Consider the following 72,089-nt stretch of genomic DNA (forward strand, 5'->3'; position numbering starts at 1 on the left):
GTGTCAGTATTGCGTCATACTTATAGCGCCACCTATTGGTGAAACAGTACGTCCTCATAACTCCTACATACATTATCCAATTTGTCCGATATATCTCACGCTTCATGACGGTTCTGTCCTGAACACATCTATGTGTCAGTATTGCATCATACTTATAGCGCCCCCTATTGGTGAAACAGGAAGTCCTCATAACTCCTACATACATTATCCAATTTGTCCGATATATCTCACGCTTCATGACGGTTCTGTCCTGAACACATCTTTGTGTCAGTATTGCATCATACTTATAGCGCCACCTATTGGTGAAACAGGAAGACCTCATAACTCCTACATACATTATCCAATTTGTCCGATATATCTCATGCTTCATGACGGTTCTGTCCTGAACACATCTATGTGTCAGTATTGCATCATACTTATAGCGCCACCTATTGGTGAAACAGGAAGTCCTCATAACTCCTACATACATTATCCAATTTGTCCGATATATCTCACGCTTCATGACGGTTCTGTCCTGAACACATCTATGTGTCAGTATTGCGTCATACTTATAGCGCCACCTATTGGTGAAATAGGAAGTCCTCATAACTCCTACATACATTATCCAATTTGTCCGATATATCTCACGCTTCATGACGGTTCTGTCCTGAACACATCTATGTGTCAGTATTGCGTCATACTTATAGCGCCACCTATTGGTGAAACAGTACGTCCTCATAACTCCTACATACATTATCCAATTTGTCCGATATATCTCACGCTTCATGACGGTTCTGTCCTGAACACATCTATGTGTCAGTATTGCATCATACTTATAGCGCCCCCTATTGGTGAAACAGGAAGTCCTCATAACTCCTACATACATTATCCAATTTGTCCGATATATCTCACGCTTCATGACGGTTCTGTCCTGAACACATCTTTGTGTCAGTATTGCATCATACTTATAGCGCCACCTATTGGTGAAACAGGAAGACCTCATAACTCCTACATACATTATCCAATTTGTCCGATATATCTCACGCTTCATGACGGTTCTGTCCTGAACACATCTATGTGTCAGTATTGCATCATACTTATAGCGCCACCTATTGGTGAAACAGGAAGTCCTCATAACTCCTACATACATTATCCAATTTGTCCGATATATCTCACGCTTCATGACGGTTCTGTCCTGAACACATCTATGTGTCAGTATTGCGTCATACTTATAGCGCCACCTATTGGTGAAATAGGAAGTCCTCATAACTCCTACATACATTATCCAATTTGTCCGATATATCTCACACTTCATGACTGTTCTGTCCTGAACACATCTATGTGTCAGTATTGCGTCATACTTATAGCGCCCCCTATTGGTGAAACAGTACGTCCTCATAACTCCTACATACATTATCCAATTTTTCCGATATATCTCACGCTTCATGACGGTTCTGTCCTGAACACATCTATGTGTCAGTATTGCATCATACTTATAGCGCCACCTATTGGTGAAACAGGAAGTCCTCATAACTCCTACATACATTATCCAATTTGTCCGATATATCTCACGCTTCATGACGGTTCTGTCCTGAACACATCTATGTGTCAGTATTGCGTCATACTTATAGCGCCACCTATTGGTGAAACAGGAAGTCCTCATAACTCCTACATACATTATCCAATTTGTCCGATATATCTCACGCTTCATGACGGTTCTGTCCTGAACACATCTTTGTGTCAGTATTGCATCATACTTATAGCGCCACCTATTGGTGAAACAGGAAGTCCTCATAACTCCTACATACATTATCCAATTTGTCCGATATATCTCACGCTTCATGACGGTTCTGTCCTGAACACATCTATGTGTCAGTATTGCATCATACTTATAGCGCCACCTATTGGTGAAACAGGAAGTCCTCATAACGCCTACATACATTATCCAATTTGTCCGATATATCTCACGCTTCATGACGGTTCTGTCCTGAACACATCTTTGTGTCAGTATTGCATCATACTTATAGCGCCACCTATTGGTGAAACAGGAAGACCTCATAACTCCTACATACATTATCCAATTTGTCCGATATATCTCACGCTTCATGACGGTTCTGTCCTGAACACATCTTTGTGTCAGTATTGCATCATACTTATAGCGCCACCTATTGGTGAAACAGGAAGTCCTCATAACTCCTACATACATTATCCAATTTGTCCGATATATCTCACGCTTCATGACGGTTCTGTCCTGAACACATCTATGTGTCAGTATTGCATCATACTTATAGCGCCACCTATTGGTGAAACAGGAAGTCCTCATAACTCCTACATACATTATCAAATTTGTCCGATATATCTCACGCTTCATGACGGTTCTGTCCTGAACACATCTATTTGTCAGTATTGCATCATACTTATAGCGCCACCTATTGGTGAAACAGGAAGTCCTCATAACTCCTACATACATTATCCAATTTGTCCGATATATCTCACGCTTCATGACGGTTCTGTCCTGAACACATCTTTGTGTCAGTATTGCATCATACTTATAGCGCCCCCTATTGGTGAAACAGGAAGTCCTCATAACTCCTACATACATTATCCAATTTGTCCGACATATCTCACGCTTCATGACGGTTCTGTCCTGAACACATCTATGTGTCAGTATTGCGTCATACTTATAGCGCCACCTATTGGTGAAACAGGAAGTCCTCATAACTCCTACATACATTATCCAATTTGTCCGATATATCTCACGCTTCATGACGGTTCTGTCCTGAACACATCTTTGTGTCAGTATTGCATCATACTTATAGCACCACCTATTGGTGAAACAGGAAGTCCTCATAACTCCTACATACATTATCCAATTTGTCCGATATATCTCACGCTTCATGACGGTTCTGTCCTGAACACATCTATGTGTCAGTATTGCATCATACTTATAGCGCCACCTATTGGTGAAACAGGAAGTCCTCATAACTCCTACATACATTATCCAATTTGTCCGATATATCTCACGCTTCATGACGGTTCTGTCCTGAACACATCTTTGTGTCAGTATTGCATCATACCTATAGCGCCACCTATTGGTGAAACAGGAAGTCCTCATAACTCCTACATACATTATCCAATTCGTCCGATATATCTCACGCTTCATGACGGTTCTGTCCTGAACACATCTATGTGTCAGTATTGCATCATACTTATAGCGCCACCTATTGGTGAAACAGGAAGTCCTCATAACTCCTACATACATTATCCGATTTGTCCGATATTTCTCACGCTTCATGACGGTTCTGTCCTGAACACATCTATGTGTCAGTATTGCGTCATACTTATAGCGCCACCTATTGGTGAAATAGGAAGTCCTCATAACTCCTACATACATTATCCAATTTGTCCGATATATCTCACGCTTCATGACGGTTCTGTCCTGAACACATCTATGTGTCAGTATTGCGTCATACTTATAGCGCCACCTATTGGTGAAACAGTACGTCCTCATAACTCCTACATACATTATCCAATTTGTCCGATATATCTCACGCTTCATGACGGTTCTGTCCTGAACACATCTATGTGTCAGTATTGCATCATACTTATAGCGCCACCTATTGGTGAAACAGGAAGTCCTCATAACTCCTACATACATTATCCAATTTGTCCGATATATCTCACGCTTCATGACGGTTCTGTCCTGAACACATCTTTGTGTCAGTATTGCATCATACTTATAGCGCCACCTATTGGTGAAACAGGAAGTCCTCATAACTCCTACATATATTATCCAATTTGTCCGATATATCTCACGCTTCATGACGGTTCTGTCCTGAACACATCTATGTGTCAGTATTGCGTCATACTTATAGCGCCACCTATTGGTGAAATAGGAAGTCCTCATAACTCCTACATACATTATCCAATTTGTCCGATATATCTCACGCTTCATGACGGTTCTGTCCTGAACACATCTTTGTGTCAGTATTGCATCATACTTATAGCGCCACCTATTGGTGAAACAGGAAGTCCTCATAACTCCTACATACATTATCCAATTTGTCCGATATATCTCACGCTTCATGACGGTTCTGTCCTGAACACATCTATGTGTCAGTATTGCATCATACTTATAGCGCCACCTATTGGTGAAACAGGAAGTCCTCATAACTCCTACATACATTATCCAATTTGTCCGATATATCTCACGCTTCATGACGGTTCTGTCCTGAACACATCTTTGTGTCAGTATTGCATCATACTTATAGCGCCACCTATTGGTGAAACAGGAAGACCTCATAACTCCTACATACATTATCCAATTTGTCCGATATATCTCACGCTTCATGACGGTTCTGTCCTGAACACATCTATGTGTCAGTATTGCATCATACTTATAGCGCCACCTATTGGTGAAACAGGAAGTTTTCATAACTCCTACATACATTATCCAATTTGTCCGATATATCTCACGCTTCATGACGGTTCTGTCCAGAACACATCTTTGTGTCAGTATTGCATCATACCTATAGCGCCACCTATTGGTGAAACAGGAAGTCCTCATAACTCCTACATACATTATCCAATTCGTCCGATATATCTCACGCTTCATGACTGTTCTGTCCTGAACACATCTATGTGTCAGTATTGCGTCATACTTATAGCGCCCCCTATTGGTGAAACAGGAAGTCCTCATAACTCCTACATACATTATCCAATTTGTCCGATATATCTCACGCTTCATGACAGTTCTGTCCTGAACACATCTATGTGTCAGTATTGCATCATACTTATAGCGCCACCTATTGGTGAAACAGGAAGTCCTCATAACTCCTACATACATTATCCAATTTGTCCGATATATCTCACGCTTCATGACGGTTCTGTCCTGAACACATCTATGTGTCAGTATTGCGTCATACTTATGGCGCCACCTATTGGTGAAACAGGAAGTCCTCATAACTCCTACATACATTATCCAATTTGTCCGATATATCTCACACTTCATGACTTTTCTGTCCTGAACACATCTATGTGTCAGTATTGCGTCATACTTATAGCGCCCCCTATTGGTGAAACAGGAAGTCCTCATAACTCCTACATACATTATCCAATTTGTCCGATATATCTCACGCTTCATGACGGTTCTGTCCTGAACACATCTATGTGTCAGTATTGCATCATACTTATAGCGCCACCTATTGGTGAAACAGGAAGTCCTCATAACTCCTACATACATTATCCAATTTGTCCGATATATCTCACGCTTCATGACGGTTCTGTCCTGAACACATCTTTGTGTCAGTATTGCATCATACTTATAGCGCCACCTATTGGTGAAACAGGAAGTCCTCATAACTCCTACATACATTATCCAATTTGTCCGATATATCTCACGCTTCATGACGGTTCTGTCCTGAACACATCTATGTGTCAGTATTGCATCATACTTATAGCGCCACCTATTGGTGAAACAGGAAGTCCTCATAACTCCTACATACATTATCCAATTTGTCCGATATATCTCACGCTTCATGACGGTTCTGTCCTGAACACATCTTTGTGTCAGTATTGCATCATACTTATAGCGCCACCTATTGGTGAAACAGGAAGACCTCATAACTCCTACATACATTATCCAATTTGTCCGATATATCTCACGCTTCATGACGGTTCTGTCCTGAACACATCTATGTGTCAGTATTGCATCATACTTATAGCGCCACCTATTGGTGAAACAGGAAGTCCTCATAACTCCTACATACATTATCCAATTTGTCCGATATATCTCACGCTTCATGACGGTTCTGTCCTGAACACATCTTTGTGTCAGTATTGCATCATACCTATAGCGCCACCTATTGGTGAAACAGGAAGTCCTCATAACTCCTACATACATTATCCAATTCGTCCGATATATCTCACGCTTCATGACGGTTCTGTCCTGAACACATCTATGTGTCAGTATTGCATCATACTTATAGCGCCACCTATTGGTGAAACAGGAAGTCCTCATAACTCCTACATACATAATCCGATTTGTCCGATATTTCTCACGCTTCATGATGGTTCTGTTCTGAACACATCCATGTGTCAGTATTGCGTCATACTTATAGCGCCACCTATTGGTGAAATAGGAAGTCCTCATAACTCCTACATACATTATCCAATTTGTCCGATATATCTCACGCTTCATGACGGTTCTGTCCTGAACACATCTATGTGTCAGTATTGCGTCATACTTATAGCGCCACCTATTGGTGAAACAGTACGTCCTCATAACTCCTACATACATTATCCAATTTGTCCGATATATCTCACGCTTCATGACGGTTCTGTCCTGAACACATCTATGTGTCAGTATTGCATCATACTTATAGCGCCCCCTATTGGTGAAACAGGAAGTCCTCATAACTCCTACATACATTATCCAATTTGTCCGATATATCTCACGCTTCATGACGGTTCTGTCCTGAACACATCTTTGTGTCAGTATTGCATCATACTTATAGCGCCACCTATTGGTGAAACAGGAAGACCTCATAACTCCTACATACATTATCCAATTTGTCCGATATATCTCATGCTTCATGACGGTTCTGTCCTGAACACATCTATGTGTCAGTATTGCATCATACTTATAGCGCCACCTATTGGTGAAACAGGAAGTCCTCATAACTCCTACATACATTATCCAATTTGTCCGATATATCTCACGCTTCATGACGGTTCTGTCCTGAACACATCTATGTGTCAGTATTGCGTCATACTTATAGCGCCACCTATTGGTGAAATAGGAAGTCCTCATAACTCCTACATACATTATCCAATTTGTCCGATATATCTCACGCTTCATGACGGTTCTGTCCTGAACACATCTATGTGTCAGTATTGCGTCATACTTATAGCGCCACCTATTGGTGAAACAGTACGTCCTCATAACTCCTACATACATTATCCAATTTGTCCGATATATCTCACGCTTCATGACGGTTCTGTCCTGAACACATCTATGTGTCAGTATTGCATCATACTTATAGCGCCCCCTATTGGTGAAACAGGAAGTCCTCATAACTCCTACATACATTATCCAATTTGTCCGATATATCTCACGCTTCATGACGGTTCTGTCCTGAACACATCTTTGTGTCAGTATTGCATCATACTTATAGCGCCACCTATTGGTGAAACAGGAAGACCTCATAACTCCTACATACATTATCCAATTTGTCCGATATATCTCACGCTTCATGACGGTTCTGTCCTGAACACATCTATGTGTCAGTATTGCATCATACTTATAGCGCCACCTATTGGTGAAACAGGAAGTCCTCATAACTCCTACATACATTATCCAATTTGTCCGATATATCTCACGCTTCATGACGGTTCTGTCCTGAACACATCTATGTGTCAGTATTGCGTCATACTTATAGCGCCACCTATTGGTGAAATAGGAAGTCCTCATAACTCCTACATACATTATCCAATTTGTCCGATATATCTCACACTTCATGACTGTTCTGTCCTGAACACATCTATGTGTCAGTATTGCGTCATACTTATAGCGCCCCCTATTGGTGAAACAGTACGTCCTCATAACTCCTACATACATTATCCAATTTTTCCGATATATCTCACGCTTCATGACGGTTCTGTCCTGAACACATCTATGTGTCAGTATTGCATCATACTTATAGCGCCACCTATTGGTGAAACAGGAAGTCCTCATAACTCCTACATACATTATCCAATTTGTCCGATATATCTCACGCTTCATGACGGTTCTGTCCTGAACACATCTATGTGTCAGTATTGCGTCATACTTATAGCGCCACCTATTGGTGAAACAGGAAGTCCTCATAACTCCTACATACATTATCCAATTTGTCCGATATATCTCACGCTTCATGACGGTTCTGTCCTGAACACATCTTTGTGTCAGTATTGCATCATACTTATAGCGCCACCTATTGGTGAAACAGGAAGTCCTCATAACTCCTACATACATTATCCAATTTGTCCGATATATCTCACGCTTCATGACGGTTCTGTCCTGAACACATCTATGTGTCAGTATTGCATCATACTTATAGCGCCACCTATTGGTGAAACAGGAAGTCCTCATAACGCCTACATACATTATCCAATTTGTCCGATATATCTCACGCTTCATGACGGTTCTGTCCTGAACACATCTTTGTGTCAGTATTGCATCATACTTATAGCGCCACCTATTGGTGAAACAGGAAGACCTCATAACTCCTACATACATTATCCAATTTGTCCGATATATCTCACGCTTCATGACGGTTCTGTCCTGAACACATCTTTGTGTCAGTATTGCATCATACTTATAGCGCCACCTATTGGTGAAACAGGAAGTCCTCATAACTCCTACATACATTATCCAATTTGTCCGATATATCTCACGCTTCATGACGGTTCTGTCCTGAACACATCTATGTGTCAGTATTGCATCATACTTATAGCGCCACCTATTGGTGAAACAGGAAGTCCTCATAACTCCTACATACATTATCAAATTTGTCCGATATATCTCACGCTTCATGACGGTTCTGTCCTGAACACATCTATTTGTCAGTATTGCATCATACTTATAGCGCCACCTATTGGTGAAACAGGAAGTCCTCATAACTCCTACATACATTATCCAATTTGTCCGATATATCTCACGCTTCATGACGGTTCTGTCCTGAACACATCTTTGTGTCAGTATTGCATCATACTTATAGCGCCCCCTATTGGTGAAACAGGAAGTCCTCATAACTCCTACATACATTATCCAATTTGTCCGACATATCTCACGCTTCATGACGGTTCTGTCCTGAACACATCTATGTGTCAGTATTGCGTCATACTTATAGCGCCACCTATTGGTGAAACAGGAAGTCCTCATAACTCCTACATACATTATCCAATTTGTCCGATATATCTCACGCTTCATGACGGTTCTGTCCTGAACACATCTTTGTGTCAGTATTGCATCATACTTATAGCACCACCTATTGGTGAAACAGGAAGTCCTCATAACTCCTACATACATTATCCAATTTGTCCGATATATCTCACGCTTCATGACGGTTCTGTCCTGAACACATCTATGTGTCAGTATTGCATCATACTTATAGCGCCACCTATTGGTGAAACAGGAAGTCCTCATAACTCCTACATACATTATCCAATTTGTCCGATATATCTCACGCTTCATGACGGTTCTGTCCTGAACACATCTTTGTGTCAGTATTGCATCATACCTATAGCGCCACCTATTGGTGAAACAGGAAGTCCTCATAACTCCTACATACATTATCCAATTCGTCCGATATATCTCACGCTTCATGACGGTTCTGTCCTGAACACATCTATGTGTCAGTATTGCATCATACTTATAGCGCCACCTATTGGTGAAACAGGAAGTCCTCATAACTCCTACATACATTATCCGATTTGTCCGATATTTCTCACGCTTCATGACGGTTCTGTCCTGAACACATCTATGTGTCAGTATTGCGTCATACTTATAGCGCCACCTATTGGTGAAATAGGAAGTCCTCATAACTCCTACATACATTATCCAATTTGTCCGATATATCTCACGCTTCATGACGGTTCTGTCCTGAACACATCTATGTGTCAGTATTGCGTCATACTTATAGCGCCACCTATTGGTGAAACAGTACGTCCTCATAACTCCTACATACATTATCCAATTTGTCCGATATATCTCACGCTTCATGACGGTTCTGTCCTGAACACATCTATGTGTCAGTATTGCATCATACTTATAGCGCCACCTATTGGTGAAACAGGAAGTCCTCATAACTCCTACATACATTATCCAATTTGTCCGATATATCTCACGCTTCATGACGGTTCTGTCCTGAACACATCTTTGTGTCAGTATTGCATCATACTTATAGCGCCACCTATTGGTGAAACAGGAAGTCCTCATAACTCCTACATATATTATCCAATTTGTCCGATATATCTCACGCTTCATGACGGTTCTGTCCTGAACACATCTATGTGTCAGTATTGCGTCATACTTATAGCGCCACCTATTGGTGAAATAGGAAGTCCTCATAACTCCTACATACATTATCCAATTTGTCCGATATATCTCACGCTTCATGACGGTTCTGTCCTGAACACATCTTTGTGTCAGTATTGCATCATACTTATAGCGCCACCTATTGGTGAAACAGGAAGTCCTCATAACTCCTACATACATTATCCAATTTGTCCGATATATCTCACGCTTCATGACGGTTCTGTCCTGAACACATCTATGTGTCAGTATTGCATCATACTTATAGCGCCACCTATTGGTGAAACAGGAAGTCCTCATAACTCCTACATACATTATCCAATTTGTCCGATATATCTCACGCTTCATGACGGTTCTGTCCTGAACACATCTTTGTGTCAGTATTGCATCATACTTATAGCGCCACCTATTGGTGAAACAGGAAGACCTCATAACTCCTACATACATTATCCAATTTGTCCGATATATCTCACGCTTCATGACGGTTCTGTCCTGAACACATCTATGTGTCAGTATTGCATCATACTTATAGCGCCACCTATTGGTGAAACAGGAAGTTTTCATAACTCCTACATACATTATCCAATTTGTCCGATATATCTCACGCTTCATGACGGTTCTGTCCAGAACACATCTTTGTGTCAGTATTGCATCATACCTATAGCGCCACCTATTGGTGAAACAGGAAGTCCTCATAACTCCTACATACATTATCCAATTCGTCCGATATATCTCACGCTTCATGACTGTTCTGTCCTGAACACATCTATGTGTCAGTATTGCGTCATACTTATAGCGCCCCCTATTGGTGAAACAGGAAGTCCTCATAACTCCTACATACATTATCCAATTTGTCCGATATATCTCACGCTTCATGACAGTTCTGTCCTGAACACATCTATGTGTCAGTATTGCATCATACTTATAGCGCCACCTATTGGTGAAACAGGAAGTCCTCATAACTCCTACATACATTATCCAATTTGTCCGATATATCTCACGCTTCATGACGGTTCTGTCCTGAACACATCTATGTGTCAGTATTGCGTCATACTTATGGCGCCACCTATTGGTGAAACAGGAAGTCCTCATAACTCCTACATACATTATCCAATTTGTCCGATATATCTCACACTTCATGACTTTTCTGTCCTGAACACATCTATGTGTCAGTATTGCGTCATACTTATAGCGCCCCCTATTGGTGAAACAGGAAGTCCTCATAACTCCTACATACATTATCCAATTTGTCCGATATATCTCACGCTTCATGACGGTTCTGTCCTGAACACATCTATGTGTCAGTATTGCATCATACTTATAGCGCCACCTATTGGTGAAACAGGAAGTCCTCATAACTCCTACATACATTATCCAATTTGTCCGATATATCTCACGCTTCATGACGGTTCTGTCCTGAACACATCTTTGTGTCAGTATTGCATCATACTTATAGCGCCACCTATTGGTGAAACAGGAAGTCCTCATAACTCCTACATACATTATCCAATTTGTCCGATATATCTCACGCTTCATGACGGTTCTGTCCTGAACACATCTATGTGTCAGTATTGCATCATACTTATAGCGCCACCTATTGGTGAAACAGGAAGTCCTCATAACTCCTACATACATTATCCAATTTGTCCGATATATCTCACGCTTCATGACGGTTCTGTCCTGAACACATCTTTGTGTCAGTATTGCATCATACTTATAGCGCCACCTATTGGTGAAACAGGAAGACCTCATAACTCCTACATACATTATCCAATTTGTCCGATATATCTCACGCTTCATGACGGTTCTGTCCTGAACACATCTATGTGTCAGTATTGCATCATACTTATAGCGCCACCTATTGGTGAAACAGGAAGTCCTCATAACTCCTACATACATTATCCAATTTGTCCGATATATCTCACGCTTCATGACGGTTCTGTCCTGAACACATCTTTGTGTCAGTATTGCATCATACCTATAGCGCCACCTATTGGTGAAACAGGAAGTCCTCATAACTCCTACATACATTATCCAATTCGTCCGATATATCTCACGCTTCATGACGGTTCTGTCCTGAACACATCTATGTGTCAGTATTGCATCATACTTATAGCGCCACCTATTGGTGAAACAGGAAGTCCTCATAACTCCTACATACATAATCCGATTTGTCCGATATTTCTCACGCTTCATGATGGTTCTGTTCTGAACACATCCATGTGTCAGTATTGCGTCATACTTATAGCGCCACCTATTGGTGAAATAGGAAGTCCTCATAACTCCTACATACATTATCCAATTTGTCCGATATATCTCACGCTTCATGACGGTTCTGTCCTGAACACATCTATGTGTCAGTATTGCGTCATACTTATAGCGCCACCTATTGGTGAAACAGTACGTCCTCATAACTCCTACATACATTATCCAATTTGTCCGATATATCTCACGCTTCATGACGGTTCTGTCCTGAACACATCTATGTGTCAGTATTGCATCATACTTATAGCGCCACCTATTGGTGAAACAGGAAGTCCTCATAACTCCTACATACATTATCCAATTTGTCCGATATATCTCACACTTCATGACTGTTCTGTCCTGAACACATCTATGTGTCAGTATTGCGTCATACTTATAGCGCCCCCTATTGGTGAAACAGGAAGTCCTCATAACTCCTACATACATTATCCAATTTGTCCGATATATCTCACGCTTCATGACGGTTCTGTCCTGAACACATCTATGTGTCAGTATTGCGTCATACTTATAGCGCCACCTATTGGTGAAACAGGAAGTCCTCATAACTCCTACATACATTATCCAATTTGTCCGATATATCTCACGCTTCATGACGGTTCTGTCCTGAACACATCTATGTGTCAGTATTGCGTCATACTTATAGCGCCACCTATTGGTGAAACAGGAAGTCCTCATAACTCCTACATACATTATCCAATTTGTCCGATATATCTCACACTTCATGACTGTTCTGTCGGGAACACATCTATGTGTCAGTATTGCGTCATACTTATAGCGCCCCCTATTGGTGAAACAGGAAGTCCTCATAACTCCTACATACATTATCCAATTTGTCCGATATATCTCACGCTTCATGACGGTTCTGTCCTGAACACATCTATGTGTCAGTATTGCATCATACTTATAGCGCCACCTATTGGTGAAACAGGAAGTCCTCATAACTCCTACATACATTATCCAATTTGTCCGATATATCTCACGCTTCATGACGGTTCTGTCCTGAACACATCTTTGTGTCAGTATTGCATCATACTTATAGCGCCACCTATTGGTGAAACAGGAAGTCCTCATAACTCCTACATACATTATCCAATTTGTCCGATATATCTCACGCTTCATGACGGTTCTGTCCTGAACACATCTATGTGTCAGTATTGCATCATACTTATAGCGCCACCTATTGGTGAAACAGGAAGTCCTCATAACTCCTACATACATTATCCAATTTGTCCGATATATCTCACGCTTCATGACGGTTCTGTCCTGAACACATCTTTGTGTCAGTATTGCATCATACTTATAGCGCCACCTATTGGTGAAACAGGAAGTCCTCATAACTCCTACATACATTATCCAATTTGTCCGATATATCTCACGCTTCATGACGGTTCTGTCCTGAACACATCTATGTGTCAGTATTGCATCATACTTATAGCGCCACCTATTGGTGAAACAGGAAGTCCTCATAACTCCTACATACATTATCCAATTTGTCCGATATATCTCACGCTTCATGACGGTTCTGTCCTGAACACATCTTTGTGTCAGTATTGCATCATACTTATAGCGCCACCTATTGGTGAAACAGGAAGTCCTCATAACTCCTACATACATTATCCAATTTGTCCGATATATCTCACGCTTCATGACGGTTCTGTCCTGAACACATCTATGTGTCAGTATTGCATCATACTTATAGCGCCACCTATTGGTGAAACAGGAAGTCCTCATAACTCCTACATACATTATCCAATTTGTCCGATATATCTCACGCTTCATGACGGTTCTGTCCTGAACACATCTTTGTGTCAGTATTGCATCATACTTATAGCGCCACCTATTGGTGAAACAGGAAGACCTCATAACTCCTACATACATTATCCAATTTGTCCGATATATCTCACGCTTCATGACGGTTCTGTCCTGAACACATCTATGTGTCAGTATTGCATCATACTTATAGCGCCACCTATTGGTGAAACAGGAAGTCCTCATAACTCCTACATACATTATCCAATTTGTCCGATATATCTCACGCTTCATGACGGTTCTGTCCTGAACACATCTTTGTGTCAGTATTGCATCATACCTATAGCGCCACCTATTGGTGAAACAGGAAGTCCTCATAACTCCTACATACATTATCCAATTCGTCCGATATATCTCACGCTTCATGACGGTTCTGTCCTGAACACATCTATGTGTCAGTATTGCATCATACTTATAGCGCCACCTATTGGTGAAACAGGAAGTCCTCATAACTCCTACATACATAATCCGATTTGTCCGATATTTCTCACGCTTCATGATGGTTCTGTTCTGAACACATCCATGTGTCAGTATTGCGTCATACTTATAGCGCCACCTATTGGTGAAATAGGAAGTCCTCATAACTCCTACATACATTATCCAATTTGTCCGATATATCTCACGCTTCATGACGGTTCTGTCCTGAACACATCTATGTGTCAGTATTGCGTCATACTTATAGCGCCACCTATTGGTGAAACAGTACGTCCTCATAACTCCTACATACATTATCCAATTTGTCCGATATATCTCACGCTTCATGACGGTTCTGTCCTGAACACATCTATGTGTCAGTATTGCATCATACTTATAGCGCCACCTATTGGTGAAACAGGAAGTCCTCATAACTCCTACATACATTATCCAATTTGTCCGATATATCTCACACTTCATGACTGTTCTGTCCTGAACACATCTATGTGTCAGTATTGCGTCATACTTATAGCGCCCCCTATTGGTGAAACAGGAAGTCCTCATAACTCCTACATACATTATCCAATTTGTCCGATATATCTCACGCTTCATGACGGTTCTGTCCTGAACACATCTATGTGTCAGTATTGCGTCATACTTATAGCGCCACCTATTGGTGAAACAGGAAGTCCTCATAACTCCTACATACATTATCCAATTTGTCCGATATATCTCACGCTTCATGACGGTTCTGTCCTGAACACATCTATGTGTCAGTATTGCGTCATACTTATAGCGCCACCTATTGGTGAAACAGGAAGTCCTCATAACTCCTACATACATTATCCAATTTGTCCGATATATCTCACACTTCATGACTGTTCTGTCGGGAACACATCTATGTGTCAGTATTGCGTCATACTTATAGCGCCCCCTATTGGTGAAACAGGAAGTCCTCATAACTCCTACATACATTATCCAATTTGTCCGATATATCTCACGCTTCATGACGGTTCTGTCCTGAACACATCTATGTGTCAGTATTGCATCATACTTATAGCGCCACCTATTGGTGAAACAGGAAGTCCTCATAACTCCTACATACATTATCCAATTTGTCCGATATATCTCACGCTTCATGACGGTTCTGTCCTGAACACATCTTTGTGTCAGTATTGCATCATACTTATAGCGCCACCTATTGGTGAAACAGGAAGTCCTCATAACTCCTACATACATTATCCAATTTGTCCGATATATCTCACGCTTCATGACGGTTCTGTCCTGAACACATCTATGTGTCAGTATTGCATCATACTTATAGCGCCACCTATTGGTGAAACAGGAAGTCCTCATAACTCCTACATACATTATCCAATTTGTCCGATATATCTCACGCTTCATGACGGTTCTGTCCTGAACACATCTTTGTGTCAGTATTGCATCATACTTATAGCGCCACCTATTGGTGAAACAGGAAGTCCTCATAACTCCTACATACATTATCCAATTTGTCCGATATATCTCACGCTTCATGACGGTTCTGTCCTGAACACATCTATGTGTCAGTATTGCATCATACTTATAGCGCCACCTATTGGTGAAACAGGAAGTCCTCATAACTCCTACATACATTATCCAATTTGTCCGATATATCTCACGCTTCATGACGGTTCTGTCCTGAACACATCTTTGTGTCAGTATTGCATCATACCTATAGCGCCACCTATTGGTGAAACAGGAAGTCCTCATAACTCCTACATACATTATCCAATTCGTCCGATATATCTCACGCTTCATGACGGTTCTGTCCTGAACACATCTATGTGTCAGTATTGCATCATACTTATAGCGCCACCTATTGGTGAAACAGGAAGTCCTCATAACTCCTACATACATTATCCGATTTGTCCGATATTTCTCACGCTTCATGACGGTTCTGTCCTGAACACATCTATGTGTCAGTATTGCGTCATACTTATAGCGCCACCTATTGGTGAAATAGGAAGTCCTCATAACTCCTACATACATTATCCAATTTGTCCGATATATCTCACGCTTCATGACGGTTCTGTCCTGAACACATCTATGTGTCAGTATTGCGTCATACTTATAGCGCCACCTATTGGTGAAACAGGAAGTCCTCATAACTCCTACATACATTATCCAATTTGTCCGATATATCTCACGCTTCATGACGGTTCTGTCCTGAACACATCTATGTGTCAGTATTGCGTCATACTTATAGCGCCACCTATTGGTGAAACACGAAGTCCTCATAACTCCTACATACATTATCCAATTTGTCCGATATATCTCACACTTCATGACTGTTCTGTCCTGAACACATCTATGTGTCAGTATTGCGTCATACTTATAGCGCCCCCTATTGGTGAAACAGGAAGTCCTCATAACTCCTACATACATTATCCAATTTGTCCGATATATCTCACGCTTTATGACGGTTCTGTCCTGAACACATCTATGTGTCAGTATTGCATCATACTTATAGCGCCACCTATTGGTGAAACAGGAAGTGCTCATAACTCCTACATACATTATCCAATTTGTCCGATATATCTCACGCTTCATGACGGTTCTGTCCTGAACACATCTTTGTGTCAGTATTGCATCATACTTATAGCGCCACCTATTGGTGAAACAGGAAGACCTCATAACTCCTACATACATTATCCAATTTGTCCGATATATCTCACGCTTCATGACGGTTCTGTCCTGAACACATCTATGTGTCAGTATTGCATCATACTTATAGCGCCACCTATTGGTGAAACAGGAAGTCCTCATAACTCCTACATACATTATCCGATTTGTCCGATATTTCTCACGCTTCATGACGGTTCTGTCCTGAACACATCTATGTGTCAGTATTGCGTCATACTTATAGCGCCACCTATTGGTGAAATAGGAAGTCCTCATAACTCCTACATACATTATCCAATTTGTCCGATATATCTCACGCTTCATGACGGTTCTGTCCTGAACACATCTATGTGTCAGTATTGCGTCATACTTATAGCGCCACCTATTGGTGAAACAGTACGTCCTCATAACTCCGACATACATTATCCAATTTGTCCGATATATCTCACGCTTCATGACGGTTCTGTCCTGAACACATCTATGTGTCAGTATTGCATCATACTTATAGCGCCACCTATTGGTGAAACAGGAAGTCCTCATAACTCCTACATACATTATCCAATTTGTCCGATATATCTCACGCTTCATGACGGTTCTGTCCTGAACACATCTTTGTGTCAGTATTGCATCATACTTATAGCGCCACCTATTGGTGAAACAGGAAGTCCTCATAACTCCTACATACATTATCCAATTTGTCCGATATATCTCACACTTCATGACTGTTCTGTCCTGAACACATCTATGTGTCAGTATTGCGTCATACTTATAGCGCCCCCTATTGGTGAAACAGGAAGTCCTCATAACTCCTACATACATTATCCAATTTGTCCGATATATCTCACGCTTCATGACGGTTCTGTCCTGAACACATCTATGTGTCAGTATTGCATCATACTTATAGCGCCACCTATTGGTGAAACAGGAAGTCCTCATAACTCCTACATACATTATCCAATTTGTCCGATATATCTCACGCTTCATGACGGTTCTGTCCTGAACACATCTATGTGTCAGTATTGCGTCAAACTTATAGCGCCACCTATTGGTGAAACAGGAAGTCCTCATAACTCCTACATACATTATCCAATTTGTCCGATATATCTCACACTTCATGACTGTTCTGTCCTGAACACATCTATGTGTCAGTATTGCGTCATACTTATAGCGCCCCCTATTGGTGAAACAGGAAGTCCTCATAACTCCTACATACATTATCCAATTTGTCCGATATATCTCACGCTTCATGACGGTTCTGTCCTGAACACATCTATGTGTCAGTATTGCATCATACTTATAGCGCCACCTATTGGTGAAACAGGAAGTCCTCATAACTCCTACATACATTATCCAATTTGTCCGATATATCTCACGCTTCATGACGGTTCTGTCCTGAACACATCTTTGTGTCAGTATTGCATCATACTTATAGCGCCACCTATTGGTGAAACAGGAAGTCCTCATAACTCCTACATACATTATCCAATTTGTCCGATATATCTCACGCTTCATGACGGTTCTGTCCTGAACACATCTATGTGTCAGTATTGCATCATACTTATAGCGCCACCTATTGGTGAAACAGGAAGTCCTCATAACTCCTACATACATTATCCAATTTGTCCGATATATCTCACGCTTCATGACGGTTCTGTCCTGAACACATCTTTGTGTCAGTATTGCATCATACTTATAGCGCCACCTATTGGTGAAACAGGAAGTCCTCATAACTCCTACATACATTATCCAATTTGTCCGATATATCTCACGCTTCATGACGGTTCTGTCCTGAACACATCTATGTGTCAGTATTGCATCATACTTATAGCGCCACCTATTGGTGAAACAGGAAGTCCTCATAACTCCTACATACATTATCCAATTTGTCCGATATATCTCACGCTTCATGACGGTTCTGTCCTGAACACATCTTTGTGTCAGTATTGCATCATACCTATAGCGCCACCTATTGGTGAAACAGGAAGTCCTCATAACTCCTACATACATTATCCAATTCGTCCGATATATCTCACGCTTCATGACGGTTCTGTCCTGAACACATCTATGTGTCAGTATTGCATCATACTTATAGCGCCACCTATTGGTGAAACAGGAAGTCCTCATAACTCCTACATACATTATCCGATTTGTCCGATATTTCTCACGCTTCATGACGGTTCTGTCCTGAACACATCTATGTGTCAGTATTGCGTCATACTTATAGCGCCACCTATTGGTGAAATAGGAAGTCCTCATAACTCCTACATACATTATCCAATTTGTCCGATATATCTCACGCTTCATGACGGTTCTGTCCTGAACACATCTATGTGTCAGTATTGCGTCATACTTATAGCGCCACCTATTGGTGAAACAGGAAGTCCTCATAACTCCTACATACATTATCCAATTTGTCCGATATATCTCACGCTTCATGACGGTTCTGTCCTGAACACATCTATGTGTCAGTATTGCGTCATACTTATAGCGCCACCTATTGGTGAAACAGGAAGTCCTCATAACTCCTACATACATTATCCAATTTGTCCGATATATCTCACACTTCATGACTGTTCTGTCCTGAACACATCTATGTGTCAGTATTGCATCATACTTATAGCGCCACCTATTGGTGAAACAGGAAGTCCTCATAACTCCTACATACATTATCCGATTTGTCCGATATTTCTCACGCTTCATGACGGTTCTGTCCTGAACACATCTATGTGTCAGTATTGCGTCATACTTATAGCGCCACCTATTGGTGAAACAGGAAGTCCTCATAACTCCTACATACATTATCCAATTTGTCCGATATATCTCACACTTCATGACTGTTCTGTCCTGAACACATCTATGTGTCAGTATTGCATCATACTTATAGCGCCACCTATTGGTGAAATAGGAAGTCCTCATAACTCCTACATACATTATCCAATTTGTCCGATATATCTCACGCTTCATGACGGTTCTGTCCTGAACACATCTATGTGTCAGTATTGCGTCATACTTATAGCGCCACCTATTGGTGAAACAGGAAGTCCTCATAACTCCTACATACATTATCCAATTTGTCCGATATATCTCACGCTTCATGACGGTTCTGTCCTGAACACATCTATGTGTCAGTATTGCATCATACTTATAGCGCCACCTATTGGTGAAACAGGAAGTCCTCATAACTCCTACATACATTATCCAATTTGTCCGATATATCTCACACTTCATGACTGTTCTGTCCTGAACACATCTATGTGTCAGTATTGCGTCATACTTATAGCGCCCCCTATTGGTGAAACAGGAAGTCCTCATAACTCCTACATACATTATCCAATTTGTCCGATATATCTCACGCTTCATGACGGTTCTGTCCTGAACACATCTATGTGTCAGTATTGCATCATACTTATAGCGCCACCTATTGGTGAAACAGGAAGTCCTCATAACTCCTACATACATTATCCAATTTGTCCGATATATCTCACGCTTCATGACGGTTCTGTCCTGAACACATCTTTGTGTCAGTATTGCATCATACTCATAGCGCCACCTATTGGTGAAACAGGAAGACCTCATAACTCCTACATACATTATCCAATTTGTCCGATATATCTCACGCTTCATGACGGTTCTGTCCTGAACACATCTATGTGTCAGTATTGCATCATACTTATAGCGCCACCTATTGGTGAAACAGGAAGTCCTCATAACTCCTACATACATTATCCGATTTGTCCGATATTTCTCACGCTTCATGACGGTTCTGTCCTGAACACATCTATGTGTCAGTATTGCGTCATACTTATAGCGCCACCTATTGGTGAAATAGGAAGTCCTCATAACTCCTACATACATTATCCAATTTGTCCGATATATCTCACGCTTCATGACGGTTCTGTCCTGAACACATCTATGTGTCAGTATTGCGTCATACTTATAGCGCCACCTATTGGTGAAACAGTACGTCCTCATAACTCCGACATACATTATCCAATTTGTCCGATATATCTCACGCTTCATGACGGTTCTGTCCTGAACACATCTATGTGTCAGTATTGCATCATACTTATAGCGCCACCTATTGGTGAAACAGGAAGTCCTCATAACTCCTACATACATTATCCAATTTGTCCGATATATCTCACGCTTCATGACGGTTCTGTCCTGAACACATCTTTGTGTCAGTATTGCATCATACTTATAGCGCCACCTATTGGTGAAACAGGAAGTCCTCATAACTCCTACATACATTATCCAATTTGTCCGATATATCTCACGCTTCATGACGGTTCTGTCCTGAACACATCTATGTGTCAGTATTGCGTCATACTTATAGCGCCACCTATTGGTGAAACAGGAAGTCCTCATAACTCCTACATACATTATCCAATTTGTCCGATATATCTCACGCTTCATGACGGTTCTGTCCTGAACACATCTTTGTGTCAGTATTGCATCATACATATAGCGCCACCTATTGGTGAAACAGGAAGTCCTCATAACTCCTACATACATTATCCAATTTGTCCGATATATCTCACGCTTCATGACGGTTCTGTCCTGAACACATCTATGTGTCAGTATTGCATCATACTTATAGCGCCACCTATTGGTGAAACAGGAAGTCCTCATAACTCCTACACACATTATCCAATTTGTCCGATATATCTCACACTTCATGACTGTTCTGTCCTGAACACATCTATGTGTCAGTATTGCGTCATACTTATAGCGCCCCCTATTGGTGAAACAGGAAGTCCTCATAACTCCTACATACATTATCCAATTTGTCCGATATATCTCACGCTTCATGACGGTTCTGTCCTGAACACATCTATGTGTCAGGATTGCATCATACTTATAGCGCCACCTATTGGTGAAACAGGAAGTCCTCATAACTCCTACATACATTATCCAATTTGTCCGATATATCTCACGCTTCATGACGGTTCTGTCCTGAACACATCTATGTGTCAGTATTGCGTCATACTTATAGCGCCACCTATTGGTGAAACAGGAAGTCCTCATAACTCCTACATACATTATCCAATTTGTCCGATATATCTCACACTTCATGACTGTTCTGTCCTGAACACATCTATGTGTCAGTATTGCGTCATACTTATAGCGCCCCCTATTGGTGAAACAGGAAGTCCTCATAACTCCTACATACATTATCCAATTTGTCCGATATATCTCACGCTTCATGACGGTTCTGTCCTGAACACATCTATGTGTCAGTATTGCATCATACTTATAGCGCCATCTATTGGTGAAACAGGAAGTCCTCATAACTCCTACATACATTATCCAATTTGTCCGATATATCTCACGCTTCATGACGGTTCTGTCCTGAACACATCTTTGTGTCAGTATTGCATCATACTTATAGCGCCACCTATTGGTGAAACAGGAAGACCTCATAACTCCTACATACATTATCCAATTCGTCCGATATATCTCACGCTTCATGACGGTTCTGTCCTGAACACATCTATGTGTCAGTATTGCATCATACTTATAGCGCCACCTATTGGTGAAACAGGAAGTCCTCATAACTCCTACATACATTATCCGATTTGTCCGATATTTCTCACGCTTCATGACGGTTCTGTCCTGAACACATCTTTGTGTCAGTATTGCGTCATACTTATAGCGCCACCTATTGGTGAAATAGGAAGTCCTCATAACTCCTACATACATTATCCAATTTGTCCGATATATCTCACGCTTCATGACGGTTCTGTCCTGAACACATCTATGTGTCAGTATTGCGTCATACTTATAGCGCCACCTATTGGTGAAACAGTACGTCCTCATAACTCCGACATACATTATCCAATTTGTCCGATATATCTCACGCTTCATGACGGTTCTGTCCTGAACACATCTATGTGTCAGTATTGCATCATACTTATAGCGCCACCTATTGGTGAAACAGGAAGTCCTCATAACTCCTACATACATTATCCAATTTGTCCGATATATCTCACGCTTCATGACGGTTCTGTCCTGAACACATCTTTGTGTCAGTATTGCATCATACTTATAGCGCCACCTATTGGTGAAACAGGAAGTCCTCATAACTCCTACATACATTATCCAATTTGTCCGATATATCTCACGCTTCATGACGGTTCTGTCCTGAACACATCTATGTGTCAGTATTGCGTCATACTTATAGCGCCACCTATTGGTGAAACAGGAAGTCCTCATAACTCCTACATACATTATCCAATTTGTCCGATATATCTCACGCTTCATGACGGTTCTGTCCTGAACACATCTTTGTGTCAGTATTGCATCATACATATAGCGCCACCTATTGGTGAAACAGGAAGTCCTCATAACTCCTACATACATTATCCAATTTGTCCGATATATCTCACGCTTCATGACGGTTCTGTCCTGAACACATCTATGTGTCAGTATTGCATCATACTTATAGCGCCACCTATTGGTGAAACAGGAAGTCCTCATAACTCCTACATACATTATCCAATTTGTCCGATATATCTCACGCTTCATGACGGTTCTGTCCTGAACAAATCTTTGTGTCAGTATTGCATCATACTTATAGCGCCACCTATTGGTGAAACAGGAAGACCTCATAACTCCTACATACATTATCCAATTTGTCCGATATATCTCACGCTTCATGACGGTTCTGTCCTGAACACATCTATGTGTCAGTATTGCATCATACTTATAGCGCCACCTATTGGTGAAACAGGAAGTCCTCATAACTCCTACATACATTATCCAATTTGTCCGATATATCTCACGCTTCATGACGGTTCTGTCCTGAACACATCTTTGTGTCAGTATTGCATCATACCTATAGCGCCACCTATTGGTGAAACAGGAAGTCCTCATAACTCCTACATACATTATCCAATTCGTCCGATATATCTCACGCTTCATGACGGTTCTGTCCTGAACACATCTATGTGTCAGTATTGCATCATTCTTATAGCGCCACCTATTGGTGAAACAGGAAGTCCTCATAACTCCTACATACATTATCCGATTTGTCCGATATTTCTCACGCTTCATGACGGTTCTGTCCTGAACACATCTATGTGTCAGTATTGCGTCATACTTATAGCGCCACCTATTGGTGAAATAGGAAGTCCTCATAACTCCTACATACATTATCCAATTTGTCCGATATATCTCACGCTTCATGACGGTTCTGTCCTGAACACATCTATGTGTCAGTATTGCGTCATACTTATAGCGCCACCTATTGGTGAAACAGTACGTCCTCATAACTCCGACATACATTATCCAATTTGTCCGATATATCTCACGCTTCATGACGGTTCTGTCCTGAACACATCTATGTGTCAGTATTGCATCATACTTATAGCGCCACCTATTGGTGAAACAGGAAGTCCTCATAACTCCTACATACATTATCCAATTTGTCCGATATATCTCACGCTTCATGACGGTTCTGTCCTGAACACATCTTTGTGTCAGTATTGCATCATACTTATAGCGCCACCTATTGGTGAAACAGGAAGTCCTCATAACTCCTACATACATTATCCAATTTGTCCGATATATCTCACGCTTCATGACGGTTCTGTCCTGAACACATCTATGTGTCAGTATTGCGTCATACTTATAGCGCCACCTATTTGAAACAGGAAGTCCTCATAACTCCTACATACATTATCCAATTTGTCCGATATATCTCACGCTTCATGACGGTTCTGTCCTGAACACATCTTTGTGTCAGTATTGCATCATACATATAGCGCCACCTATTGGTGAAACAGGAAGTCCTCATAACTCCTACATACATTTGTTACGTCCGTGTGTATGTTGTGCTCTCCCTGCCCTGTTGTGTCTGTCTGTCTCCCTTCCCAGGTGTTCAAGATCTGTCCATTACCCAGAGTGCTCGTTACCCTCATCCAGTCCACCTGTGTGTTTCCTGTCGTCCAATCATCTGGCTCCCTGTCCCCTATATATATACCCTGTCTTGTGGTGTTTGAGAGAGAGAGAAGGGGGGGATAGTTTGTTTAGGATGCTGTCTGTGTGATTTATGTTTGGTTAGTTGTGTTAGTCTGTTTCTACACTCTGTTTGCCTTAGTTGTGGTTTTGGTTTACTGTTGCGTGTTTGGGTCCTGGGTCCCCCTGCCTCTCCAACAGGAGAAGGGCTAGGTAAGATACCCTGGGGTTTACATCTTTCATCACGTAGGTAACTTTATGTCTAAACACCCTAGGTTAGAGCGAGCGGGTCACCTGGTGTATGTAGCAGATAGGTAAGGTTCCCGGCAGGTTAGTTAGCTAGCTGTTTGTATTTGTAGGCTAGGCTAGGTTAGAGGTGTAGGTCAGGTAGGGCTTTGTTTGGTGTAGTGACACCGCTCGCAGCCCTTCTCCCACCCTCTGTTGGTCCTGTTCCGGTTAGTTCTGTTCCGGTTAGTTTTCTTTTGTATTACTGTGTATTACGTTATATATGTTTTTTCCTCCTGTCTTGTCTTTGTTTAATATATTCTAGAATATTGTACATAATTGTCACCTGAGCACCTATGCAAATAAAATCCTTTTATTTGAAAAGGAACAGTTTGGTTGTCAGTGTGGCAGTATTTCAGCACCCCACTTGTAGGCTAGGTTACATCTACCAGCGGTGTGAGCATATAGGCTCTGTTGCATTTTCTCCCTCCCTCCCCTAGACTACACCTGAGGGAGGTTTGTAACAAATGGGGGCTTGTCCGGGATCCTTTGATCCTTGAGTTTGTATGTTTTTGCATTAGTTGGTTAACTGTCTTGAGTGGGGTGTTTGCAGTTTTGTGTTTTTTTGGTTTGGTTTGGCTATAGTGTTAGGTTCTGGAGATGGCTGCATCAGTGGTTGAGTTGTTTATTGAGACTCCTTCTATTGACCTGTTATATCAGTGTCGTGTACCTGATTTAAGTGTAATAGCAGAGCACTTCTCTATTACGGTTCCTCGGAACGTAGTGAAAGCAGAGTTGAGACGCATCATTTGGGAAGCGCTGGTGGAACAGCAAGTATTGCTCGCTGTGCCTGTGTTACTCGCTCCTCCTACTATGTCTGATTTGCCTGAGCTGCCAGAGGCCGAGCATGCCCAAGGGCCTGAGGTGGTAGTGGAGAGTGGATCTGTCACCCCAGTGAAGGGGGAGGCCTGCACTGAGGAGTCAGAGAAACCCCCATATACCCTACCTCGGTTTGATCCCCAGTCTGTTACTTCTTCGCCCTCGCCTGGTGCGAGCAAAGAAACTCAGGTGCGCCTCCGTATGGCTCGTCTTGAGGCCGAAAAACAGGAGAGAGAGCGAGAGCGCGACAGGCAGGCAGAGTCCAACTGCAGAATAGAGATTCGAAGAATGGAGCTCGAGGTCGAACTTCAGCTGCGACGTTTGGAGATGGAGGAGAAACTGGCTTTGGCAAAGGTTCACCAGTTGTCTGCACCCGTAACTCCTGTCCCCATGCAGCATCCACGCTCATCTGATCAGTTTAACACATTTGATGTGCGGAAGAATGTCTCATTAGTTCCACCCTTTAGAGAATCTGAAGTAGATTCATATTTCGGTGTGTTTGAGCGCATAGCAGTCTCTCTTAACTGGCCTAGAGATATGTGGGCCTTATTGCTACAATGTAAATTAGTTGGGAAAGCCCAGGAAGTTGTATCTGCCTTATCTTTAGAAGATGGTTTGAAATATGACTCTGTGAAGGCCGCCGTGCTCCGGGCGTACGAGCTAGTGCCAGAAGCCTACAGGCAAAAGTTTCGGACTCATAAGAAAAGTTCGCACAAGTCATTTGTTGAGTTTGCCCGTGAGAAGGAGGTTATGTTCGACCGTTGGTGCGTTGCCAGTAAGTGCAAGGATTTTGAGACTTTACGTGAACTAGTGTTGTTAGAGGAGTTCAAAAATAGTCTCTCAGAGAGAATGGTTGTTTACCTCAATGAGCAGAAGGTAGCAACTCTGTCTTATGCAGCAGTCCTTGCAGATGAGTTTGTGCTCACTCACAAGACCACATTCACAGTGCCCCGTGTGGAGACACGGAGAAGTTCGTCAGGGCATGACTCAGCACCTACTCGCCCCTCGCTTATGCCTAGCTCTAAGGGTAAGGAGGAGCGCGAATGTTTCTATTGTCATCGCCCTGGTCACGTGATAGCCGACTGCAGGAAGCTAAAAAGTCGAAATTATCAATCTGGCCCCTCTCCTCCCAACCCTAAATCGGTGGGGTTAGTAAATACTGCGCCTGTTGCTTCAGATCCGCCCTCGAATACTTCTTGTCTGTCGCCAGATCCCAGTTATGCTCCTTTTCTTTTCTCTGGTTCTGTTTCCCTGGCGGACAGTGATGAAGGACAGGTACCAGTCCGTATCCTGAGAGACACTGGAGCAGCACAGTCGGTGATTCTTTCCGGTGTGCTGCCTTGGTCTGAGAATTCATACTGTGGTTACAATGTCCTCCTGCAAGGAATTGAAATGGGACATGTGTCTGTGCCCTTACATTCCGTTTACCTGCGCTCTGATTTGATCACTGGTCATTTCAGTGTTGCTCTCCAGCCCTTCCTGCCTGTGCATGGTGTTACTTTAATCCTGGGGAATGATATTGCTGGAGGATTAGTGAGGCCAGTGTTGGAGGTCCTCAATGTCCCTGCACTGCCTCCGGATGAAGAAGAGGTTGAGAAGCATTTGCCTGTGTTCCCTGCTTGTGCAGTGACACGTGCTCAATCTCGTCGGTTGGGTGATGTTGTCAGTTTGTCTGATACAGTTCTGGCCCCAGTGTTTAACAGTAGTGATGCATCTTGTCTCCACCATGTGTCTCCCACCCCAGGTGGTGAGAAAGTAACTGTTGCTAGTCCCCCAAGTGAGTTTGTCTGGCCAGTTACCCGTGACAAGTTGATTGTCGCTCAAAAGGAAGATCTGAGTTTAGCCAAGTATTTTGAGGGTGTGGTAGCTCGTGGGGAAGCTAACAAACATCCCACTGCATATTTTCTTGAGGATGGCTTGTTGATGCGCCAGTGGAGGTCCCGTAGGCCTAGTGTGTCGGATGAAGTTTGGGCTGCTGTGTTCCAAATTGTAGTCCCCAAGCCGTTCCGAACCCAAGTGCTGTCCTTGGCTCATGACATTCCGTGGGCAGGTCATTTGGGTATCACAAAAACCTATGACCGTGTCCTTCAACATTTCTTTTGGCCCGGATTGAAGAGTGATGTGTCTGAGTACTGTCGAACTTGCCATACCTGTCAGGTCACTGGGAAGCCCAATCAGATCATCCCGCCAGCTCCTCTGTACCCGATTCCTGTGATGGGGGAGCCTTTTGACCGTGTCATTGTTGACTGTGTGGGTCCACTTCCAAAAACAAGGTCAGGATATCAGTTCCTACTCACTATAATGTGCCCTGCTACCAGGTATCCAGAGGCTATTCCTCTGAGGAAAATCACTGCAAAAGCCGTTCTGTCAGCTCTGACCAAATTCTTTTCAACTTTCGGTCTGCCTAGAGTGGTCCAAACGGACCAAGGTTCAAATTTTCTTTCCAGGCTGTTTGCTCAGGTTCTTCAGACTCTGCACATAGAACACAAGGTCTCTAGTGCATACCATCCTGAGAGTCAGGGTGCACTGGAACGGTGGCACCAGACTCTCAAATCCATGCTCCGTAAATACTGTAGGGATACTAGCAAGGATTGGGATGAGGGGGTACCTTTTGTTTTGTTTGCTATCCGTGAGACCGTTCAAGAGTCCCTGAGGTTCAGCCCTGCAGAGTTGGTGTTCGGCCACACTGTGCGTGGTCCGTTAAAGATCCTTAAAGACCAGATGTGTGGTAGCTCTAGTCTTAGTAATGTGTTAGACTATACGAGTAGGGTGAGACAGCGCCTGCATGATGCCTGTGCCTTAGCCAGAGAAGCCCTGGTTTCTTCTCAAAACGTTATGAAATCTCATTTTGACAAAAAGGCAGTTCGGAGGTCTCTCCAGCCGGGTGACCAAGTCTTAGTTTTACTGCCCATTCCAGGTTCTTCCCTCTCGGCTCGTTTTTCTGGTCCTTATGTCATTGAGAAGAAATTAAGTGATACAGATTATGTGGTTCAGACTCCCGACCGTAGGCGACAGTCTCGTGTCTGTCATGTTAACATGTTAAAGCTGTACCATCCCAGAGAGACTGTTCCCGCTACTGTCCCAGTGGTTCCTGTGGTTAACTTTACTTCTCAGGTCAGTGACGAGGCTGATGATGATGGTTTTGTGTTGCGAAATCTACCCCAGCAATGTGCCAGGCTCCGTAACTCGGAGATGCTGGGTACACTGCCATCTCATCTGACCCATCTAGATCCTGTCCAACAATCTGATGTTGTGAGGTTAGTGCGTGACTTCCCTAGTCTATTTTCCGATGTGCCTTCTTGTACCTCTGTGCTACATCATGACATAGATGTTAGAGAGGCTGCTCCCATCAAGCAGCATGCCTACCGCGTTAATATGACTAAGCGGCAGGTGATGAAGGAGGAAGTCACTTATCTATTGGAGAATAACCTTGCTACCCGTAGTGCTAGTCCGTGGAGTTCACCCTGTCTGCTTATTCCCAAGCCTGATGCCACTTTTCGATTTTGCACAGATTATCGGCGCGTGAATGCTGTGACTGTACCGGATTCGTTTCCACTTCCTCGTATCGATGACTGTGTTGACACCATAGGTGCTGCCCAGTTTGTGACCAAACTCGACCTACTAAAGGGGTATTGGCAAGTGCCACTCACGCCCCGTGCATCTGAGATTTCTGCCTTCGTTACCCCAGATAGCTTTCTCCAATACACTGTTATGCCGTTTGGGTTACGGAACGCCCCTGCCACATTTCAGCGCCTCGTCAACCAGGTTTTAGATGGAATCCCCACCTGTACAGCCTATCTGGATGATCTGGTGATCCATTCTTCCAGTTGGGCTGATCACCTGAGGTCACTAAAGGCGGTGTTTGAGCGTCTGGCCACCGCTCATCTAACCCTAAACCTGGCCAAATGCGAGTTTGGTAAAGCTACTGTTACCTACCTGGGTAAGGAGGTTGGCTGCGGTGTGGTGCGCCCCGTAGCTAGTAAGGTGTCCGCAATCACCTCTTTTCCGGCCCCTACCACTCGCCGGGAATTGCGTCGTTTTCTTGGTATGACTGGCTATTATAGAGGGTTTTGCCGAAATTTTTCTACTGTCATTTCTCCGCTAACCCATTTGCTTAGTCCAAAGGTGCCATTCATTTGGACTCCTGACTGCCAGAATGCTTTTGAATCAGCCAAAGCTCTACTGTCCAGTGCCCCTGTTCTGTCTGCTCCAGACTTCGAGAAACCCTTTAAGCTAGAGGTGGATGCCAGCGCCGTTGGTGCAGGTGCCGTGCTGTTACAGGAGGGTAGTGATGGAGTTGATCATCCCATTTGCTACTTCTCACGTAAATTTAATCCAGCTCAGACACGGTACTCGACCATCGAGCAAGAAACCCTAGCTTTACTGTTGGCCTTGCAGCATTTCGAAGTCTACGTGGGTTCTAGTTCCCGTCCAGTAGAGGTGTTTACAGATCACAACCCCCTCGTTTTCCTGAGTCGCATGTATAACCAGAATCATCGTCTTATGCGTTGGGCACTGCTAGTTCAGGGTTTTAATTTGGTTATCCGCCATAAGAAGGGCTCTGAAAACGTCCTGGCTGATGCACTCTCTCGTGCATAATTTGTTTCTGGCGCCCCTTGGTTTTGGTTGACCATACATACTGTCCATATATAGCTTTCTGAGTTAATGTTATTTGGAGTTTTATTTTCTTGCATTCTTTATTGCTTATTATTATTGGTTTAATTTTCTGGCCATCATTGTGCACTTGATATGTCCAATTTTTCGCTTGATATTTTGTTATATTATTCCTGAGTTGTGGATTGTTGATGGGAGGTGGTACAGTATCACAAACATTTGGGTTTGCTCTTTATGGGGGGGAGTGTTACGTCCGTGTGTATGTTGTGCTCTCCCTGCCCTGTTGTGTCTGTCTGTCTCCCTTCCCAGGTGTTCAAGATCTGTCCATTACCCAGAGTGCTCGTTACCCTCATCCAGTCCACCTGTGTGTTTCCTGTCGTCCAATCATCTGGCTCCCTGTCCCCTATATATATACCCTGTCTTGTGGTGTTTGAGAGAGAGAGAAGGGGGGGATAGTTTGTTTAGGATGCTGTCTGTGTGATTTATGTTTGGTTAGTTGTGTTAGTCTGTTTCTACACTCTGTTTGCCTTAGTTGTGGTTTTGGTTTACTGTTGCGTGTTTGGGTCCTGGGTCCCCCTGCCTCTCCAACAGGAGAAGGGCTAGGTAAGATACCCTGGGGTTTACATCTTTCATCACGTAGGTAACTTTATGTCTAAACACCCTAGGTTAGAGCGAGCGGGTCACCTGGTGTATGTAGCAGATAGGTAAGGTTCCCGGCAGGTTAGTTAGCTAGCTGTTTGTATTTGTAGGCTAGGCTAGGTTAGAGGTGTAGGTCAGGTAGGGCTTTGTTTGGTGTAGTGACACCGCTCGCAGCCCTTCTCCCACCCTCTGTTGGTCCTGTTCCGGTTAGTTCTGTTCCGGTTAGTTAGTTTTCTTTTGTATTACTGTGTATTACGTTATATATGTTTTTTCCTCCTGTCTTGTCTTTGTTTAATATATTCTAGAATATTGTACATAATTGTCACCTGAGCACCTATGCAAATAAAATCCTTTTATTTGAAAAGGAACAGTTTGGTTGTCAGTGTGGCAGTATTTCAGCACCCCACTTGTAGGCTAGGTTACATCTACCAGCGGTGTGAGCATATAGGCTCTGTTGCATTTTCTCCCTCCCTCCCCTAGACTACACCTGAGGGAGGTTTGTAACAACATTATCCAATTTGTCCGATATATCTCACGCTTCATGACGGTTCTGTCCTGAACACATCTATGTGTCAGTATTGCATCATACTTATAGCGCCACCTATTGGTGAAACAGGAAGTCCTCATAACTCCTACATACATTATCCAATTTGTCCGATATATCTCACGCTTCATGACGGTTCTGTCCTGAACACATCTTTGTGTCAGTATTGCATCATACTTATAGCGCCACCTATTGGTGAAACAGGAAGACCTCATAACTCCTACATACATTATCCAATTTGTCCGATATATCTCACGCTTCATGACGGTTCTGTCCTGAACACATCTATGTGTCAGTATTGCATCATACTTATAGCGCCACCTATTGGTGAAACAGGAAGTCCTCATAACTCCTACATACATTATCCAATTTGTCCGATATATCTCACGCTTCATGACGGTTCTGTCCTGAACACATCTTTGTGTCAGTATTGCATCATACCTATAGCGCCACCTATTGGTGAAACATGAAGTCCTCATAACTCCTATATACATTATCCAATTCGTCCGATATATCTCACGCTTCATGACGGTTCTGTCCTGAACACATCTATGTGTCAGTATTGCATCATACTTATAGCGCCACCTATTGGTGAAACAGGAAGTCCTCATAACTCCTACATACATTATCCGATTTGTCCGATATTTCTCACGCTTCATGACGGTTCTGTCCTGAACACATCTATGTGTCAGTATTGCGTCATACTTATAGCGCCACCTATTGGTGAAATAGGAAGTCCTCATTACTCCTACATACATTATCCAATTTGTCCGATATATCTCACGCTTCATGACGGTTCTGTCCTGAACACATCTATGTGTCAGTATTGCGTCATACTTATAGCGCCACCTATTGGTGAAACAGTACGTCCTCATAACTCCGACATTCATTATCCAATTTGTCCGATATATCTCACGCTTCATGACGGTTCTGTCCTGAACACATCTATGTGTCAGTATTGCATCATACTTATAGCGCCACCTATTGGTGAAACAGGAAGTCCTCATAACTCCTACATACATTATCCAATTTGTCCGATATATCTCACGCTTCATGACGGTTCTATCCTGAACACATCTTTGTGTCAGTATTGCATCATACTTATAGCGCCACCTATTGGTGAAACAGGAAGTCCTCATAACTCCTACATACATTATCCAATTTGTCCGATATATCTCACGCTTCATGACGGTTCTGTCCTGAACACATCTATGTGTCAGTATTGCGTCATACTTATAGCGCCACCTATTGGTGAAACAGGAAGTCCTCATAACTCCTACATACATTATCCAATTTGTCCGATATATCTCACGCTTCATGACGGTTCTGTCCTGAACACATCTTTGTGTCAGTATTGCATCATACATATAGCGCCACCTATTGGTGAAACAGGAAGTCCTCATAACTCCTACATACATTATCCAATTTGTCCGATATATCTCACGCTTCATGACGGTTCTGTCCTGAACACATCTTTGTGTCAGTATTGCATCATACCTATAGCGCCACCTATTGGTGAAACAGGAAGTCCTCATAACTCCTACATACATTATCCAATTTGTCCGATATATCTCACGCTTCATGACGGTTCTGTCCTGAACACATCTTTGTGTCAGTATTGCATCATACATATAGCGCCACCTATTGGTGAAACAGGAAGTCCTCATAACTCCTACATACATTATCCAATTTGTCCGATATATCTCACGCTTCATGACGGTTCTGTCCTGAACACATCTTTGTGTCAGTATTGCATCATACTTATAGCGCCACCTATTGGTGAAACAGGAATACCTCATAACTCCTACATACATTATCCAATTTGTCCGATATATCTCACGCTTCATGACGGTTCTGTCCTGAACACATCTATGTGTCAGTATTGCATCATACTTATAGCGCCACCTATTGGTGAAACAGGAAGTCCTCATAACTCCTACATACATTATCCAATTTGTCCGATATATCTCACGCTTCATGACGGTTCTGTCCTGAACACATCTTTGTGTCAGTATTGCATCATACCTATAGCGCCACCTATTGGTGAAACAGGAAGTCCTCATAACTCCTACATACATTATCCAATTCGTCCGATATATCTCACGCTTCATGACGGTTCTGTCCTGAACACATCTATGTGTCAGTATTGCATCATACTTATAGCGCCACCTATTGGTGAAACAGGAAGTCCTCATAACTCCTACATACATTATCCGATTTGTCCGATATTTCTCACGCTTCATGACGGTTCTGTCCTGAACACATCTTTGTGTCAGTATTGCGTCATACTTATAGCGCCACCTATTGGTGAAATAGGAAGTCCTCATAACTCCTACATACATTATCCAATTTGTCCGATATATCTCACGCTTCATGACGGTTCTGTCCTGAACACATCTATGTGTCAGTATTGCGTCATACTTATAGCGCCACCTATTGGTGAAACAGTACGTCCTCATAACTCCGACATACATTATCCAATTTGTCCGATATATCTCACGCTTCATGACGGTTCTGTCCTGAACACATCTATGTGTCAGTATTGCATCATACTTATAGCGCCACCTATTGGTGAAACAGGAAGTCCTCATAACTCCTACATACATTATCCAATTTGTCCGATATATCTCACGCTTCATGACGGTTCTGTCCTGAACACATCTTTGTGTCAGTATTGCATCATACTTATAGCGCCACCTATTGGTGAAACAGGAAGTCCTCATAACTCCTACATACATTATCCAATTTGTCCGATATATCTCACGCTTCATGACGGTTCTGTCCTGAACACATCTATGTGTCAGTATTGCGTCATACTTATAGCGCCACCTATTGGTGAAACAGGAAGTCCTCATAACTCCTACATACATTATCCAATTTGTCCGATATATCTCACGCTTCATGACGGTTCTGTCCTGAACACATCTTTGTGTCAGTATTGCATCATACATATAGCGCCACCTATTGGTGAAACAGGAAGTCCTCATAACTCCTACATACATTATCCAATTTGTCCGATATATCTCACGCTTCATGACGGTTCTGTCCTGAACACATCTATGTGTCAGTATTGCATCATACTTATAGCGCCACCTATTGGTGAAACAGGAAGTCCTCATAACTCCTACATACATTATCCAATTTGTCCGATATATCTCACGCTTCATGACGGTTCTGTCCTGAACAAATCTTTGTGTCAGTATTGCATCATACTTATAGCGCCACCTATTGGTGAAACAGGAAGACCTCATAACTCCTACATACATTATCCAATTTGTCCGATATATCTCACGCTTCATGACGGTTCTGTCCTGAACACATCTATGTGTCAGTATTGCATCATACTTATAGCGCCACCTATTGGTGAAACAGGAAGTCCTCATAACTCCTACATACATTATCCAATTTGTCCGATATATCTCACGCTTCATGACGGTTCTGTCCTGAACACATCTTTGTGTCAGTATTGCATCATACTTATAGCGCCACCTATTGGTGAAACAGGAAGACCTCATAACTCCTACATACATTATCCAATTTGTCCGATATATCTCACGCTTCATGACGGTTCTGTCCTGAACACATCTATGTGTCAGTATTGCATCATACTTATAGCGCCACCTATTGGTGAAACAGGAAGTCCTCATAACTCCTACATACATTATCCAATTTGTCCGATATATCTCACGCTTCATGACGGTTCTGTCCTGAACACATCTTTGTGTCAGTATTGCATCATACCTATAGCGCCACCTATTGGTGAAACAGGAAGTCCTCATAACTCCTACATACATTATCCAATTCGTCCGATATATCTCACGCTTCATGACGGTTCTGTCCTGAACACATCTATGTGTCAGTATTGCATCATACTTATAGCGCCACCTATTGGTGAAACAGGAAGTCCTTATAACTCCTACATACATTATCCGATTTGTCCGATATTTCTCACGCTTCATGACGGTTCTGTCCTGAACACATCTATGTGTCAGTATTGCGTCATACTTATAGCGCCACCTATTGGTGAAATAGGAAGTCCTCATTACTCCTACATACATTATCCAATTTGTCCGATATATCTCACGCTTCATGACGGTTCTGTCCTGAACACATCTATGTGTCAGTATTGCGTCATACTTATAGCGCCACCTATTGGTGAAACAGTACGTCCTCATAACTCCGACATTCATTATCCAATTTGTCCGATATATCTCACGCTTCATGACGGTTCTGTCCTGAACACATCTATGTGTCAGTATTGCATCATACTTATAGCGCCACCTATTGGTGAAACAGGAAGTCCTCATAACTCCTACATACATTATCCAATTTGTCCGATATATCTCACGCTTCATGACGGTTCTGTCCTGAACACATCTATGTGTCAGTATTGCATCATACTTATAGCGCCACCTATTGGTGAAACAGGAAGTCCTCATAACTCCTACATACATTATCCAATTTGTCCGATATATCTCACGCTTCATGACGGTTCTGTCCTGAACACATCTTTGTGTCAGTATTGCATCATACTTATAGCGCCACCTATTGGTGAAACAGGAAGACCTCATAACTCCTACATACATTATCCAATTTGTCCGATATATCTCACGCTTCATGACGGTTCTGTCCTGAACACATCTATGTGTCAGTATTGCATCATACTTATAGCGCCACCTATTGGTGAAACAGGAAGTCCTCATAACTCCTACATACATTATCCAATTTGTCCGATATATCTCACGCTTCATGACGGTTCTGTCCTGAACACATCTTTGTGTCAGTATTGCATCATACCTATAGCGCCACCTATTGGTGAAACAGGAAGTCCTCATAACTCCTACATACATTATCCAATTCGTCCGATATATCTCACGCTTCATGACGGTTCTGTCCTGAACACATCTATGTGTCAGTATTGCATCATACTTATAGCGCCACCTATTGGTGAAACAGGAAGTCCTTATAACTCCTACATACATTATCCGATTTGTCCGATATTTCTCACGCTTCATGACGGTTCTGTCCTGAACACATCTATGTGTCAGTATTGCGTCATACTTATAGCGCCACCTATTGGTGAAATAGGAAGTCCTCATTACTCCTACATACATTATCCAATTTGTCCGATATATCTCACGCTTCATGACGGTTCTGTCCTGAACACATCTATGTGTCAGTATTGCGTCATACTTATAGCGCCACCTATTGGTGAAACAGTACGTCCTCATAACTCCGACATTCATTATCCAATTTGTCCGATATATCTCACGCTTCATGACGGTTCTGTCCTGAACACATCTATGTGTCAGTATTGCATCATACTTATAGCGCCACCTATTGGTGAAACAGGAAGTCCTCATAACTCCTACATACATTATCCAATTTGTCCGATATATCTCACGCTTCATGACGGTTCTGTCCTGAACACATCTTTGTGTCAGTATTGCATCATACTTATAGCGCCACCTATTGGTGAAACAGGAAGTCCTCATAACTCCTACATACATTATCCAATTTGTCCGATATATCTCACGCTTCATGACGGTTCTGTCCTGAACACATCTATGTGTCAGTATTGCATCATACTTATAGCGCCACCTATTGGTGAAACAGGAAGTCCTCATAACTCCTACATACATTATCCAATTTGTCCGATATATCTCACGCTTCATGACGGTTCTGTCCTGAACACATCTTTGTGTCAGTATTGCATCATACATATAGCGCCACCTATTGGTGAAACAGGAAGTCCTCATAACTCCTACATACATTATCCAATTTGTCCGATATATCTCACGCTTCATGACGGTTCTGTCCTGAACACATCTATGTGTCAGTATTGCATCATACTTATAGCGCCACCTATTGGTGAAACAGGAAGTCCTCATAACTCCTACATACATTATCCAATTTGTCCGATATATCTCACGCTTCATGACGGTTCTGTCCTGAACACATCTTTGTGTCAGTATTGCATCATACATATAGCGCCACCTATTGGTGAAACAGGAAGTCCTCATAACTCCTACATACATTATCCAATTTGTCCGATATATCTCACGCTTCATGACGGTTCTGTCCTGAACACATCTTTGTGTCAGTATTGCATCATACCTATAGCGCCACCTATTGGTAAAACAGGAAGTCCTCATAACTCCTACATACATTATCCAATTTGTCCGATATATCTCACGCTTCATGACGGTTCTGTCCTGAACACATCTTTGTGTCAGTATTGCATCATACCTATAGCGCCACCTATTGGTGAAACAGGAAGTCCTCATAACTCCTACATACATTATCCAATTCGTCCGATATATCTCACGCTTCATGACGGTTCTGTCCTGAACACATCTATGTGTCAGTATTGCATCATACTTATAGCGCCACCTATTGGTGAAACAGGAAGTCCTCATAACTCCTACATACATTATCCGATTTGTCCGATATTTCTCACGCTTCATGACGGTTCTGTCCTGAACACATCTTTGTGTCAGTATTGCGTCATACTTATAGCGCCACCTATTGGTGAAATAGGAAGTCCTCATAACTCCTACATACATTATCCAATTTGTCCGATATATCTCACGCTTCATGACGGTTCTGTCCTGAACACATCTATGTGTCAGTATTGCGTCATACTTATAGCGCCACCTATTGGTGAAACAGTACGTCCTCATAACTCCGACATACATTATCCAATTTGTCCGATATATCTCACGCTTCATGACGGTTCTGTCCTGAACACATCTATGTGTCAGTATTGCATCATACTTATAGCGCCACCTATTGGTGAAACAGGAAGTCCTCATAACTCCTACATACATTATCCAATTTGTCCGATATATCTCACGCTTCATGACGGTTCTGTCCTGAACACATCTTTGTGTCAGTATTGCATCATACTTATAGCGCCACCTATTGGTGAAACAGGAAGTCCTCATAACTCCTACATACATGATCCAATTTGTCCGATATATCTCACGCTTCATGACGGTTCTGTCCTGAACACATCTATGTGTCAGTATTGCGTCATACTTATAGCGCCACCTATTGGTGAAACAGGAAGTCCTCATAACTCCTACATACATTATCCAATTTGTCCGATATATCTCACGCTTCATGACGGTTCTGTCCTGAACACATCTTTGTGTCAGTATTGCATCATACATATAGCGCCACCTATTGGTGAAACAGGAAGTCCTCATAACTCCTACATACATTATCCAATTTGTCCGATATATCTCACGCTTCATGACGGTTCTGTCCTGAACACATCTATGTGTCAGTATTGCATCATACTTATAGCGCCACCTATTGGTGAAACAGGAAGTCCTCATAACTCCTACATACATTATCCAATTTGTCCGATATATCTCACGCTTCATGACGGTTCTGTCCTGAACAAATCTTTGTGTCAGTATTGCATCATACTTATAGCGCCACCTATTGGTGAAACAGGAAGACCTCATAACTCCTACATACATTATCCAATTTGTCCGATATATCTCACGCTTCATGACGGTTCTGTCCTGAACACATCTATGTGTCAGTATTGCATCATACTTATAGCGCCACCTATTGGTGAAACAGGAAGTCCTCATAACTCCTACATACATTATCCAATTTGTCCGATATATCTCACGCTTCATGACGGTTCTGTCCTGAACACATCTTTGTGTCAGTATTGCATCATACCTATAGCGCCACCTATTGGTGAAACAGGAAGTCCTCATAACTCCTACATACATTATCCAATTCGTCCGATATATCTCACGCTTCATGACGGTTCTGTCCTGAACACATCTATGTGTCAGTATTGCATCATACTTATAGCGCCACCTATTGGTGAAACAGGAAGTCCTCATAACTCCTACATACATTATCCGATTTGTCCGATATTTCTCACGCTTCATGACGGTTCTGTCCTGAACACATCTATGTGTCAGTATTGCGTCATACTTATAGCGCCACCTATTGGTGAAATAGGAAGTCCTCATAACTCCTACATACATTATCCAATTTGTCCGATATATCTCACGCTTCATGACGGTTCTGTCCTGAACACATCTATGTGTCAGTATTGCGTCATACTTATAGCGCCACCTATTGGTGAAACAGTACGTCCTCATAACTCCGACATACATTATCCAATTTGTCCGATATATCTCACGCTTCATGACGGTTCTGTCCTGAACACATCTATGTGTCAGTATTGCATCATACTTATAGCGCCACCTATTGGTGAAACAGGAAGTCCTCATAACTCCTACATACATTATCCAATTTGTCCGATATATCTCACGCTTCATGACGGTTCTGTCCTGAACACATCTTTGTGTCAGTATTGCATCATACTTATAGCGCCACCTATTGGTGAAACAGGAAGTCCTCATAACTCCTACATACATTATCCAATTTGTCCGATATATCTCACGCTTCATGACGGTTCTGTCCTGAACACATCTATGTGTCAGTATTGCGTCATACTTATAGCGCCACCTATTTGAAACAGGAAGTCCTCATAACTCCTACATACATTATCCAATTTGTCCGATATATCTCACGCTTCATGACGGTTCTGTCCTGAACACATCTTTGTGTCAGTATTGCATCATACATATGGCGCCACCTATTGGTGAAACAGGAAGTCCTCATAACTCCTACATACATTATCCAATTTGTCCGATATATCTCACGCTTCATGACGGTTCTGTCCTGAACACATCTATGTGTCAGTATTGCATCATACTTATAGCGCCACCTATTGGTGAAACAGGAAGTCCTCATAACTCCTACATACATTATCCAATTTGTCCGATATATCTCACGCTTCATGACGGTTCTGTCCTGAACACATCTTTGTGTCAGTATTGCATCATACTTATAGCGCCACCTATTGGTGAAACAGGAAGACCTCATAACTCCTACATACATTATCCAATTTGTCCGATATATCTCACGCTTCATGACGGTTCTGTCCTGAACACATCTATGTGTCAGTATTGCATCATACTTATAGCGCCACCTATTGGTGAAACAGGAAGTCCTCATAACTCCTACATACATTATCCAATTTGTCCGATATATCTCACGCTTCATGACGGTTCTGTCCTGAACACATCTTTGTGTCAGTATTGCATCATACCTATAGCGCCACCTATTGGTGAAACAGGAAGTCCTCATAACTCCTACATACATTATCCAATTCGTCCGATATATCTCACGCTTCATGACGGTTCTGTCCTGAACACATCTATGTGTCAGTATTGCATCATACTTATAGCGCCACCTATTGGTGAAACAGGAAGTCCTCATAACTCCTACATACATTATCCGATTTGTCCGATATTTCTCACGCTTCATGACGGTTCTGTCCTGAACACATCTATGTGTCAGTATTGCGTCATACTTATAGCGCCACCTATTGGTGAAATAGGAAGTCCTCATAACTCCTACATACATTATCCAATTTGTCCGATATATCTCACGCTTCATGACGGTTCTGTCCTGAACACATCTATGTGTCAGTATTGCGTCATACTTATAGCGCCACCTATTGGTGAAACAGTACGTCCTCATAACTCCGACATTCATTATCCAATTTGTCCGATATATCTCACGCTTCATGACGGTTCTGTCCTGAACACATCTATGTGTCAGTATTGCATCATACTTATAGCGCCACCTATTGGTGAAACAGGAAGTCCTCATAACTCCTACATACATTATCCAATTTGTCCGATATATCTCACGCTTCATGACGGTTCTGTCCTGAACACATCTTTGTGTCAGTATTGCATCATACTTATAGCGCCACCTATTGGTGAAACAGGAAGTCCTCATAACTCCTACATACATTATCCAATTTGTCCGATATATCTCACGCTTCATGACGGTTCTGTCCTGAACACATCTATGTGTCAGTATTGCGTCATACTTATAGCGCCACCTATTGGTGAAACAGGAAGTCCTCATAACTCCTACATACATTATCCAATTTGTCCGATATATCTCACGCTTCATGACGGTTCTGTCCTGAACACATCTTTGTGTCAGTATTGCATCATACATATAGCGCCACCTATTGGTGAAACAGGAAGTCCTCATAACTCCTACATACATTATCCAATTTGTCCGATATATCTCACGCTTCATGACGGTTCTGTCCTGAACACATCTTTGTGTCAGTATTGCATCATACCTATAGCGCCACCTATTGGTGAAACAGGAAGTCCTCATAACTCCTACATACATTATCCAATTTGTCCGATATATCTCACGCTTCATGACGGTTCTGTCCTGAACACATCTTTGTGTCAGTATTGCATCATACTTATAGCGCCACCTATTGGTGAAACAGGAAGACCTCATAACTCCTACATACATTATCCAATTTGTCCGATATATCTCACGCTTCATGACGGTTCTGTCCTGAACACATCTATGTGTCAGTATTGCATCATACTTATAGCGCCACCTATTGGTGAAACAGGAAGTCCTCATAACTCCTACATACATTATCCAATTTGTCCGATATATCTCACGCTTCATGACGGTTCTGTCCTGAACACATCTTTGTGTCAGTATTGCATCATACCTATAGCGCCACCTATTGGTGAAACAGGAAGTCCTCATAACTCCTACATACATTATCCAATTCGTCCGATATATCTCACGCTTCATGACGGTTCTGTCCTGAACACATCTATGTGTCAGTATTGCATCATACATATAGCGCCACCTATTGGTGAAACAGGAAGTCCTCATAACTCCTACATACATTATCCGATTTGTCCGATATTTCTCACGCTTCATGACGGTTCTGTTCTGAACACATCTATGTGTCAGTATTGCGTCATACTTATAGCGCCACCTATTGGTGAAATAGGAAGTCCTCATAACTCCTACATACATTATCCAATTTGTCCGATATATCTCACGCTTCATGACGGTTCTGTCCTGAACACATCTATGTGTCAGTATTGCGTCATACTTATAGCGCCACCTATTGGTGAAACAGTACGTCCTCATAACTCCTACATACATTATCCAATTTGTCCGATATATCTCACGCTTCATGACGGTTCTGTCCTGAACACATCTATGTGTCAGTATTGCATCATACTGATAGCGCCACCTATTGGTGAAACAGGAAGTCCTCATAACTCCTACATACATTATCCAATTTGTCCGATATATCTCACACTTCATGACTGTTCTGTCCTGAACACATCTATGTGTCAGTATTGCGTCATATTTATAGCGCCCCCTATTGGTGAAATAGGAAGACCTCATAACTCCTACATACATTATCCAATTTGTCCGATATATCTCACGCTTCATGACGGTTCTGTCCTGAACACATCTATGTGTCAGTATTGCATCATACTTATAGCGCCACCTATTGGTGAAACAGGAAGTCCTCATAACTCCTACATACATTATCCAATTTGTCCGATATATCTCACGCTTCATGACGGTTCTGTCCTGAACACATCTTTGTGTCAGTATTGCATCATACCTATAGCGCCACCTATTGGTGAAACAGGAAGTCCTCATAACTCCTACATACATTATCCAATTCGTCCGATATATCTCACGCTTCATGACGGTTCTGTCCTGAACACATCTATGTGTCAGTATTGCATCATACTTATAGCGCCACCTATTGGTGAAACAGGAAGTCCTCATAACTCCTACATACATTATCCGATTTGTCCGATATTTCTCACGCTTCATGACGGTTCTGTCCTGAACACATCTATGTGTCAGTATTGCGTCATACTTATAGCGCCACCTATTGGTGAAATAGGAAGTCCTCATAACTCCTACATACATTATCCAATTTGTCCGATATATCTCACGCTTCATGACGGTTCTGTCCTGAACACATCTATGTGTCAGTATTGCGTCATACTTATAGCGCCACCTATTGGTGAAACAGTACGTCCTCATAACTCCGACATTCATTATCCAATTTGTCCGATATATCTCACGCTTCATGACGGTTCTGTCCTGAACACATCTATGTGTCAGTATTGCATCATACTTATAGCGCCACCTATTGGTGAAACAGGAAGTCCTCATAACTCCTACATACATTATCCAATTTGTCCGATATATCTCACGCTTCATGACGGTTCTGTCCTGAACACATCTTTGTGTCAGTATTGCATCATACTTATAGCGCCACCTATTGGTGAAACAGGAAGTCCTCATAACTCCTACATACATTATCCAATTTGTCCGATATATCTCACGCTTCATGACGGTTCTGTCCTGAACACATCTATGTGTCAGTATTGCGTCATACTTATAGCGCCACCTATTGGTGAAACAGGAAGTCCTCATAACTCCTACATACATTATCCAATTTGTCCGATATATCTCACGCTTCATGACGGTTCTGTCCTGAACACATCTTTGTGTCAGTATTGCATCATACATATAGCGCCACCTATTGGTGAAACAGGAAGTCCTCATAACTCCTACATACATTATCCAATTTGTCCGATATATCTCACGCTTCATGACGGTTCTGTCCTGAACACATCTTTGTGTCAGTATTGCATCATACCTATAGCGCCACCTATTGGTGAAACAGGAAGTCCTCATAACTCCTACATACATTATCCAATTTGTCCGATATATCTCACGCTTCATGACGGTTCTGTCCTGAACACATCTTTGTGTCAGTATTGCATCATACTTATAGCGCCACCTATTGGTGAAACAGGAAGTCCTCATAACTCCTACATACATTATCCAATTTGTCCGATATATCTCACGCTTCATGACGGTTCTGTCCTGAACACATCTATGTGTCAGTATTGCGTCATACTTATAGCGCCACCTATTGGTGAAACAGGAAGTCCTCATAACTCCTACATACATTATCCAATTTGTCCGATATATCTCACGCTTCATGACGGTTCTGTCCTGAACACATCTTTGTGTCAGTATTGCATCATACATATAGCGCCACCTATTGGTGAAACAGGAAGTCCTCATAACTCCTACATACATTATCCAATTTGTCCGATATATCTCACGCTTCATGACGGTTCTGTCCTGAACACATCTTTGTGTCAGTATTGCATCATACCTATAGCGCCACCTATTGGTGAAACAGGAAGTCCTCATAACTCCTACATACATTATCCAATTTGTCCGATATATCTCACGCTTCATGACGGTTCTGTCCTGAACACATCTTTGTGTCAGTATTGCATCATACTTATAGCGCCACCTATTGGTGAAACAGGAAGACCTCATAACTCCTACATACATTATCCAATTTGTCCGATATATCTCACGCTTCATGACGGTTCTGTCCTGAACACATCTATGTGTCAGTATTGCATCATACTTATAGCGCCACCTATTGGTGAAACAGGAAGTCCTCATAACTCCTACATACATTATCCAATTTGTCCGATATATCTCACGCTTCATGACGGTTCTGTCCTGAACACATCTTTGTGTCAGTATTGCATCATACCTATAGCGCCACCTATTGGTGAAACAGGAAGTCCTCATAACTCCTACATACATTATCCAATTCGTCCGATATATCTCACGCTTCATGACGGTTCTGTCCTGAACACATCTATGTGTCAGTATTGCATCATACATATAGCGCCACCTATTGGTGAAACAGGAAGTCCTCATAACTCCTACATACATTATCCGATTTGTCCGATATTTCTCACGCTTCATGACGGTTCTGTTCTGAACACATCTATGTGTCAGTATTGCGTCATACTTATAGCGCCACCTATTGGTGAAATAGGAAGTCCTCATAACTCCTACATACATTATCCAATTTGTCCGATATATCTCACGCTTCATGACGGTTCTGTCCTGAACACATCTATGTGTCAGTATTGCGTCATACTTATAGCGCCACCTATTGGTGAAACAGTACGTCCTCATAACTCCTACATACATTATCCAATTTGTCCGATATATCTCACGCTTCATGACGGTTCTGTCCTGAACACATCTATGTGTCAGTATTGCATCATACTGATAGCGCCACCTATTGGTGAAACAGGAAGTCCTCATAACTCCTACATACATTATCCAATTTGTCCGATATATCTCACACTTCATGACTGTTCTGTCCTGAACACATCTATGTGTCAGTATTGCGTCATATTTATAGCGCCCCCTATTGGTGAAACAGGAAGTCCTCATAACTCCTACATACATTATCCAATTTGTCCGATATATCTCACGCTTCATGACAGTTCTGTCCTGAACACATCTATGTGTCAGTATTGCATCATACTTATAGCGCCACCTATTGGTGAAACAGGAAGTCCTCATAACTCCTACATACATTATCCAATTTGTCCGATATATCTCACGCTTCATGACGGTTCTGTCCTGAACACATCTATGTGTCAGTATTGCGTCATACTTATAGCGCCACCTATTGGTGAAACAGGAAGTCCTCATAACTCCTACATACATTATCCAATTTGTCCGATATATCTCACACTTCATGACTGTTCTGTCCTGAACACATCTATGTGTCAGTATTGCGTCATACTTATAGCGCCCCCTATTGGTGAAACAGGAAGTCCTCATAACTCCTACATACATTATCCAATTTGTCCGATATATCTCACGCTTCATGACGGTTCTGTCCTGAACACATCTATGTGTCAGTATTGCATCATACTTATAGCGCCACCTATTGGTGAAACAGGAAGTCCTCATAACTCCTACATACATTATCCAATTTGTCCGATATATCTCACGCTTCATGACGGTTCTGTCCTGAACACATCTATGTGTCAGTATTGCATCATACTTATAGCGCCACCTATTGGTGAAACAGGAAGTCCTCATAACTCCTACATACATTATCCAATTTGTCCGATATATCTCACGCTTCATGACGGTTCTGTCCTGAACACATCTTTGTGTCAGTATTGCATCATACTTATAGCGCCACCTATTGGTGAAACAGGAAGTCCTCATAACTCCTACATACATTATCCGATTTGTCCGATATTTCTCACGCTTCATGACGGTTCTGTTCTGAACACATCTATGTGTCAGTATTGCGTCATACTTATAGCGCCACCTATTGGTGAAATAGGAAGTCCTCATAACTCCTACATACATTATCCAATTTGTCCGATATATCTCACGCTTCATGACGGTTCTGTCCTGAACACATCTATGTGTCAGTATTGCGTCATACTTATAGCGCCACCTATTGGTGAAACAGGAAGTCCTCATAACTCCTACATACATTATCCAATTTGTCCGATATATCTCACACTTCATGACTGTTCTGTCCTGAACACATCTATGTGTCAGTATTGTGTCATACTTATAGCGCCACCTATTGGTGAAACAGGAAGTCCTCATAACTCCTACATACATTATCCAATTTGTCCGATATATCTCACGCTTCATGACGGTTCTGTCCTGAACACATCTTTGTGTCAGTATTGCATCATACTTATAGCGCCACCTATTGGTGAAACAGGAAGTCCTCATAACTCCTACATACATTATCCAATTTGTCCGATATATCTCACGCTTCATGACGGTTCTGTCCTGAACACATCTATGTGTCAGTATTGCATCATACTTATAGCGCCACCTATTGGTGAAACAGGAAGTCCTCATAACTCCTACATACATTATCCAATTTGTCCGATATATCTCACGCTTCATGACGGTTCTGTCCTGAACACATCTTTGTGTCAGTATTGCATCATACTTATAGCGCCACCTATTGGTGAAACAGGAAGACCTCATAACTCCTACATACATTATCCAATTTGTCCGATATATCTCACGCTTCATGACGGTTCTGTCCTGAACACATCTATGTGTCAGTATTGCATCATACTTATAGCGCCACCTATTGGTGAAACAGGAAGTCCTCATAACTCCTACATACATTATCCAATTTGTCCGATATATCTCACGCTTCATGACGGTTCTGTCCTGAACACATCTTTGTGTCAGTATTGCATCATACTTATAGCGCCACCTATTGGTGAAACAGGAAGTCCTCATAACTCCTACATACATTATCCAATTTGTCCGATATATCTCACGCTTCATGACGGTTCTGTCCTGAACACATCTATGTGTCAGTATTGCATCATACTTATAGCGCCACCTATTGGTGAAACAGGAAGTCCTCATAACTCCTACATACATTATCCAATTTGTCCGATATATCTCACGCTTCATGACGGTTCTGTCCTGAACACATCTTTGTGTCAGTATTGCATCATACTTATAGCGCCACCTATTGGTGAAACAGGAAGACCTCATAACTCCTACATACATTATCCAATTTGTCCGATATATCTCACGCTTCATGACGGTTCTGTCCTGAACACATCTATGTGTCAGTATTGCATCATACTTATAGCGCCACCTATTGGTGAAACAGGAAGTCCTCATAACTCCTACATACATTATCCAATTTGTCCGATATATCTCACGCTTCATGACGGTTCTGTCCTGAACACATCTTTGTGTCAGTATTGCATCATACTTATAGCGCCACCTATTGGTGAAACAGGAAGTCCTCATAACTCCTACATACATTATCCAATTTGTCCGATATATCTCACGCTTCATGACGGTTCTGTCCTGAACACATCTTTGTGTCAGTATTGCATCATACCTATAGCGCCACCTATTGGTGAAACAGGAAGTCCTCATAACTCCTACATACATTATCCAATTCGTCCGATATATCTCACGCTTCATGACGGTTCTGTCCTGAACACATCTATGTGTCAGTATTGCATCATACTTATAGCGCCACCTATTGGTGAAACAGGAAGTCCTCATAACTCCTACATACATTATCCGATTTGTCCGATATTTCTCACGCTTCATGACGGTTCTGTTCTGAACACATCTATGTGTCAGTATTGCGTCATACTTATAGCGCCACCTATTGGTGAAATAGGAAGTCCTCATAACTCCTACATACATTATCCAATTTGTCCGATATATCTCACGCTTCATGACGGTTCTGTCCTGAACACATCTATGTGTCAGTATTGCGTCATACTTATAGCGCCACCTATTGGTGAAACAGGAAGTCCTCATAACTCCTACATACATTATCCAATTTGTCCGGTATATCTCACACTTCATGACTGTTCTGTCCTGAACACATCTATGTGTCAGTATTGCGTCATACTTATAGCGCCCCCTATTGGTGAAACAGGAAGTCCTCATAACTCCTACATACATTATCCAATTTGTCCGATATATCTCACGCTTCATGACGGTTCTGTCCTGAACACATCTATGTGTCAGTATTGCATCATACTTATAGCGCCACCTATTGGTGAAACAGGAAGTCCTCATAACTCCTACATACATTATCCAATTTGTCCGATATATCTCACGCTTCATGACGGTTCTGTCCTGAACACATCTATGTGTCAGTATTGTGTCATACTTATAGCGCCACCTATTGGTGAAACAGGAAGTCCTCATAACTCCTACATACATTATCCAATTTGTCCGATATATCTCACGCTTCATGACGGTTCTGTCCTGAACACATCTTTGTGTCAGTATTGCATCATACTTATAGCGCCACCTATTGGTGAAACAGGAAGTCCTCATAACTCCTACATACATTATCCAATTTGTCCGATATATCTCACGCTTCATGACGGTTCTGTCCTGAACACATCTATGTGTCAGTATTGCATCATACTTATAGCGCCACCTATTGGTGAAACAGGAAGTCCTCATAACTCCTACATACATTATCCAATTTGTCCGATATATCTCACGCTTCATGACGGTTCTGTCCTGAACACATCTTTGTGTCAGTATTGCATCATACTTATAGCGCCACCTATTGGTGAAACAGGAAGACCTCATAACTCCTACATACATTATCCAATTTGTCCGATATATCTCACGCTTCATGACGGTTCTGTCCTGAACACATCTATGTGTCAGTATTGCATCATACTTATAGCGCCACCTATTGGTGAAACAGGAAGTCCTCATAACTCCTACATACATTATCCAATTTGTCCGATATATCTCACGCTTCATGACGGTTCTGTCCTGAACACATCTTTGTGTCAGTATTGCATCATACTTATAGCGCCACCTATTGGTGAAACAGGAAGTCCTCATAACTCCTACATACATTATCCAATTTGTCCGATATATCTCACGCTTCATGACGGTTCTGTCCTGAACACATCTTTGTGTCAGTATTGCATCATACCTATAGCGCCACCTATTGGTGAAACAGGAAGTCCTCATAACTCCTACATACATTATCCAATTCGTCCGATATATCTCACGCTTCATGACGGTTCTGTCCTGAACACATCTATGTGTCAGTATTGCATCATACTTATAGCGCCACCTATTGGTGAAACAGGAAGTCCTCATAACTCCTACATACATTATCCGATTTGTCCGATATTTCTCACGCTTCATGACGGTTCTGTTCTGAACACATCTATGTGTCAGTATTGCGTCATACTTATAGCGCCACCTATTGGTGAAATAGGAAGTCCTCATAACTCCTACATACATTATCCAATTTGTCCGATATATCTCACGCTTCATGACGGTTCTGTCCTGAACACATCTATGTGTCAGTATTGCGTCATACTTATAGCGCCACCTATTGGTGAAACAGTACGTCCTCATAACTCCTACATACATTATCCAATTTGTCCGATATATCTCACGCTTCATGACGGTTCTGTCCTGAACACATCTATGTGTCAGTATTGCATCATACTTATAGCGCCACCTATTGGTGAAACAGGAAGTCCTCATAACTCCTACATACATTATCCAATTTGTCCGATATATCTCACGCTTCATGACGGTTCTGTCCTGAACACATCTTTGTGTCAGTATTGCATCATACTTATAGCGCCACCTATTGGTGAAACAGGAAGTCCTCATAACTCCTACATACATTATCCAATTTGTCCGATATATCTCACGCTTCATGACGGTTCTGTCCTGAACACATCTTTGTGTCAGTATTGCATCATACCTATAGCGCCACCTATTGGTGAAACAGGAAGTCCTCATAACTCCTACATACATTATCCAATTCGTCCGATATATCTCACGCTTCATGACGGTTCTGTCCTGAACACATCTATGTGTCAGTATTGCATCATACTTATAGCGCCACCTATTGGTGAAACAGGAAGTCCTCATAACTCCTACATACATTATCCGATTTGTCCGATATTTCTCACGCTTCATGACGGTTCTGTTCTGAACACATCTATGTGTCAGTATTGCGTCATACTTATAGCGCCACCTATTGGTGAAATAGGAAGTCCTCATAACTCCTACATACATTATCCAATTTGTCCGATATATCTCACGCTTCATGACGGTTCTGTCCTGAACACATCTATGTGTCAGTATTGCGTCATACTTATAGCGCCACCTATTGGTGAAACAGTACGTCCTCATAACTCCTACATACATTATCCAATTTGTCCGATATATCTCACGCTTCATGACGGTTCTGTCCTGAACACATCTATGTGTCAGTATTGCATCATACTTATAGCGCCACCTATTGGTGAAACAGGAAGTCCTCATAACTCCTACATACATTATCCGATTTGTCCGATATTTCTCACGCTTCATGACGGTTCTGTTCTGAACACATCTATGTGTCAGTATTGCGTCATACTTATAGCGCCACCTATTGGTGAAATAGGAAGTCCTCATAACTCCTACATACATTATCCAATTTGTCCGATATATCTCACGCTTCATGACGGTTCTGTCCTGAACACATCTATGTGTCAGTATTGCGTCATACTTATAGCGCCACCTATTGGTGAAACAGTACGTCCTCATAACTCCTACATACATTATCCAATTTGTCCGATATATCTCACGCTTCATGACGGTTCTGTCCTGAACACATCTATGTGTCAGTATTGCATCATACTTATAGCGCCACCTATTGGTGAAACAGGAAGTCCTCATAACTCCTACATACATTATCCAATTTGTCCGATATATCTCACGCTTCATGACGGTTCTGTCCTGAACACATCTTTGTGTCAGTATTGCATCATACTTATAGCGCCACCTATTGGTGAAACAGGAAGTCCTCATAACTCCTACATACATTATCCAATTTGTCCGATATATCTCACGCTTCATGACGGTTCTGTCCTGAACACATCTTTGTGTCAGTATTGCATCATACCTATAGCGCCACCTATTGGTGAAACAGGAAGTCCTCATAACTCCTACATACATTATCCAATTCGTCCGATATATCTCACGCTTCATGACGGTTCTGTCCTGAACACATCTATGTGTCAGTATTGCATCATACTTATAGCGCCACCTATTGGTGAAACAGGAAGTCCTCATAACTCCTACATACATTATCCGATTTGTCCGATATTTCTCACGCTTCATGACGGTTCTGTTCTGAACACATCTATGTGTCAGTATTGCGTCATACTTATAGCGCCACCTATTGGTGAAATAGGAAGTCCTCATAACTCCTACATACATTATCCAATTTGTCCGATATATCTCACGCTTCATGACGGTTCTGTCCTGAACACATCTATGTGTCAGTATTGCGTCATACTTATAGCGCCACCTATTGGTGAAACAGTACGTCCTCATAACTCCTACATACATTATCCAATTTGTCCGATATATCTCACGCTTCATGACGGTTCTGTCCTGAACACATCTATGTGTCAGTATTGCATCATACTTATAGCGCCACCTATTGGTGAAACAGGAAGTCCTCATAACTCCTACATACATTATCCAATTTGTCCGATATATCTCACACTTCATGACTGTTCTGTCCTGAACACATCTATGTGTCAGTATTGCGTCATACTTATAGCGCCCCCTATTGGTGAAACAGGAAGTCCTCATAACTCCTACATACATTATCCAATTTGTCCGATATATCTCACGCTTCATGACGGTTCTGTCCTGAACACATCTATGTGTCAGTATTGTATCATACTTATAGCGCCACCTATTGGTGAAACAGGAAGTCCTCATAACTCCTACATACATTATCCAATTTGTCCGATATATCTCACGCTTCATGACGGTTCTGTCCTGAACACATCTATGTGTCAGTATTGCGTCATACTTATAGCGCCACCTATTGGTGAAACAGGAAGTCCTCATAACTCCTACATACATTATCCAATTTGTCCGATATATCTCACACTTCATGACTGTTCTGTCCTGAACACATCTATGTGTCAGTATTGTGTCATACTTATAGCGCCACCTATTGGTGAAACAGGAAGTCCTCATAACTCCTACATACATTATCCAATTTGTCCGATATATCTCACGCTTCATGACGGTTCTGTCCTGAACACATCTTTGTGTCAGTATTGCATCATACTTATAGCGCCACCTATTGGTGAAACAGGAAGTCCTCATAACTCCTACATACATTATCCAATTTGTCCGATATATCTCACGCTTCATGACGGTTCTGTCCTGAACACATCTATGTGTCAGTATTGCATCATACTTATAGCGCCACCTATTGGTGAAACAGGAAGTCCTCATAACTCCTACATACATTATCCAATTTGTCCGATATATCTCACGCTTCATGACGGTTCTGTCCTGAACACATCTTTGTGTCAGTATTGCATCATACTTATAGCGCCACCTATTGGTGAAACAGGAAGACCTCATAACTCCTACATACATTATCCAATTTGTCCGATATATCTCACGCTTCATGACGGTTCTGTCCTGAACACATCTATGTGTCAGTATTGCATCATACTTATAGCGCCACCTATTGGTGAAACAGGAAGTCCTCATAACTCCTACATACATTATCCAATTTGTCCGATATATCTCACGCTTCATGACGGTTCTGTCCTGAACACATCTTTGTGTCAGTATTGCATCATACTTATAGCGCCACCTATTGGTGAAACAGGAAGTCCTCATAACTCCTACATACATTATCCAATTTGTCCGATATATCTCACGCTTCATGACGGTTCTGTCCTGAACACATCTTTGTGTCAGTATTGCATCATACCTATAGCGCCACCTATTGGTGAAACAGGAAGTCCTCATAACTCCTACATACATTATCCAATTCGTCCGATATATCTCACGCTTCATGACGGTTCTGTCCTGAACACATCTATGTGTCAGTATTGCATCATACTTATAGCGCCACCTATTGGTGAAACAGGAAGTCCTCATAACTCCTACATACATTATCCGATTTGTCCGATATTTCTCACGCTTCATGACGGTTCTGTTCTGAACACATCTATGTGTCAGTATTGCGTCATACTTATAGCGCCACCTATTGGTGAAATAGGAAGTCCTCATAACTCCTACATACATTATCCAATTTGTCCGATATATCTCACGCTTCATGACGGTTCTGTCCTGAACACATCTATGTGTCAGTATTGCGTCATACTTATAGCGCCACCTATTGGTGAAACAGTACGTCCTCATAACTCCTACATACATTATCCAATTTGTCCGATATATCTCACGCTTCATGACGGTTCTGTCCTGAACACATCTATGTGTCAGTATTGCGTCATACTTATAGCGCCACCTATTGGTGAAACAGGAAGTCCTCATAACTCCTACATACATTATCCAATTTGTCCGGTATATCTCACACTTCATGACTGTTCTGTCCTGAACACATCTATGTGTCAGTATTGCGTCATACTTATAGCGCCCCCTATTGGTGAAACAGGAAGTCCTCATAACTCCTACATACATTATCCAATTTGTCCGATATATCTCACGCTTCATGACGGTTCTGTCCTGAACACATCTATGTGTCAGTATTGCATCATACTTATAGCGCCACCTATTGGTGAAACAGGAAGTCCTCATAACTCCTACATACATTATCCAATTTGTCCGATATATCTCACGCTTCATGACGGTTCTGTCCTGAACACATCTATGTGTCAGTATTGTGTCATACTTATAGCGCCACCTATTGGTGAAACAGGAAGTCCTCATAACTCCTACATACATTATCCAATTTGTCCGATATATCTCACGCTTCATGACGGTTCTGTCCTGAACACATCTTTGTGTCAGTATTGCATCATACTTATAGCGCCACCTATTGGTGAAACAGGAAGTCCTCATAACTCCTACATACATTATCCAATTTGTCCGATATATCTCACGCTTCATGACGGTTCTGTCCTGAACACATCTATGTGTCAGTATTGCATCATACTTATAGCGCCACCTATTGGTGAAACAGGAAGTCCTCATAACTCCTACATACATTATCCAATTTGTCCGATATATCTCACGCTTCATGACGGTTCTGTCCTGAACACATCTTTGTGTCAGTATTGCATCATACTTATAGCGCCACCTATTGGTGAAACAGGAAGACCTCATAACTCCTACATACATTATCCAATTTGTCCGATATATCTCACGCTTCATGACGGTTCTGTCCTGAACACATCTATGTGTCAGTATTGCATCATACTTATAGCGCCACCTATTGGTGAAACAGGAAGTCCTCATAACTCCTACATACATTATCCAATTTGTCCGATATATCTCACGCTTCATGACGGTTCTGTCCTGAACACATCTTTGTGTCAGTATTGCATCATACTTATAGCGCCACCTATTGGTGAAACAGGAAGTCCTCATAACTCCTACATACATTATCCAATTTGTCCGATATATCTCACGCTTCATGACGGTTCTGTCCTGAACACATCTTTGTGTCAGTATTGCATCATACCTATAGCGCCACCTATTGGTGAAACAGGAAGTCCTCATAACTCCTACATACATTATCCAATTCGTCCGATATATCTCACGCTTCATGACGGTTCTGTCCTGAACACATCTATGTGTCAGTATTGCATCATACTTATAGCGCCACCTATTGGTGAAACAGGAAGTCCTCATAACTCCTACATACATTATCCGATTTGTCCGATATTTCTCACGCTTCATGACGGTTCTGTTCTGAACACATCTATGTGTCAGTATTGCGTCATACTTATAGCGCCACCTATTGGTGAAATAGGAAGTCCTCATAACTCCTACATACATTATCCAATTTGTCCGATATATCTCACGCTTCATGACGGTTCTGTCCTGAACACATCTATGTGTCAGTATTGCGTCATACTTATAGCGCCACCTATTGGTGAAACAGTACGTCCTCATAACTCCTACATACATTATCCAATTTGTCCGATATATCTCACGCTTCATGACGGTTCTGTCCTGAACACATCTATGTGTCAGTATTGCATCATACTTATAGCGCCACCTATTGGTGAAACAGGAAGTCCTCATAACTCCTACATACATTATCCAATTTGTCCGATATATCTCACACTTCATGACTGTTCTGTCCTGAACACATCTATGTGTCAGTATTGCGTCATACTTATAGCGCCCCCTATTGGTGAAACAGGAAGTCCTCATAACTCCTACATACATTATCCAATTTGTCCGATATATCTCACGCTTCATGACGGTTCTGTCCTGAACACATCTATGTGTCAGTATTGTATCATACTTATAGCGCCACCTATTGGTGAAACAGGAAGTCCTCATAACTCCTACATACATTATCCAATTTGTCCGATATATCTCACGCTTCATGACGGTTCTGTCCTGAACACATCTATGTGTCAGTATTGCGTCATACTTATAGCGCCACCTATTGGTGAAACAGGAAGTCCTCATAACTCCTACATACATTATCCAATTTGTCCGATATATCTCACACTTCATGACTGTTCTGTCCTGAACACATCTATGTGTCAGTATTGCGTCATACTTATAGCGCCCCCTATTGGTGAAACAGGAAGTCCTCATAACTCCTACATACATTATCCAATTTGTCCGATATATCTCACGCTTCATGACGGTTCTGTCCTGAACACATCTATGTGTCAGTATTACATCATACTTATAGCGCCACCTATTGGTGAAACAGGAAGTCCTCATAACTCCTACATACATTATCCAATTTGTCCGATATATCTCACGCTTCATGACGGTTCTGTCCTGAACACATCTATGTGTCAGTATTGCATCATACTTATAGCGCCACCTATTGGTGAAACAGGAAGTCCTCATAACTCCTACATACATTATCCAATTTGTCCGATATATCTCACGCTTCATGACGGTTCTGTTCTGAACACATCTATGTGTCAGTATTGCGTCATACTTATAGCGCCACCTATTGGTGAAATAGGAAGTCCTCATAACTCCTACATACATTATCCAATTTGTCCGATATATCTCACGCTTCATGACGGTTCTGTCCTGAACACATCTATGTGTCAGTATTGCGTCATACTTATAGCGCCACCTATTGGTGAAACAGTACGTCCTCATAACTCCTACATACATTATCCAATTTGTCCGATATATCTCACGCTTCATGACGGTTCTGTCCTGAACACATCTATGTGTCAGTATTGCATCATACTTATAGCGCCACCTATTGGTGAAACAGGAAGTCCTCATAACTCCTACATACATTATCCAATTTGTCTGATTTATCTCACACTTCATGACTGTTCTGTCCTGAACACATCTATGTGTCAGTATTGCGTCATACTTATAGCGCCCCCTATTGGTGAAACAGGAAGTCCTCATAACTCCTACATACATTATCCAATTTGTCCGATATATCTCACGCTTCATGACGGTTCTGTCCTGAACACATCTATGTGTCAGTATTGCATCATACTTATAGCGCCACCTATTGGTGAAACAGGAAGTCCTCATAACTCCTACATACATTATCCAATTTGTCCGATATATCTCACGCTTCATGACGGTTCTGTCCTGAACACATCTATGTGTCAGTATTGCGTCATACTTATAGCGCCACCTATTGGTGAAACAGGAAGTCCTCATAACTCCTACATACATTATCCAATTTGTCCGATATATCTCACGCTTCATGACGGTTCTGTCCTGAACACATCTTTGTGTCAGTATTGCATCATACTTATAGCGCCACCTATTGGTGAAACAGGAAGTCCTCATAACTCCTACATACATTATCCAATTTGTCCGATATATCTCACGCTTCATGACGGTTCTGTCCTGAACACATCTATGTGTCAGTATTGCATCATACTTATAGCGCCACCTATTGGTGAAACAGGAAGTCCTCATAACTCCTACATACATTATCCAATTTGTCCGATATATCTCACGCTTCATGACGGTTCTGTCCTGAACACATCTATGTGTCAGTATTGCATCATACTTATAGCGCCACCTATTGGTGAAACAGGAAGTCCTCATAACTCCTACATACATTATCCAATTTGTCCGATATATCTCACGCTTCATGACGGTACTGTCCTGAACACATCTTTGTGTCAATATTGCATCATACTTATAGCGCCACCTATTGGTGAAACAGGAAGTCCTCATAACTCCTACATACATTATCCAATTTGTCCGATATATCTCACGCTTCATGACGGTTCTGTCCTGAACACATCTTTGTGTCAGTATTGCATCATACCTATAGCGCCACCTATTGGTGAAACAGGAAGTCCTCATAACTCCTACATACATTATCCAATTCGTCCGATATATCTCACGCTTCATGACGGTTCTGTCCTGAACACATCTATGTGTCAGTATTGCATCATACTTATAGCGCCACCTATTGGTGAAACATGAAGTCCTCATAACTCCTACATACATTATCCGATTTGTCCGATATTTCTCACGCTTCATGACGGTTCTGTCCTGAACACATCTATGTGTCAGTATTGCGTCATACTTATAGCGCCACCTATTGGTGAAATAGGAAGTCCTCATAACTCCTACATACATTATCCAATTTGTCCGATATATCTCACGCTTCATGACGGTTCTGTCCTGAACACATCTATGTGTCAGTATTGCGTCATACTTATAGCGCCACCTATTGGTGAAACAGTACGTCCTCATAACTCCTACATACATTATCCAATTTGTCCGATATATCTCACGCTTCATGACGGTTCTGTCCTGAACACATCTATGTGTCAGTATTGCATCATACTTATAGCGCCACCTATTGGTGAAACAGGAAGTCCTCATAACTCCTACATACATTATCCAATTTGTCCGATATATCTCACGCTTCATGACGGTTCTGTCCTGAACACATCTTTGTGTCAGTATTGCATCATACTTATAGCGCCACCTATTGGTGAAACAGGAAGTCCTCATAACTCCTACATACATTATCCAATTTGTCCGATGTATCTCACGCTTCATGACGGTTCTGTCCTGAACATATCTATGTGTCAGTATTGCGTCATACTTATAGCGCCACCTATTGGTGAAACAGGAAGTCCTCATAACTCCTACATACATTATCCGATTTGTCCGATATTTCTCACGCTTCATGACGGTTCTGTCCTGAACACATCTATGTGTCAGTATTGTGTCATACTTATAGCGCCACCTATTGGTGAAATAGGAAGTCCTCATAACTCCTACATACATTATCCAATTTGTCCGATATATCTCACGCTTCATGACGGTTCTGTCCTGAACACATCTATGTGTCAGTATTGCGTCATACTTATAGCGCCACCTATTGGTGAAACAGTACGTCCTCATAACTCCTACATACATTATCCAATTTGTCCGATATATCTCACGCTTCATGACGGTTCTGTCCTGAACACATCTATGTGTCAGTATTGCATCATACTTATAGCGCCACCTATTGGTGAAACAGGAAGTCCTCATAACTCCTACATACATTATCCAATTTGTCCGATATATCTCACGCTTCATGACGGTTCTGTCCTGAACACATCTTTGTGTCAGTATTGCATCATACTTATAGCGCCACCTATTGGTGAAACAGGAAGTCCTCATAACTCCTACATACATTATCCAATTTGTCCGATGTATCTCACGCTTCATGACGGTTCTGTCCTGAACATATCTATGTGTCAGTATTGCGTCATACTTATAGCGCCACCTATTGGTGAAACAGGAAGTCCTCATAACTCCTACATACATTATCCAATTTGTCCGATATATCTCACGCTTCATGACGGTTCTGTCCTGAACACATCTTTGTGTCAGTATTGCATCATACTTATAGCGCCACCTATTGGTGAAACAGGAAGTCCTCATAACTCCTACATACATTATCCAATTCGTCCGATATATCTCACGCTTCATGACGGTTCTGTCCTGAACACATCTATGTGTCAGTATTGCATCATACTTATAGCGCCACCTATTGGTGAAACAGGAAGTCCTCATAACTCCTACATACATTATCCAATTTGTCCGATGTATCTCACGCTTCATGACGGTTCTGTCCTGAACATATCTATGTGTCAGTATTGCGTCATACTTATAGCGCCACCTATTGGTGAAACAGGAAGTCCTCATAACTCCTACATACATTATCCAATTTGTCCGATATATCTCACACTTCATGACGGTTCTGTCCTGAACACATCTTTGTGTCAGTATTGCATCATACTTATAGCGCCACCTATTGGTGAAACAGGAAGTCCTCATAACTCCTGCATACATTATCCAATTTGTCCAATATATCTCACGCTTCATGACGGTTCTGTCCTGAACACATCTATGTGTCAGTATTGCATCATACTTATAGCGCCACCTATTGGTGAAACAGGAAGTCCTCATAACTCCTACATACATTATCCAATTCGTCCGATATATCTCACGCTTCATGACGGTTCTGTCCTGAACACATCTATGTGTCAGTATTGCATCATACTTATAGCGCCACCTATTGGTGAAACAGGAAGTCCTCATAACTCCTACATACATTATCCAATTCGTCCGATATATCTCACGCTTCATGAAGGTTCTGTCCTGAACACATCTATGTGTCAGTATTGCATCATACTTATAGCGCCACCTATTGGTGAAACAGGAAGACCTCATAACTCCTACATACATTATCCAATTTGTCCGAAATATCTCACGCTTCATGACGGTTCTGTCCTGAACACATCTATGTGTCAGTATTGCATCATACTTATAGAGCCACCTATTGGTGAAACAGGAAGTCCTCATAACTCCTACATACATTATCCAATTTGTCCGATATATCTCACGGTTCATGACGGTTCTGTCCTGAACACATCTTTGTGTCAGTATTGCATCATACCTATAGCGCCACCTATTGGTGAAACAGGAAGTCCTCATAACTCCTACATACATTATCCAATTTGTCCGATATATCTCACGCTTCATGACGGTTCTGTCCTGAACACATCTTTGTGTCAATATTGCATCATACTTATAGCGCCACCTATTGGTGAAACAGGAAGTCCTCATAACTCCTACATACATTATCCAATTTGTCCGATATATCTCACGCTTCATGACGGTTCTGTCCTGAACACATCTTTGTGTCAGTATTGCATCATACCTATAGCACCACCTATTGGTGAAACAGGAAGTCCTCATAACTCCTACATACATTATCCAATTCGTCCGATATATCTCACGCTTCATGACGGTTCTGTCCTGAACACATCTATGTGTCAGTATTGCATCATACTTATAGCGCCACCTATTGGTGAAACAGGAAGTCCTCATAACTCCTACATACATTATCCGATTTGTCCGATATTTCTCACGCTTCATGACGGTTCTGTCCTGAACACATCTATGTGTCAGTATTGCGTCATACTTATAGCGCCACCTATTGGTGAAATAGGAAGTCCTCATAACTCCTACATACATTATCAAATTTGTCCGATATATCTCACGCTTCATGACGGTTCTGTCCTGAACACATCTATGTGTCAGTATTGCGTCATACTTATAGCGCCACCTATTGGTGAAACAGTACGTCCTCATAACTCCTACATACATTATCCAATTTGTCCGATATATCTCACGCTTCATGACGGTTCTGTCCTGAACACATCTATGTGTCAGTATTGCATCATACTTATAGCGCCACCTATTGGTGAAACAGGAGGTCCTCATAATTCCTACATACATTATCCAATTCGTCCGATATATCTCACGCTTCATGACGGTTCTGTCCTGAACACATCTTTGTGTCAGTATTGCATCATACTTATAGCGCCACCTATTGGTGAAACAGGAAGTCCTCATAACTCCTACATACATTATCCAATTTGTCCGATGTATCTCACGCTTCATGACGGTTCTGTCCTGAACATATCTATGTGTCAGTATTGCGTCATACTTATAGCGCCACCTATTGGTGAAACAGGAAGTCCTCATAACTCCTACATACATTATCCAATTTGTCCGATATATCTCACGCTTCATGACGGTTCTGTCCTGAACACATCTTTGTGTCAGTATTGCATCATACTTATAGCGCCACCTATTGGTGAAACAGGAAGTCCTCATAACTCCTGCATACATTATCCAATTTGTCCAATATATCTCACGCTTCATGACGGTTCTGTCCTGAACACATCTATGTGTCAGTATTGCGTCATACTTATAGCGCCACCTATTGGTGTAACAGGAAGTCCTCATAACTCCTGCATACATTATCCAATTTGTCTGATATATCTCACGCTTCATGACTGTTCTGTCCTGAACACATCTATGTGTCAGTATTGCGTCATACTTATAGCGCCACCTATTGGTGAAACAGGAAGTCCTCATAACTCCTACATACATTATCCAATTTGTCCGATATATCTCACGCTTCATGACGGTTCTGTCCTGAACACATCTTTGTGTCAGTATTGCATCATACTTATAGCGCCACCTATTGGTGAAACAGGAAGTCCTCATAACTCCTGCATACATTATCCAATTTGTCCGATATATCTCACGCTTCATGACGGTTCTGTCCTGAACACATCTATGTGTCAGTATTGCATCATACTTATAGCGCCACCTATTGGTGAAACAGGAAGTCCTCATAACTCCTACATACATTATCCAATTTGTCCGATGTATCTCACGCTTCATGACGGTTCTGTCCTGAACATATCTATGTGTCAGTATTGCGTCATACTTATAGCGCCACCTATTGGTGAAACAGGAAGTCCTCATAACTCCTACATACATTATCCAATTTGTCCGATATATCTCACGCTTCATGACGGTTCTGTCCTGAACACATCTTTGTGTCAGTATTGCATCATACTTATAGCGCCACCTATTGGTGAAACAGGAAGTCCTCATAACTCCTGCATACATTATCCAATTTGTCCAATATATCTCACGCTTCATGACGGTTCTGTCCTGAACACATCTATGTGTCAGTATTGCGTCATACTTATAGCGCCACCTATTGGTGTAACAGGAAGTCCTCATAACTCCTGCATACATTATCCAATTTGTCTGATATATCTCACGCTTCATGACTGTTCTGTCCTGAACACATCTATGTGTCAGTATTGCGTCATACTTATAGCGCCACCTATTGGTGAAACAGGAAGTCCTCATAACTCCTACATACATTATCCAATTTGTCCGATATATCTCACGCTTCATGACGGTTCTGTCCTGAACACATCTTTGTGTCAGTATTGCATCATACTTATAGCGCCACCTATTGGTGAAACAGGAAGTCCTCATAACTCCTGCATACATTATCCAATTTGTCCGATATATCTCACGCTTCATGACGGTTCTGTCCTGAACACATCTATGTGTCAGTATTGCATCATACTTATAGCGCCACCTATTGGTGAAACAGGAAGTCCTCATAACTCCTACATACATTATCCAATTCGTCCGATATATCTCACGCTTCATGACGGTTCTGTCCTGAACACATCTATGTGTCAGTATTGCATCATACTTATAGCGCCACCTATTGGTGAAGCAGGAAGTCCTCATAACTCCTACATACATTATCCAATTCGTCCGATATATCTCACGCTTCATGAAGGTTCTGTCCTGAACACATCTATGTGTCAGTATTGCATCATACTTATAGCGCCATCTATTGGTGAAACAGGAAGACCTCATAACTCCTACATACATTATCCAATTTGTCCGATATATGTCACGCTTCATGACGGTTCTGTCCTGAACACATCTATGTGTCAGTATTGCATCATACTTATAGCGCCACCTATTGGTGAAACAGGAAGTCCTCATAACTCCTGCATACATTATCCAATTTGTCCAATATATCTCACGCTTCATGACGGTTCTGTCCTGAACACATCTATGTGTCAGTATTGCGTCATACTTATAGCGCCACCTATTGGTGTAACAGGAAGTCCTCATAACTCCTGCATACATTATCCAATTTGTCTGATATATCTCACGCTTCATGACTGTTCTGTCCTGAACACATCTATGTGTCAGTATTGCGTCATACTTATAGCGCCACCTATTGGTGAAACAGGAAGTCCTCATAACTCCTACATACATTATCCAATTTGTCCGATATATCTCACGCTTCATGACGGTTCTGTCCTGAACACATCTTTGTGTCAGTATTGCATCATACTTATAGCGCCACCTATTGGTGAAACAGGAAGTCCTCATAACTCCTGCATACATTATCCAATTTGTCCGATATATCTCACGCTTCATGACGGTTCTGTCCTGAACACATCTATGTGTCAGTATTGCGTCATACTTATAGCGCCACCTATTGGTGAAACAGGAAGTCCTCATAACTCCTCCATACATTATCCAATTTGTCCGATATATCTCACGCTTCATGACGGTTCTGTCCTGAACACATCTATGTTTCAGTATTGCGTCATACTTATAGCGCCACCTATTGGTGAAACAGGAAGTCCTCATAACTCCTCCATACATTATCCAATTTGTCCGATATATCTCACGCTTCATGACGGTTCTGTCCTGAACACATCTATGTTTCAGTATTGCGTCATACTTATAGCGCCACCTATTGGTGAAACAGGAAGTCCTCATAACTCCTCCATACATTATCCAATTTGTCCGATATAGCTCACGCTTCATGACGGTTCTGTCCTGAACACATCTATGTGTCAGTATTGCGTCATACGTATAGCGCCATCTATTGGTGAAACAGGAAGTCCTCATAACTCCTGCATACATCATCCGATTTGCACCAAATTGCTGACGCTTCATGAAGGTGGCCTTCTGAACCCATCTATGTGTCGGTATTAAGTCACGCGTACAGCGCCACCTACTGGTGAAACAGGAAGTCCTCATAACTCCTACATACGTTATCCGATTTACTCAACATTTCTCACGCTTCATCAAGGTACCGTCCTGAACACATCTATGCTTCGGTATTGAGTCACGCCTAGAGCGCCACCTACTGGTGACAGGAAGTTTCTCTCAGTACTGCACACCGAAATAGCACAGCCTTTAACGGCGCAGCACCCCGACACGCGTGGGGTGCGAGGGCCCGCTCACTGCTGCTCGCAGCACTAGTTCTCCTACCTTCTTCTTCTTCTCCCCAAACAAATGCCTTTTTGGCGGCCTAAACATCGATGAAAACGGATGAAACTTTGCAGATACATCAGTCCCGGTGAAAAATTTGATAATTCATTGGTGACGGAAATGGGCGTGGCAAAACTGCTCAAGAGCGCCCCCTGGAAAGTTTAAAATGGCGAGCCCCACCTTTCAGTTTGATGTAGGCGAACGAAATTCGGTGGGCATATGTATTTCATCGAGCCACACTAAAATGTCTCTTGGAGCTATACCCAACATGCAACAGGAAGTCCGCCATTTTGCTCTTAATGTGCCATTTTGTCCTTGTTTTGACCATTTCCATGCCTCGTACTTCGACGAACTCCTCCTACAGATTTCATCTGATCAACTTCATATCGGGTCAGCTTCATCTTAAGACCTTTGTGATCAAAAGTTATCAAAATAATTGAGTTTTCACCACACACCCTTGCCGTGGCGCCCCGCCAAAGTTTGACATTTCGCCAAAAAACACGAAGTCCTCATAACTCCTCCATACATTATCCAATTTGTCCGATATATCTCACGCTTCATGACGGTTCTGTCCTGAACACATCTATGTGTCAGTATTGCGTCATACTTATAGCGCCACCTATTGGTGAAACAGGAAGTCCTCATAACTCCTCCATACATTATCCAATTTGTCCGATATATCTCATGCTTCATGACGGTTCTGTCCTGAACACATCTATGTGTCAGTATTGCGTCATACGTATAGCGCCACCTATTGGTGAAACAGGAAGTCCTCATAACTCCTCCATACATTATCCAATTTGTCCGATATATCTCACGCTTCATGACGGTTCTGTCCTGAACACATCTATGTGTCAGTATTGCATCATACTTATAGCGCCACCTATTGGTGAAGCAGGAAGTCCTCATAACTCCTACATACATTATCCAATTCGTCCGATATATCTCACGCTTCATGAAGGTTCTGTCCTGAACACATCTATGTGTCAGTATTGCATCATACTTATAGCGCCATCTATTGGTGAAACAGGAAGACCTCATAACTCCTACATACATTATCCAATTTGTCCGATATATGTCACGCTTCATGAGGGTTCTGTCCTGAACACATCTATGTGTCAGTATTGCATCATACTTATAGCGCCACCTATTGGTGAAACAGGAAGTCCTCATAACTCCTGCATACATTATCCAATTTGTCCAATATATCTCACGCTTCATGACGGTTCTGTCCTGAACACATCTATGTGTCAGTATTGCGTCATACTTATAGCGCCACCTATTGGTGTAACAGGAAGTCCTCATAACTCCTGCATACATTATCCAATTTGTCTGATATATCTCACGCTTCATGACTGTTCTGTCCTGAACACATCTATGTGTCAGTATTGCGTCATACTTATAGCGCCACCTATTGGTGAAACAGGAAGTCCTCATAACTCCTACATACATTATCCAATTTGTCCGATATATCTCACGCTTCATGACGGTTCTGTCCTGAACACATCTTTGTGTCAGTATTGCATCATACTTATAGCGCCACCTATTGGTGAAACAGGAAGTCCTCATAACTCCTGCATACATTATCCAATTTGTCCGATATATCTCACGCTTCATGACGGTTCTGTCCTGAACACATCTATGTGTCAGTATTGCGTCATACTTATAGCGCCACCTATTGGTGAAACAGGAAGTCCTCATAACTCCTCCATACATTATCCAATTTGTCCGATATATCTCACGCTTCATGACGGTTCTGTCCTGAACACATCTATGTGTCAGTATTGCATCATACTTATAGCGCCACCTATTGGTGAAACAGGAAGTCCTCATAACTCCTCCATACATTATCCAATTAGTCCGATATACCTCACGCTTCATGAAGGTTCTGTCCTGAACACATCTATGGGTCAGTATTGCGTCATACTTATAGCGCCACCTATTGGTAAAACAGGAAGTCCTCATAACTCCTCCATACATTATCCGATTTGTCCGATATATCTCACGCTGCATGACGGTTCTGTCCTGAACACATCTATGTGTCAGTATTGCGTCATACTTATAGCGCCACCTGTTGGTGAAACAGGAAGTCCTCATAACTCCTCCATACAGTATCCGATTTGTCCGATATATCTCACGCTTCATGAAGAAGGTTCTGTCCTGAACACATCTATGTGTCAGTATTGCGTCATACTTATAGCGCCACCTATTGGTGAAACAGGAAGTCCTCATAACTCCTACATACATTATCCAATTCGTCCGATATATCTCACGCTGCATGACGGTTCTGTCCTGAACACATCTATGTGTCAGTATTGCGTCATACTTATAGCGCCACCTGTTGGTGAAACAGGAAGTCCTCATAACTCCTCCATACAGTATCCGATTTGTCCGATATATCTCACGCTTCATGAAGAAGGTTCTGTCCTGAACACATCTATGTGTCAGTATTGTGTCATACTTATAGCGCCACCTATTGGTGAAACAGGAAGTCCTCATAACTCCTACATACATTATCCAATTCGTCCGATATATCTCACGCTTCATGAAGGTTCAGTCCTGAACACATCTATGTGTCAGTATTGCATCATACTTATAGCGCCACCTATTGGTGAAACATGAAGTCCTCATAACTCCTACATTCATTATCCGATTTGCACCAAATTGCTGACGCTTCATGAATGTCACCTTCTGAACACATCTATGCGTCGGTATTGAGTCACACTTACAGCGCCACCTACTGGTGAAACAGGAAGTACTCATAACTCCTGCATATGTTATCCGATCTACTCCAAATTGCTCATGCTTGATGAAGGTCGCATCTCGAACACTTCTGTAAGTCAGTAATGCCTCATACCTACAGCGCCACCTACTGGTGAAACAGGAAGTCCTCATAACTCCTACATACGTTATCCCATTTACTCCAAATTGCTCAGGGTTGATGAAGGAACACATCTGTGCGTGAGCATTGCGCCACCTACTGCTTACAGGAAGTCATCATAACTCCTACATACATTGTCTGATTTACACAACATTTCTCACGCTTCATCAAGGTACTGTCCTGAACACATCTATTTGTTGGTATTGAGTCACGCTTAGAGCGCCACCTACTGGTGACAGGAAGTTTCTCGAATTACTGGACACCGAAATAGCACACCCTTTAACGGCGCCACACCCCGACCCGCATGGGGTGCGAGGGCCCGCTCACTGCTGCTCGCAGCCCTAGTTCAACTTGAAATAGCAAGAGTGTAATATGGATGTTATCTTGCTCTTTTAATTCCCATGATTAGGAAGGTTGATCACGCTGAAATGCAGGTAATTCATCAACAATCAAACTCTAGACACCGTAGAACTATCTCAAAATTTAAATTTGTTTGTACATTATCTCCCAACCCTGGCTTATATGAAAATCAGCTTGAGGCTAGAACTCTCTCAACTGTCTTGGAAAGACACACGAACGCATCATACAAAGTAATTTCAGCCTTAGCTAAAGAAGTAAATGAAATGAAAAGGTTGTGTTATAATAGATTTAGATTAGATATAATTCTAGCCAGTAAAGGAGGTACATGTGCGATAGTAGGTTCAAAATGCTGTTTGTTTATTTCAGATCCAAATGCTACATTAAGTTAGTTCCATGAAACAAACCAGAAAAACAGTCCGATTTTAGATACTGTTCTTAGATGGAATGTCGGGGGAATTTTTCATAATGCTTTTTTGAGTCCAGAATGTTCTCAAATCTATGTGTATCATTTTTATGGTTATTATTTTCATCATTATTTTTGGGAGTTGTTAAATATATTGGAAAGTGTTAAACTGCTGTTACAGATATGCCTATGTTGCCTTAATGTAAAAGGAAGAGTTGAAAGAAGAGAATGAAGTCTGTGCCATTGAAATTGAGGATTTGGAATATTTTGATTCATAATCTGATGTGTTTCTAATTTGATTTTAAGGCTTTTCCTCTAAAACAAAGAAAGAGTTTTTTTTCCCACTCACTTATGAGTATATGAAATGCGTATTAGATTAGTAATCATGTCATATTTTTACCTTGCTTCCGTCAAATTTCGAGGCAAGGATTTTTGGTGCCGTGCTGTGTCCGTGTCCTCAGCAGTAAGTCGTCTTCCTTTCCAGTGGGGGTTGGCCTCCGCCAGGGCTGCGCTTTGTCACCAATCCTGTTTGTGATTTTCATGGACAGGATATCGCGGCGTAGCCGTGGGGAGCAGGGCTGGACTGGGACAAAAAATCGGCCCTGGCATTTTTGGCCCAGACCGGCCCACCACAATAGGCTCTGTGCACCAGCTCCACTACTTCCTGAAAGTCACTTGGCATCTTTATTTCCTGTCCTATATGATTGGATTAAGTGATTAATCAGGTGTGCGGCAGACCCAGCGCACACCTGATTAATCACTTAATCCAATCATATTGGACAGGAAATAAAGAAGCCAAGTGACTTTCAGGAAGTAGTGAAGCTGGTGCACAGAGCCTATCGGCCGGACACCACCCACCAGTACGAAATCCTTGCGGCCCCTTTAAATATGCAATACCACCGTACTATTTCCCCAAACCACTACAAAGATGAGTAAGTTCCGTGGACAAGTGTACCAGTGCAAATGGACGAGTGTACTCACTCACTCTTGACTCCCTGGTGGTCAGACGTGGCCGCGGAGTACACAATCTCCATACTCAAGTAACAGTTACAGTAGAAGTACAAGAAATTGTCAAAGAAAAAGCTCTGATAGAAGTCAAAGTATAATTTCAAATTATTTATTAAATTATTATTATTATTATTCAAATGTTAGTATAGAAATATATGTACAAAGTATACAAGTAACTCAAAATGTTGCCTGTGAACTCCACTGGGCTGAAAAGATCTCCTCCTCAAACAAGGCAACCTTTAAAAGAGTGAGAGGGAGAGACAAAGAGAGAAAGGTGAGAATGATAATTGATGGAGTTAAATGATCACAGTACTGGTCCAATATCTTCAATTGAGAACAATGTAGAGAGATAGTTGCATGTATTTGATACTTACTTAGTAATAAAGGCTGCATGGCCCTCTGGATACCCTCAACAATAATGGCATCTCCTGAGAGAGAGAGAGAGAAAGAGAGAGATAGAGAGAGAGAGGGGGGAGAGAGAGAGATATGAGACATGATCAATGATAAGTCATACATGATTAAATGACAGATTCAGATGATCAGAGTTGCATGAATTGTATACTTACTTACTGGAAAAAGGCTGCATGGACCTCTGAATACCCTCATCAACAATGGCATCCTGAGTGAGAAAGAGGGAGGAAGAGAGATGAGACACGATAAGTGAGAAAAACTATAGATTCAGATAGTAACAATATCTTCTAGAAAATGTAAGCAGTTGCATAGATTGTAAACTCACTACTTACATAAAAAAGGATGCCTGTGAAGTCCACTCCACTTAAAAGCAAAGTGCTTCTTTTCAAACAAATGAGGGCAACCTTTGATAGAGAGAGAGGGAGAAAAAGGGAGACAGAGAGAAAGGTGAGACTGAGACATTATAATTGATTGAGTTGATCACAGTACTGGTAATTACATGATCATAATACCTTTATCTTTACTGGAAAAGGCTGCATGACCCTCTGGATACCCTCAACAATAATATCCTGACAGAGAGAGAGGGGGGGGAGTGAGAGAGAGATGAGACATGATCAATGATCATTTTTAAATTATAAATGATTAAATGACAGATTCTAGAAAATATAAAAACATAGGTGCATGTATTGTATACTTACTTAGTGGAAAAGGCTGCATGGCCCTCTGAATACCCTCATCAACAATGGACAATGAACCACACAAGTTAGGGCCGGGCATCCTTTGAGAGACAGGGGAGGGGGGGTAATAATGAGTCACATGATCACACTATCTTCAGTCTAAAAAGCTGCTACATTATTATGAATAATTTTATAATAATAACAACAATTTCATATCAACTTACTATAAGTTTCCTCAGTAGCTCACTCTTCTTTGACACTTTGTCAATGACAGTGTCTGTGTCCAAAGCAACAAGAACGTCTTTTTCAGTGGCCATCAACATGAAGGCTTCCAATTTGCTGGCAGACAGGGTGCTCCTCAGTCTGCTTTTGATATATTTCAGTGTTGAGAATGACTTTTTTAACCTAGCCCCTTAGTAACAGTCCTGAAAGGAGCTAGGCTTACCAGTCAACTGGCTGGTAAATTATCCATTACCAATAGATTTTTAGCAGCTAGCCATTGGCTAGTAAATGGCTAGGGTTAATTTTGGACCATGGCCACACACAGCTAACGTTAGCCTGCTCCTCTTTTTCTTCGAAGATATAACGTTAAGTAGCCCAGCAGCAGTGTTGGGCTCGTTACTCAAAAAATGTAATATATTACTTATTACTCATTACCCTTTTTAAAAGTAATATCGTTACTTTACTTATTACTCCCAACCAAAAGTAACTAGTTACTTATGTAATATATTACTTTCCATATTGACTACCTTTTGCAGCGTGCTCATCACGGTCCGGTTCTCTTTCCACCAACTTCATGTTGCTGTGTTGGCGTAGCAAATGTTTCAGGAGATTTG

The sequence above is a fragment of the Borostomias antarcticus genome, assembly GCF_949987555.1.
Source record: "Borostomias antarcticus genome assembly, chromosome: 2".
NCBI lineage: Eukaryota > Metazoa > Chordata > Actinopteri > Stomiiformes > Stomiidae > Borostomias > Borostomias antarcticus.